Below are 72,089 nucleotides of genomic sequence, written 5' to 3'. Positions count from 1 at the left end.
CCGCTACTCATGGTCGTAAGTGAATGATGCCTAGGTTGCCATTTATGGGGGTAGCTTGTGGATCTCGAATGCCATGACTTAGATTCTAGTCAAGAGTCCTGGGTCTCCGGTTACATCAGGTCATTCCTGACTTACTTGATAGCAATCATTTTTGGGCAAAATTGTATAACGTCTTTGTGAAGATTATAACTCGACATTACTAAAATTAGAAACTTACTATAACTGGAAGCTTTCCATAAATAGTAGGCTTCTGAGAACAGAAACTTTTGATAAATAGGAACTTTTCTCGTGAACCGTCACTGTTAATATAGTTGCTATGTTAATAAACATACTTTATGTCTATTAGACATTAACTAACCAAACGTTATATCTATAGGTTGAGATCTTCGGTTACTTACTCCGTTCATTCTTCTTTGCGTTGAATAACTTACTTGCTACTAAGGTGAAATTCATAGCCCCACTTTTTAACTTTCTTTATATACTTATTTTAAATTTTGGGGTGAGACACATGCTTGCTTGTAAAACTGTTTACTCTTAGACACAAGTACACAAAACTGTTTAACTGTGCTGCCATGCTATGTTTCATGCTAAATCCCTACCATGATATCATTAATTGCTTTGTGAATGCAAACTTAGTTAATGTGAGTAGGCCTACTGAGAGCGACATCTCTATCTAGTTGACCGTTTGTCAATGTGAAGGTATTTCGTATGCCCGAGAGACATATTAAATTAATGTGGCTAATGTGTTATGATCCAAGTCGGGTCATACCCAATAACAAGCTTACCGACACTTTATATGTATTTAATCTTAACGATTGGATCGTTAAATAAATCCGCGACACTTGGATTTTAGAAAATCGGTTTTCTAAAATATTATCACTTGAGATAAATTATTTGGATAATTTATATGATTAGGATTAATTATTTATAGGTTTAAATAATTACATTATGTTACATTTTATAAATGGTTTATAAAATATGCAAGTAACTTAATAAAATGCATGGTTTTACATCAAGTTTGAAAAAACAATTAAAATATTAAAAGTCTCCATGGTGGTGGACGGTTTTGAGGATTCCAAGGGAGTCTAACCCATGCTTGTTTTGTTACTTTTAAAGACATATTCCCTCAAGTGCATGCCAAGACTCTAGAACCAAGTTATTTGACTCAAGAATACAACTTACAAGCTCTCAATTGTTCTATCTTGTTCTTGGGGGCTGCTGGCCGAATTTTTGAGAGCAAAAGGAGAGTGTTTAAGCTTGGTAATTTTGCTCATTCAAGTGTCAAAAATCCTAACTAAACAAAGGTTGTGTTGGTGCAAAAAGGGCTTGTGGGTATTACACACTTGATGCTTCAAGTTAGAGGTTGTTGTAGCTTCATCGTCATCATCAGTTTGTTCATCAAATCAACCCTCAATTAACTTGAGGAGGTATAAACTCTCTTCCTTTCTTGTTATATGTAAGCATATGTTTCAAGACTTTATAACAATATGGAATTCATTTAAAATGGTTAAACATATTAACTTGTTTTCTTAATAATTATGCTTTTGCTTGCTATAACTCTATAACAATTGGTTTTGTGATAATGTTAACATTAAGAACTTGTTATTATGTTGAATTCTATCAATGGTATCTAGATCCGAAGTCTATGAAATATGCTTCTTATATATAGTCTTTAAAACCCATCAACTTTGCATTCTACTAACATGCATGAAAGTAAAATGCAAAAATTAATGGATTTGGGTAGGCATGAGGGTTTGGCTGAATTATTGGGAGGTTCCAAATGGGTTTGGAACTTACCATTTGGTCATATTATGTTGTATATTAATGTTCACAATCACTGCCTTGACCTTATGTTTTGCTTGTTTGGTTGATTTGTTATTCATTCATTTGGTGTGTAATAATATTTATTCAATTGGTTTGTAATAATATTATTTTGGTTATGTAATTTATTTTATATTTGGTATGTAAAATAGATTAGGTTGTATTTCATTTTCTAGACAAAATGTATTAGGATATATTTTGTAAAAAGATGAAGATGATGAAGACTTGGAAGAACTTAAGAAGATGCTTTTGGATGCAAGATTAAGTGGGAGATTTAAAATATCGTACTTAGTGTTATAACCCCTTAACCAGTGGCATTTGTTTTCGACTAAACAAATGTCTAGCAAATTGGCTTGATTGTGAACATATTTGTTTTGCATGCATGGTTGTTTATTGTGTTTGTATGTTTGGTTGCTACAAGTAAATCACAAGTTAACAACAAGCAAAATGACAATTTAATTGGTTAAATTAGATATTATTATCGACATGCAAAACGACAATTTAATTGATTAAATTAAAAGTGGCATAAGGACATTGATAAACGGTTATTAAGAACATGAAAAGGATCACATATATAAAATGGTTTATATCAAGTAATTGGCTTAATTACAAGACATGAAAATGGTTTTTCATAAGTACCATACACTAAATACATGTTGGTGTATAGCATAATAGTTTTATTAAACTAGAAATAATGAAAACTTAAAATCCCTTATTAACAAGGCAAACAAGTTAAACGCCATCCTTGTGTGTGACACTTAAACATATTAGGGAACTCATAATGGGATAAAGGTCACCGAACAGTTATGAGCAAACTAATATGATTAAGGTGAATTTCGCATACTTGTAGGAAAAAGGTCACCTAACCACTTGTATGTTAAATTTACATGTTTACACAAGTAGGACGACTTGATTTGGAAATCATGAACTTAGGGTTACCGAAGCATGAGGAAAAAATAGGCGTTGATGGGATAAATATGCCATGCAAAAGGATTGCATGATCCCATAACTTAGAAGTTGCAAAAGGATTGAAATTGTCATATAATGACTACCTAGCTAAATCAAATGACGGGATAAATGTCACCTCACCGAAATTTGGTTTACCGTTGGATTCTAAAATTTAATAAATATCAATTGGATTTAAAGGGTATTGATTGTTAAATTAAAATTGATACTTAAACAACTTAGTTAAATTTTGTAGATGGCCGCCAATAACAACAACATTCCAAATGCACCAATCAACTTTAACAACCTATCGTTGAGGTCTATTCTCGAAAAGGAAAAACTCAACCATACAAATTATTGGTTTCGCAATCTAAGAATTGTCCTCAAACTTGAGGATAGGGCGTATGTGTTGGAAGACTTCATTCCTGATCAACCCGACGAGGATGATACGGAAGGCATGGCTTATTGGGATAAGTATTGCACCGATTCGGTGCAAGTCACTTGCCTTATGCTTGGGACTATGATACCCGAACTCCAAAAGGACTTCGAGCATCATAGTGCATATCACATGATCACATAATTGAAGGAGATATTCCTTCAATAAGCTCGTGTCGAGCGCTTCATGCATGTCATATGGATGACTCCCAATCCGTTTCATCTTATGTCCTGAAGATGAAAAGCCTAATTGATTGAGCGAACCGTCTAAATTGCAACGTGTCTAATGAATTAGCCACGGACCTTATTCTCAACTCATTGTCAAAAAGGTTTGACACATTCGTAATGAATTACAACATGAATGGTTGGGATAAGAGCATTGGCGAATTACATGCCATGCTTAAGACGGCCAAAGCAAGCATGGGTAAAAGGGCTTCACCCGTGCTTATGATCAATGAAGGCGGGTCCAAAAACAATAACACTTCTAAGCCAAAGGTGGCTAAGAGGAAAGGACCCGCCTACCAAAGGAAGGGCAAGGGAAAGGGGAAGATGGTTACCCCAACCAACAATAACAAGAAGCAAAAGGTTGCTGGTAAAGCAAACCCCAAGGAAACGCAATTGCCCGATCTACCTTAAGAAGTTGAAAGAAAAGAGGGATGCAGGGAAAACCTCAGGTAATATATATATATGGTATACATTGAGCTTAGTATTACTTCTTCTAATGCATGGGTATTAGACACAGGATGTGAAACTCACATTTGCAATTCTATGCAGGGGTTCAAAAGAAGTAAACAATAAGCGGGAACATCAAGTCTCTTCATGGGAAATGGAGCTAAGGTGCACGTAGTAGCTCAAGGAGACTTTATTTTGAAGCTTCCAAGTGGTTTGGAGCTTATTTTGAAAAATGTTTTGTATACACCCGATTTATCTCGAAACATTATTTCTGTATCCCGTTTGAAACAATGTGGTTTTAATCTTAATTTCATTAATGATGATATCCACGTTTCTTTAGATAATGTGTTCTATTTCAAGGCTTCACCTTTGAATGGTATTTATGAATTCTTTCATGATGACGCATCATACAATAGCTCAATATACCATGCAAACACCAAGAAACTCAAAAGGGATTTGAGTGATTCCTATTTATGGCATTGTCGCCTTGGTCACATAAACAAGAACCGAATGCATACACTTCAAAAAAATGGCCTTTTAAAATCAAATGAACTAGACTCATTTGATGTATGTGAATCTTGTTTACAAGGTAAAATGACTAAAGCACCTTTCAAAGGGACCTATGAAAGGGCTAAGGACTTATTGGGATTAATACATTCAGATGTATGTGGACCCTTTAAGCCCATGACTAGGAATGGTGAAAGATACTTCGTTACTTTCATTGATGACTTCAGTCGTTTTGGATATGTCTACTTATTAAGACATAAGGATGAAACTTTTGAAGCATTCAAGGAATATCAAAACGAAGTACACAATCAACTCAATAAGACAATCAAGGTACTTCGTACCGATAGAGGAGGTGAATACCTAAGCGTTGCTTTCCAAGATCATCTTAGAAGTTGTGGGATTATCTAGTAACTTACTCCTCCTGGAATGCCCCAACTTAATGGGGTTTCCGAAAGGAGGAACCGAACCCTAATGGATATGGTTAGATCTATGATGGCAAGAAGCTCGTTACCTCTATCATTTTGGGGTTATTGTCTATGCTTCGCGGCTCGTATTCTAAATATGGCCCCAACCAAGAAAGTGGAACGAACTCCTCATGAGATGTGGTTTGGAAAACCTCCATCTCTATCATACTTAAAGGTATGGGGATGTGAAGCTTATCCTAAGCGTTACTTCCCTAATAAGTTGAATGCTCGATCCACGAAGTGTATCGTCATAGGATATCCCAAGGATAATATGGGATATTATTTCTATAATCCTTCCGAGTAGAATGTATTTGTTGCTCGGAAGGTTGAATTCCTTGAAACTAAGTTCCTAATGGAAGGTAATAGTGAAAGGAAGATAGATCTTGAAGAGGTTCAAGATCAAGTAGATGATACACAATTGGTTGACACTAGCACTTAACATGAAAATGTTGAGAATGATCAAATGGATGATCAAAGTATACAAGTCGTTCGCAGATCTGGTAGGATTAGTAATCCTCCTGAGAGATATGGTTTTTTCATGGATGGTTGCTATGTGGTTGATTTCGATGAACCAACAAACTACCAAGATGCTTTATCAAGGATTGATAAGGATAAATGGCAGGAAGTCATGAATGCTGAGATGCAATCCATGTATGACAACCAAGTTTGGGAACTTGTTGCACAACCTACTGGCTCAAGGCTAGTTGATTGTAAATGGCTTTTCAAAATGAAAATCGACATACATGGAAACTTGGATACATATAAAGCTAGACTTGTAGCAAAAGGTTTCACTCAAACTCAAGGGGTTGACTATGATGAAACTTTTTCGCCTGTGACAATGCTAAAGTCTATTAGGATATTACTTGCCATTGCTGCTCATTATGATTATAAAATATGGAAAATGGATGTCAAGACCGCTTTCCTAAATGGACATCTTGAGGAAGATGTCTATATGGTTCAGCCTGAAGGTTTTGTTGATCCAAAATATCCTAAAAAGGTATGCAAGTTAAAGAAGTCAATCTACGGATTGAAACAAGCATCTAGAATGTGGAATCATCGTTTTAATGAGCAGGCCAAGAAATTTGGCTTCATTAAAAATGGTGATGAAGCTTGTGTATACAAGAAATCTAGTGGGAGCATAATCATGTTCCTTGTACTATATGTGGATGATATATTGTTATTTGGAAATGATATTCTGGCAATGCAAGGTGTTAAAACTTGGCTAAGTAAATGCTTCTCCATTAAGGATCTTGGAGAAGCACAATACGTTTTGGGGATTGGGATCTACAGGGATAGATCCAAGAAACTGATAGGTTTGAATCAAAGTGTATACATTGAAAAGATCTTGAAAAGGTTCAATATGGAGAACTCTAAGAAAGGTTTGGTACCTATTCATAGGGGAACGCTTCTCAGTTCATCTCAGTGCCCTACCACGAAAGATGAATAAGAGAGAATGAAGAAAGTCCCGTACGCATTTGCTATTGGGTCAATCATGTATGCAGTGATATGTACTAGACCGGATGTGTCATGCGCTCTTAGCTTGACAAGTAGATACCAAAATAACCCAGAAAATAATCATTGGATTGCGGTTAAAAGTATATTGAAATACCTTAGGAGGACTAAGGATTTTTTTTCTAATATATGGGTCTGGTGAGGAGGAACTCACAGTAAAAGGTTACGTGGATGCGAGTTTCCAAACTGATCGAGATGATTCTCGATCACAATCCGGTTATGTCTTCACATTAAATGGAGGTTCGGTCTCCCGGAAGAGTTCAAAATAGGATGTTGTTGCTTTATCCACTACAGAGTCGGAGTACATTGCCGCCTCATTGGCAGCTCAGGAAGCTGCATGGATGAAGAAATTCATCAACGACTTAGGAGTAGTCCCTTCCATTCAGGACCCTCTTGAGATCTTTTGTGACAACGAGGGTGCGATTGCTTAAATCAAGGAACCTCGTGCTCACCAAAATTCACGTCACATTGAGCGGAGATTCAACTACATAAGGTATGAAGTTGAAAAGGGAAAGATATGTATTCGCAAAGTTCACACAGATCTTAATATAGCGAATCCACTCACGAAACTCTTACATGGTGCAAAACATCAAGGGCATGTTAGTGCATTAGGGCTTCGATATTCTAGTGATTGGTTGTGATCTGTTTTATGTATTGTAATGGAATGAAGTGGTTCAAACTCATTAATATAATTATGGTGTTAATTTATTAATCTTGAGTCAGGTTCCTATTTTGCATATTTTATCCATGAATAAGTAATTATTCTAAATTCCGTAGTCGATCACATTTGTGGGAGCAAGTGTGAGGTTTAGACTATTATGAACTTGGATTGGTATACATTCACGGGATGAATGTGGTGCAAGGTTGCAACCAAGGTTCATACATATTTGTAGAATACAAATATTGGAAGACCCGTCCTCAAGATTTACTAAATGGAGCCTTTGTGGTTGATCACATGTAATCTTGAGTAAAGGCGAATGTCATTGTATCCTCTGACCTGAGATACATATTGGGTTTGGATATTCACTAAGTGTTGTGCCTTGATTCTTTCCTTCACTATTCTGAAATATGGTAGTTCACAAGGAAGAGCTCAGGTGTGATACAAAGTATATATCTAGGACGTATGTAGTCAAGATGGAATTTGTCCCTCATATTCATTGAGAGTCAGATGTCTAAGGCCTGATAAAGTTAAATCTATAAGAGAGTGATCACTCTGTGTCTCTTGGATTTAACATGATATCTAGGATGAAAGGATATAATGAAAAGATTCACCTATTCATATTCGAGATGGGAACTCGAAAGGGATGATGTTATTGAATGGCACAAAGTCATAACATATTGGGGGTGATGGACGGTCGTTAGATGGTATCCATCACGTGCATTAATTTTTTATGTTTCTCGTGCAAGTGGAAGATTGAATGTATTTCGTATGCCCGAGAGACATATTAAATTAATGTGGCTAATGTGTTATGATCCAAGTTCGGTCATACCCAATAACAAGCTTACTGACACTTTATATGTATTTAATCTTAACGATTGGATCGTTAAATAAATACGCGACACTTGGATTTTAGAAAATCAGTTTTCTAAAATATTATCACTTAAGATAAATTATTTGGATAATTTATATGATTAGGATTAATTATTTATAGGTTTAAATAATTACATTATGTTACATTTTATAAATGGTTTTATAAAATATGCAAGTAACTTAATAAAATGCATGGTTTTACATCAAGTTTGAAAAAACAATTAAAATATTAAATGTCCCAATGGTGGTGGACGGTTTGAGGACTCCAAGGGAGTCTAACCCATGCTTGTTTTGTTACTTTTAAAGACGTATTCCCTCAAGTGCATGCCATAACTCTAGAACCAAGTTATTTGACTCAAGAATACAACTTACAAGCTCCCAATTGTTCTATCTTGTTCTTGGGGGCTGCTTGTAATGACCCGGAATTTTACGACCAAATTATACTTATGAGATTAATATTTACATAAATTAAACCATACCAACATGATAAGCAATCCAAATTGTTGAGACTTGTGTTTTTGAAAAGAGTTTTACACAACGTTTGACCGTCCAATATGACCGATGATATCACGAACTATATAACATACGATAATTATACGTTTGTGTATATATATGTATTTATATATATTTAACATGATCTAAGGATGGTTTAACATCTCATTGTGTACTAATGACAATGAGTTATAAGTATATTTTGAAACTACTAACTTAAGTTTTCAAAACGATAACTACACGTAACATTCTTTGATATATGTACTTATAATATATAATGCTTATACACGTATCATATATATAAAGTATTTAATCACTTTTTAAGGACTTAAATACATAAAACAATATAAGTATATTCATAAAAGATAGCTATATTTGAATTCTCCTTCCGTTTCCTCAAGATTTCTATACGTATATCTAGGGTATATGTACCCGTATCATACCCAGCTTCTATACGTATTTACTATTGGTATATACACATCAAATCAACATCCTAATCAACATTATTACTGCCCTAGATATGAGATAACTAGGATTTGTCAAGTAGTATGAATTATTAGTAAGAAAACAAAATTAGAAATCCTTTTCTTTCTTTATAAACTAAAAACGTTTTTATAAATGAACACCATTTCTTCACTCCATTTTCTCATACCTACACCCTCATTTCTCTCTCAAAATACTCCTAACTTCATACTTGATCATCTCCGAGCATTTTCCCCATCATTTAGCTTCAATTACAAGCCTTAAACACCATAAGAAAACTCTTTCAAGAACATATCAAAATAACCACCCATTTGAAGAAGTTTACTTCCAACCTTTTGATCTAACTCCACCACTCTTTGATTCCAAGATTATTTCTTATCTTTTGCAGTAACTTTGTCCAAGTAACTTGAGGTAGTAACCTTGTTCATAATCTTATTCAATTCATATTCATATAGCTATTTTATTTTGTGGTATAAAATTTTAACAACAAGAACATAGTTTGAATGATTTCAAACTTGTTCGAAAACTAAATAGATCCTTCTAACTTGACTTTTAAAACACTTCAAGACCTGTAATATATCATAATGATATGCTAACATAACAAGATATAACTTGGTTTTACAAAGAACATCTTAAAAACTGAATCTACGTCGTCGGAGTGCAACCGGGGGCTGTTTTGGGTTGGATAATTAAAAACCATCTTGAACTTTGAATTGGAAGTTCATGTTCTGGAAAAATGATATTTCTTATGAATATGTTAACACATAAAAATTTCATGGTTAAACTAGAAGTGTAAGTATTTTTAGAAAAAATGATCATTAAATGTTGTTTTTATGATGGAAAATGATCACTTTCATAAGTTTCACCAAAGTTTGACCTATAACCTATGATTTCGAATGCAAACTAAGGTATTTTCAGTTCATATTCTTAAAATTTTACTCGATCCAAGGAAGTGGCAAGTTGAATCAACAAAAACGGAGTTGTAATGAAGAAACTACGACTAAAACAAGATTGGGTATCCGAAGCTAGTTTAGCTACGAAAATATTTGGAGAAAAAGTATATTAATCATATCTTTTCTAATTAATATGATATTTTATATATAATTACTTATGATTTGATTTTATATATTTTAGGACCACCCGTAAACAACACGAGAGGATTAATCATAAGACCTCATGATTGTACGCAACACGTCATTTGACAACACAGTACTTTATGTATGCAACACGTCATTTGACAACATGGTACCATGGGTCGAGATTAATTCTAATCAATACGAATACGATGGAGTCTTTATTTATTTTATTTAAGCAACTAATTGTGGACCACTAACATCGGACTGCTAACTACGGACTAAGAAAATATTAAAAGTATTAATAGTATATATATATATATATGTAACGATTACTTAAAAAAGAAAATATGTTGATATATTATATATATGGTTAGGTTCGTGATATCTATCAGAGACCAAGTCGAATTAAATACCTTCAAGGCAAAAGTGAGTTTCATTTGCTCCCTTTTATATATATTTTTGGGACTGAGAATACATGCGCTGTTTTTATAAATGTTTTACGAAATAGGCACAAGTACTAAAACTAATTCTACGTGGGTTTAAACCAGAAATATACCCTTAGCTTGGTAACATTAAACTACTTGTCTATGTACGGTAGGCGCGAATCCTAAAGATAGATCTATTGGGCCTGACAAACCCCATCCTGACTATGGGATGCTTTAGTACTTCGAGGTTATTTTAAACACACCTGATCTGGTGTACTTCAGAGGGTAAAACATAACGTTAAGGCTTGTTACCGGGTGCCTACAACTTATAGTGTACATATATTTATAAACGGAAATCTTGTGGTCTATTAATATATTGAAATGATTGTTATGATAAACCTATGAACTCACCAACCTTTTGGTTGACACTTTAAAGCATGTTTATTCTCAGGTATTAAATAAATCTTCCGCTGTGCATTAGCTCATTTTAAGGATATTACTTGGAGTCATTCATGGCATATTTTGAAAGACGTTGCATTCGAGTCATTGAGTTCATCAAGATTATTATTAAGTCAATTATAGTTGGATATATTATGAAATGGTGTGCATACCGTCAATTTTCGTTGTAAAGAAAGTTTGTCTTTTAAAAACGAATGCAATGTTTGTAAAATGTATCATATAGAGGTCAAATACCTCGCGATGTAATCAACTATTGTGAATCGTTTATAATGTATATGAATGGGTACTTTCAGTTGGTATCAGAGCGGTGGTCGTAGCGAACCAGGTCGTGCATTAGTGTGTCTAACTAGTCGGAAATCATCTGCTTATCATCCTTAGGAAATTACCTGCTTATCATTCATAATTCTAGACACGTTTTACTGCTTTTACTGCATTGATAGTGTATAGACGAATTCTTATCTTAGCATATCTGTTATTGCGAACTTTGATTGATATCTTTTCAAAGATTCTCCGTAATTTACGGGATTTTGGTATTATATATACATATGTAAATTATGTATTGAAGAGTACCAAATCTAACTCCTATAATCTATTCCATACCAAAAATTCATTTTACCCATTATACAAGATGGATTCCGCATCTTGTTCGAATTCTTCAGATTCCGACAGTTATGCCGATATGGATTTCCATTCGGGCTCTGAAAGCAGCGTCACCGGAATGGATCAACCAATTTCCCATCATCTATTCTGGATGAATAGGGGATGGGTTCGTAATATACTAAATCACTGGAGACAAGAAGAAGGTGATCCATTCCATCCACCAAATTGCCCTCTTGGCGATGAACCTGAAGCACTTACCGGCGAACCTATTCGAAACACCATTTTCTCTCTCATTTCTAGAGTATCTCATCACGATTATATACTATGCCATATTACAAATCTTTTTCATTCGCTCGCTCCAACCGCCAATCATCCCGGTGTACTAGCAGAAGTTAACGAACTTCGCACTCGCGTGACGGCTTTGGAGAACATGGTGTGACGGTTACAAACACCAGCAGCAGCACCAGCAGCATAATCAGCACCACCATCAATAACATCAACAATACCATCATCACCACTAACAAACAACATCCGCATCACACGTCTCGACATCATAATCTGTCCTAAAAACATCAACATCATACGCACCATAGATACCAAGGAGTACCAACAATAATGAACGATGAAGTATTGATCCATAACTTTATTGATGTTCTGCGAAGAATATGTGGTTTCAAAAAGTTTTAGAGATTTCTTATTCTAGCTCAAACCGAAAAGCAAATGAGATTAATATCATATTAACTCATTAAATTCATGATTTCATCTGAAGAAAATATATATGTATATATGTTTTCATAAAGATTGTAATTAAAAGTTCTTTTGTACAAAATATTAATGGTGAAATTATTTTTTTAACGGGTAGGTAATACCCGAGGAATAATTAGATTTCATCTTAATAAGTTACATTGTACATTCGTCGAAGCTGATTACAGTCATTTACTATCCTACTTACAACCACCGATATACGTATCCATTCACCGCAGAATAACCATTTTCATTCAATTTCATATTTGGATTTTGACTTCCCAGAATCCAACAAGTGGCATATGAAGAAAACATATGACAAAATAAAATCTATTAGAAACAAACAAATTAACTATGAAAAATTTTGTTAAGAATCCACGCTAACTGTTCCAGCTAACTGTTCCTAGCTAACTGATTACATTTTATTTATCGCAGTTTATTTATCGCAATTTAATTATCACACTTTTATTTATCATCATTTAATTTCTGTAATTATTTTACGCTCTTTAAATATCGGGACACGTATACAATGTTTTGACATATCATATCGACGAATCTATATATATTATTTGAAATCACCATAGACACTCTATATGTAGTAATGATCGAGTTCTCTATACAGGGTTGAGGTTGATTCTACAATAATATATATAGTTTGAGTTGTGATCGAGTCTGAGACGTATACGGGTCACGACACGTATTAATTAATTCGTATATTATATATTAAACTATATATGAATTATTGGACTGTTACTGTGGACTATCGACTGTGGACTAATGACATTGGACAATTAAAATGAATTAAAATATTGATTATAACATATGAAACTAAACATTTCTTCAAGATTGCCACTTGATTTCATCTTAAACCTCATTGTATCTCGACGATTACAATCAGCGTTCAAATCTATCATGATTCTTAAAAACACCTCAATCGAGAGGATAAACCAACCGCACTTCATCTACGGAAGAAAAGATTGATGCATATAGTTATGCACCTGAAAAATCCTCGGAAACTGAGTAATCGTTTGACACGTATATGTTCTAGTTCCTTTGACATTGTTATTACCGAAGATCGTTTTGCAATCCCTTTCCAAAGTAGCTAATTTTGTCACAGCTCCAGCAAGTCAACTCCGATTTTTCATCCGGAAAAACTTTATTATAACCGCGATATATATGCGTACTCTTTATTGTTACTGGGGAACCTTTTATATTCCACAATATTACCATCAGCGATTAATCATTCTAAAAACACAATTCTCCTGAAACTACCTCGGTTTGATAACCAATGACCCAGATCAGTTAACTTTGAAAATGCTGACGAAGCAGCATGTTGTAGATGATCTTAATGGCCAAAAGTTTGATGATAAAGAAAGGAGTGTTAGGAACGCTCGATAGAAAATTTAGTACCGAAAAGCGGATTATGCGAAACTATGAAGAAAGCCGTGGACAAATCACAAAGAATAAGTTTGCCTTCAAAGAATCCAAATGATTCTGTGCCTGCTGAAATCGTTCGCAAACATCTTATTTCTCATTCTAAACCTTCACAGACAAATCTTCTTCATCATCCATTGATATTAGAAATTTTAAGATATTCTCGTATGTTCTATTATAAATATCCTCCATATTTCTGGCGATATTTTCACAACTATTCTTATCTGAGATCATTTATCTCTCCGTAATATCTGCAACATAAAAGAAACTGTGTTAGTTTCTAAATTCTTAAACCTTCGAGTTTAAAATATGAATGTTTTGAAGTAGTGTTGGGAACTGAAGCATGGATTAGTATAATATAATGACACTTGATCAACGTCATTATATTACAGTAAGTCATGCTGAGTTTCTAATGAAGCATGATGATTCACAGTACCGTCATCATGTGCCATTTACACGACTCTTACATTCTATCTAATCTCTAAACATATCAAGAGAATATTTTTCTGGATGACTCGGTCTTCTCCAGGGTATTCTGGTAATTTAACAAATCAAAATCGTTCTATTTCCATTTTCTTCTTAGAGCATTAGCTATGTTCATTCTGAATTTCATATCTACGAATTCCGGACCATTACTCGCTTGACTCGAAGTCAGGAAGAGAAAATGAAAGCATGAAGCTCCGAAAAATAATGAAGAATATAAACTCCGATAATAACCCCGAAATTACAAACCGTGTATATCGATGCAGATAGCAATATAGAGACACGGGAGAATTAGAAACACTATAAACACAAGAGTATAGTAGAAGTAAATAGATTCTTCTGGTGGTAGATGAAAAAGAAGAATGACAGATATAAAAGTTAGGAGTATATCAAAAATCAGGACTGGATGGAGCATATTGATGAATGCTTTAAAGTAAGAATCAAGGGAGAAAGAATAGAAGGTGTGAGTCGTGGAAAATAAGGAAACAAAGGGGTGAATTTATAGTGAAATATCCGACAGAGCAATCGAAACAGATTATTGCATATAATCAAAGAAGATCCTGATTTCTTTAATCACCAAAGAACCAAATCTTGTTACGTAAGATTCTCTTTAAATCCCTTAAATCCCGGAAATCAATCATAACTACGTCATCGGTTAAGACGAATATATTTTACTCATCTCACTCTTTTACGATAGTCTCATTTATATTCTTCGCATAATCGAATCGTATTATCTACATTACTCAATGATGATAAAACTCCATTATCACCTTATATTTGTCATGAAAACTTTCTTATTGTTATCCATAACAACCTCTATCAAATTTCGGGGACGAAATTTCTTTAACGGGTAGGTACTGTAATGACCCGGAATTTTCCGATCAAATTATACTTATGAGATTAATATTTACATAAATTAAACCATACCAACATGATAAGCAATCCAAATTGTTGAGACTTGTGTTTTTGAAAAGAGTTTTACACAACGTTTGACCGTCCAATATGACCGATGATATCACGAACTATATAACATACGATAATTATACGTTTGTGTATATATATGTATTTATATATATTTAACATGATCTAAGGATGGTTTAACATCTCATTGTGTACTAATGACAATGAGTTATAAGTATATTTTGAAACTACTAACTTAAGTTTTCAAAACGATAACTACACGTAACATTCTTTGATATATATACTTATAATATATAATGCTTATACACGTATCGTATATATAAAGTATTTAATCACTTTTTAAGGACTTAAATACATAAAACAATATAAGTATATTCATAAAAGATAGCTATATTTGAATTCTCGTTCCGTTTCCTCAAGATTTCTATACGTATATCTAGGGTATATGTACCCGTATCATACCCAGCTTCTATACGTATTTACTATTGGTATATACAAATCAAATCAACATCCTAATCAAAATTATTACTGCTCTAGATATGAGGTAACTAGGATTTGTCAAGTAGTATGAATTATTAGTAAGAAAACAAAATTAGGAATCCTTTTCTTTCTTTATAAACTAAAACGTTTTTATAAATGAACACCATTTCTTCACTCCATTTTCTCATACCTACACCCTCATTTCTCTATCAAAATACTCCTAACTTCATACTTGATCATCTCCAGGCATTTTCCCCATCATTTAGCTTCAATTACAAGCCTTAAACACCATAAGAAAACTCTTTCAAGAACATATCAAAATAACCACCCATTTGAAGAAGTTTACTTCCAACCTTTTGATCTAACTCCACCACTCTTTGATTCCAAGATTATTTCTTATCTTTTGCAGTAACTTTGTCCAAGTAACTTGAGGTAGTAACCTTGTTCATAATCTTATTCAATTCATATTCATATAGCTATCTTATTTTGTGGTATAAAATTTTAACAACAAGAACATAGTTTGAATGATTTCAAACTTGTTCACAAACTAAATAGATCCTTCTAACTTGACTTTTAAAACAATTCAAGACCTGTAATATATCATAATGATATGCTAACCTAACAAGATATAACTTGGTTTTACAAAGAACATCTTAAAAACTGAATCTACGTCGTCGGAGTGCAACCGGGGGCTGTTTTGGGTTGGATAATTAAAAACCATCTTGAACTTTGAATTGGAAGTTCATATTCTGGAAAAATGATATTTCTTAACACATAAAAATTTCATGGTTTAACTCAAAGTGTAAGTATTTTTAGAAAAATGATCATTAAATGTTGTTTTTATGATGGAAAATGATCACTTTCATAAGTTTCACCAAAGTTTGACCTATAACCTATGATTTCGAATGAAAACTAAGGTATTTTCAGTTCATATTCTTAAAATTTGACTCGATCCAAGGAAGTGGCAAGTTGAACCAACAAAAATGGAGTTGTAATGAAGAAACTACGACTAAAACAAGATTGGGTATCCGAAGCTAGTTTAGCTACGAAAATATTTGGAGAAAAAGTATATTAATCATATCTTTTCTAATTAATATGATATTTTATATATAATTACTTATGATTTGATTTTATATATTTCAGGACCACCCGTAAACAACACGAGAAGATTAATCATAAGACCTCATGATTGTACGCAACACGTCATTTGACAACACGGTACTTTATGTACGCAACACGTCATTTGACAACATGGTACCATGGGTCGAGATTAATTCTGATCAATACGAATACGATGGAGTCTTTATTTATTTTATTTAAGCAACTAATTTTGGACCACTAATGTAGTGACCTGAACTTTTCCATGTTTATATATATTAATTGAGATTGATATTTACATGATTAAATGTTTCCAACATGTTAAGCAATCAAACTTGTTAAGACTTGATTAATTGAAATATGTTTCATATAGACGATTGACCACCCAAGTTGACCGGTGATTCACGAACGTTAAAACTTGTAAAAACTACACGATGACATATATATGGTTATATATATAGTTAACATGTTTTTATTATAAGTATGTATCTCATTAGGTATTTTAACAATGAGTTATATACATAAAAATGAGACTATTAATTTAAGAAACTCGAAAACGATATATATAACGATTATCGTTATAACAACGACTTACTAGGTACATATGAATCATATTAAGATATTGATACACTTGGTTAATTATGTTAAATGATAAGTAAATATATTATTAAGTGTATTAACAATGAAATACATATGTAAAAATAAGACTACTAACTTAATGATTTCGAAACGAGACATATATGTAACGATTATCGTTGTAACGACATTTAACTGTATATACATCATACTAAGATATATTATATATCATAATATCATGATAATATAATAATTTAACATCTCATTTGTTATAATAAACAATGGGTTAACAACATTCAACAAGATCGTTAACCTAAAGGTTTCAAAACAACATTTACATGTAACGACTAACGATGACTTAACGACTCAGTTAAAATGTATATACATGTAGTGTTTTAATATGTATTCATACACTTTTGAAAGACTTAAAGACACTTATCAAAATACTTCTACTTAACAAAAATTCTTACAATTACATCCTCGTTCAGTTTCATCAACAATTCTACTCGTATGCACCCGTATTCGTACTCGTACAATACACAGCTTTTAGATGTATGTACTATTAGTATATACACTACAATGATCAGCTCTTAGTAGCCCATGTGAGTCACCTAACACATGTGGGAACCATCATTTGGCAACTAGCATGAAATATCTCATAAAATTACAAAAATATGAGTAATCATTCATGACTTATTTACATGAAAACAAAATTACATATCCTTTATATCTAATCCATACACCAACGACCAAAAACACCTACAAACACTTTCATTCTTCAATTTTCTTCATCTAATTGATCTCTCTCAAGTTCTATCTTCAAGTTCTAAGTGTTCTTCATATATTTTACAAGTTCTAGTTACATAAAATCAAGAATACTTTCAAGTTTGCTAGCTCACTTCCAATCTTGTAAGGTGATCATCCAACCTCAAGAAATCTTTGTTTCTTACAGTAGGTTATCATTCTAATACAAGGTAATAATCATATTCAAACTTTGGTTCAATTTCTATAACTATAACAATCTTATTTCAAGTGATGATCTTACTTGAACTTGTTTTCGTGTCATGATTCTGCTTCAAGAACTTCGAGCCATCCAAGGATCCATTGAAGCTAGATCCATTTTTCTCTTTTCCCGTAGGTTTATCCAAGGAACTTAAGGTAGTAATGATGTTCATAACATCATTCGATTCATACATATAAAGCTATCTTATTCGAAGGTTTAAACTTGTAATCACTAGAACATAGTTTAGTTAATTCTAAACTTGTTCGCAAACAAAAGTTAATCCTTCTAACTTGACTTTAAAAATCAACTAAACACATGTTCTATATCTATATGATATGCTAACTTAATGATTTAAAACCTGGAAACACGAAAAACACCGTAAAACCGGATTTACGCCGTCGTAGTAACACCGCGGGCTGTTTTGGGTTAGTTAATTAAAAACTATGATAAACTTTGATTTAAAAGTTGTTATTCTGAGAAAATGATTTTTATTATGAACATGAAACTATATCCAAAAATTATGGTTAAACTCAAAGTGGAAGTATGTTTTCTAAAATGGTCATCTAGACGTCGTTCTTTCGACTGAAATGACTACCTTTACAAAAATGACTTGTAACTTATTTTTCCGCCTATAAACCTATACTTTTTCTGTTTATATTCATAAAATAGAGTTCAATATGAAACCATAGCAATTTGATTCACTCAAAACGGATTTAAAATGAAGAAGTTATGGGTAAAACAAGATTGGATAATTTTTCTCATTTTAGCTACGTGAAAATTGGTAACAAATCTATTCCAACCATAACTTAATCAACTTGTATTGTATATTATGTAATCTTGAGATACCATAGACACGTATACAATGTTTCGACCTATCATGTCGACACATCTATATATATTTCGGAACAACCATAGACACACTATATGTGAATGTTGGAGTTAGCTATACAGGGTTGAGGTTGATTCCAAAATATATATAGTTTGAGTTGTGATCAATACTGAGATACGTATACACTGGGTCGTGGATTGATTCAAGATAATATTTATCGATTTATTTCTGTACATCTAATTGTGGACAACTAGTTGTAGGTTACTAACGAGGACAGCTGACTTAATAAACTTAAAACATCAAAATATATTAAAAGTGTTGTAAATATATTTTGAACATACTTTGATATATATGTATATATTGTTATAGGTTCGTGAATCAACCAGTGGCCAAGTCTTACTTCCCGACGAAGTAAAAATCTGTGAAAGTGAGTTATAGTCCCACTTTTAAAATCTAATATTTTTGGGATGAGAATACATGCAGGTTTATAAATGATTTACAAAATAGACACAAGTACGTGAAACTACATTCTATGGTTGAATTATCAAAATCGAATATGCCCCTTTTTATTAAGTCTGGTAATCTAAGAATTAGGGAACAGACACCCTAATTGACGCGAATCCTAAAGATAGATCTATTGGGCCTAACAAACCCCATCCAAAGTACCGAATGCTTTAGTACTTCGAAATTTATATCCTATTCGAAGGGTGTCCCGGAATGATGGGGATATTCTTATATATATGCATCTTGTTAATGTCGGTTACCAGGTGTTCACCATATGAATGACTTTTATCTCTATGTATGGGATGTGTATTGAAATATGAAATCTTGTGGTCTATTATTATGATTTGATATATATAGGTTAAACCTATAACTCACCAACATTTTTGTTGACGTTTTAAGCATGTTTATTCTCAGGTGATTACTAAGAGCTTCCACTATTGCATACTTAAATAAGGATGAGATTTGGAGTCCATGTTTGTATGATATTGTGTAAAAACTGCATTCAAGAAACTTATTTTGTTGTAACATATTTGTATTGTAAACCATTATGTAATGGTCATGTGTAAACAGGATATTTTAGATTATCATTATTTGATAATCTACGTAAAGCTTTTTAAACCTTTATTGATGAAATAAAGGTTATGGTTTGTTTTAAAATGAATGCAGTCTTTGAAAAACGTCTCATATAGAGGTCAAAACCTCGCAACGAAATCAATTAATATGGAACGTTTTTAATCAATAAGAACGGGACATTTCAGTTGGTATCAGAGCGCTGGTCTTAGAGAACCAGAATTTTGCATTAGTGTGTCTTATCGAGTTTGTTAGGATGCATTAGTGAGTCTGGACTTCGACCGTGTTTACTTGAAAAATGATTGCTTAACAAATTTTGTTGGAAACTATATATTTTTAACATGTGAATATTATGTGATATATTAATCTCTTAACGTGTTTGATATTATGTGATAGATGTCTACCTCTAGAACAAGTCCAATTGACTCACCTAATAATAATGAAGAGTCAAATGTAAATTGGAATGATTCGTGGACTGATTCACAAGTTCCCGAAGAGGAACCGGAAGAAGAGTCGGAACCGGAAGAAGAATCGGAACCGGAAGAAGGATCGGAACCGGATGAAGAAATAGAACCGGTGGGGGAAATAATAAAACGGTTAAGTAAAAGAAAATCCTCAACCAACCGACCAAGGTTAATTATGGTCAATGGTGTTTCCGCCAAGCAAGCAAAATATTGGGAGGATTACCAATTTTCCGATGAATCGGATTCCGACGAGAATTCCGATGATGTTATAGAAATTACCCCAACTGAATTTAAAAAGGCAAAAGAAAATAATAAGGGAAAGGGCATAAAAATAGAGAAATCTAATTCCAACCCCGATGAACTTTATATGTATCGTCAACCCCCGAAGTCCTTAAGTTGTAACAATGACCCGGGAACCTCTAAACCACCAGGTTTTTCTAAACCAATGTGGAAAATTACGGCTCGTATTAGGGGAACATCATATATCCCTAGAAACCTGGAAAAACGAACCAAAACCGAAGAAGAAGAAACGAGCGAGTCGGAATAAGATAGTTGTATTCGTGTGGTGTAATATATGTAATATAGTGTGCTTATGCTTTATGATATATGTAAAAATTGCTTGTATTAATAAGTATTTTTTATGAATCTAACTCTTGTCTATTTTACAGTTTAAAAACACAAAATGGATAGACAACCCAATATTTTAAGAGACCTACCCGGAGACATGATTGATGAAATCTTGTCTAGAGTCGGTCAGAATTCCTCGGCACAACTATTTAAGGCGAGATCAGTTTGTAAGACATTCGAAGAACGTTTCAAGAATGTCTTGGTTTATAAGAGACTTTCGTTTGAAAGACGGGGGATATCACATTGGGAAACCCATAAGTTACGATGTGTTTACTTTGACGCATATATTGCGGGGAACCCAAATGCTATTTTACGCAACGGGTTAAGAAACTATTTTGACTCAATATATCCGAATATTGGACTTCGTGATTTAGAAAAAGCGGCTAACATGCAACATAAAGAAGCATGTTATGCTTACGGATTAGTAATGTTCGCTTCTCACCAAAGTGAGAACAAGAACATCGGGCTACAACTATTAAACAAAACGTTTCCACAAGTGACGGAGTCGGTAATTGGGGTAAGAAATGAGGTTTTTAGATTATTACGGGACTGTTGGACATTACGTAACCCTCGTCCCTTTGACGACGTTACAACACGCTGTCTTATCAACGGCCATAACGGTTATGTTCCACAAGACCAAGGATGGGAAGTAGTCCTAGTAAAACCAGAATGCATGACTTGTTTCTGGACGTATGAATTACGTGTCTTTGTTGCCTTTGCTGAACGACTTGTGTACTAGCTAGAATTATCTTCACAACTATCTTGTATCAAAGTTATTGTGTGCTATATTTCATGCTTTATTTAAAATAAGCGGTATTGTAAGTTTGTAAAATATTGTATAAAAGTTTGAACGCGAAATATTATTATAATCAGTTTTTCATATAGAATTGTAGTAGTTGAATTGTATATTAGCTACTAAGTATGAACTTAACGGGTAGGTACTACCCGAATTTAAACTTATAAAACGCTAATATGAAGAAAAAGCTTTTATAAATGAGTTCATATTATGCTATGAAATACTATTAACTACTCTTAATATTCTGTATGATTAACTTGTTCCATTTGACTATTTTGAAGGAAATGGCACCGACTACTCGACACACCGTGAATATGAATGAAGAGGAATTCCGTACTTTTCTAGCTTCAAACATAGCCGCAGTACAGGCTGCGCTACATACCAACAATAACCTTGGATCTAGCAGTACAGGAAATCGTGTAGGATGCACCTACAAAGAATTCACTGCCTGCAAACCTTTGGAATTTGATGGAACCGAAGGACCGATCGGATTGAAACGGTGGACCGAGAAGGTCAAATCGGTGTTTGCCATAAGTAAGTGTACTGAAGAGGACAAAGTGAAGTACGCTACGCATACCTTCACAGGTTCTGCGTTAACATGGTGGAATACCTATCTAGAGCAAGTGGGACAAGACGATGCGTACGCACTATCGTGGTCAGCATTCAAGCACTTGATGAACGAGAAGTACCATCCCAGAACCGAGGTCAATAAGCTCAAGACAGAACTTAGAGGGTTACGAACCCAAGGATTTGATATTACCACGTACGAAAGACGATTCACAGAATTGTGCCTATTGTGTCCGGGAGCATTCGAAGATGAGGAAGAGAAGATCGACGCGTTTGTGAAAGGATTACCGGAAAGAATCCAAGAAGATATAAGTTCACACGAGCCCGCCTCCATACAACAGGCATGTAGAATGGCTCACAAACTAGTGAACCAGATTGAAGAAAGAATTAAAGAACAGACTGCTGAAGAGGCCAATGTGAAGCAAGTCAAAAGAAAGTGGGAGGAAAACGGTGATAAGAATCACCAATACAACAACAACAGCAATTACAACAATAATCGCAACAATTATCCCAACAATCGCAACATCAATCGCAACTACAACAAACGGCCCAACAACAACAACAACAACAGCAACTACAACAATCATCCCAACAACAATAATAACCGCAACAACAACAACAATCAGAAGCAGCTATGCCAAAGGTGTGAAAAGAATCACTCGGGTTCTGCACCAAATTTTGCAACAAGTGTAAAAGAAATGGTCATAGCGCGGCGAAGTGTGAGGTCTACGGACCAGGGGTTAATAGAACGAAAGGAACAAATGGTGTCGGAACGAGTAATGGCGGAGCAAGTAGTGTCGGAGCAAGTTATGCCAATGTAGTTTGTTATAAATGTGGAAAACCGGGCCACATTATTAGAAATTGCCCGAACCAGGAGAACACGAATGGACAAGGCCGCGGAAGAGTTTTCAATATTAATGCGGCAGAGGCACAAGAAGACCCGGAGCTTGTTACGGGTACGTTTCTTATTGACAATAAATCTGCTTACGTTTTATTTGATTCGGGTGCGGATAGAAGCTATATGAGTAGTGATTTTTGTGCTAAATTAAGTTGTCCATTGACGCCTTTGGATAGTAAATTTTTACTCGAATTAGCAAATGGTAAATTAATTTCAGCAGATAATATATGTCGGAATCGAGAAATTAAACTGGTTAGCGAAACATTTAAGATTGATTTGATACCAGTAGAGTTAGGAAGTTTTGATGTGATAATCGGTATGGACTGGTTGAAAGAAGTGAAAGCAGAGATCGTTTGTTACAAAAATGCAATTTGCATTATACGAGAAAAAGGAAAACCCTTAATGGTGTACGGAGAAAAGGGCAACACGAAGCTACATCTTATTAGTAATTTGAAGGCACAAAAACTAATAAGAAAAGGTTGCTATGCTGTTCTAGCACACGTTGAGAAAGTACAAACTGAAGAAAAGAGCATCAATGATGTTCCCATTGCAAAAGAATTTCCCGATGTATTTCCGAAAGAATTACCGGGATTACCCCCACATCGATCCGTTGAATTTCAAATAGATCTTGTACCAGGAGCTGCACCAATAGCTCGTGCTCCTTACAGACTCGCACTCAGCGAGATGAAAGAACTACAAAGCCAATTACAAGAACTTTTAGAGCGTGGTTTCATTCGACCAAGCACATCACCGTGGGGAGCTCCTGTTTTGTTTGTCAAGAAGAAAGATGGTACATTCAGGTTGTGTATCGACTACCGAGAGTTGAACAAACTTACCATCAAGAACCGCTACCCACTACCGAGAATCGATGACTTATTTGATCAACTACAAGGCTCGTCTGTTTATTCAAAGGTTGACTTACGTTCCGGGTATCATCAAATGCGGGTGAAAGAAGATGATATTCCAAAGACTGCTTTCAGAACACGTTACAGTCATTACGAGTTTATGGTCATGTCGTTTGGTTTAACTAATGCACCAGCTGTGTTCATGGACCTTATGAATCGAGTGTGTGGACCATACCTTGACAAGTTTGTCATTGTTTTCATTGATGACATACTTATTTACTCAAAGAATGACCAAGAACACGGTGAACATTTGAGAAAGGTGTTAGAAGTATTGAGGAAGGAAGAATTGTACGCTAAGTTTTCAAAGTGTGCATTTTGGTTGGAAGAAGTTCAATTCCTCGGTCACATAGTGAACAAATAAGGTATTAAGGTGGATCCGGCAAAGATAGACACTGTTGAAAAGTAGGAAACCCCGAAAACTCCGAAACACATACGCCAGTTTTTAGGACTAGCTGGTTACTACAGAAGGTTCATCCAAGACTTTTCCAGAATAGCAAAACTCTTGACTGCATTAACGCATAAAGGGAAGAAATTTGAATGGAATGATGAACAAGAGAAAGCGTTTCAGTTATTGAAGAAAAAGCTAACTACGGTACCTATATTGTCATTGCCTGAAGGGAATGATGATTTTGTGATTTATTGTGATGCATCAAAGCAAGGTCTCGGTTGTGTATTAATGCAACGAACGAAGGTGATTGCTTATGCGTCTAGACAATTGAAGATTCACGAACAAAATTATACGACGCATGATTTGGAATTAGGCGCGGTTGTTTTTGCATTAAAGACTTGGAGGCACTACTTATATGGGGTCAAAAGTATTATATATACCGACCACAAAAGTCTTCAACACATATTTAATCAGAAACAACTGAATATGAGGCAGCGTAGGTGGATTGAATTATTGAATGATTACGACTTTGAGATTCGTTACCACCCGGGGAAGGCAAATGTGGTAGCCGATGCCTTGAGCAGGAAGGACAGAGAACCCATTCGAGTAAAATCTATGAATATAATGATTCATAATAACCTTACTACTCAAATAAAGGAGGCGCAACAAGGAGTTTTAAAAGAGGGAAATTTAAAGGATGAAATACCCAAAGGATCGGAGAAGCATCTTAATATTCGGGAAGACGGAACCCGGTATAGGGCTGAAAGGATTTGGGTACCAAAATTTGGAGATATGAGAGAAATGGTACTTAGAGAAGCTCATAAAACCAGATACTCAATACATCCTGGAACGGGGAAGATGTACAAGGATCTCAAGAAACATTTTTGGTGGCCGGGTATGAAAGCCGATGTTGCTAAATACGTAGGAGAATGTTTGACGTGTTCTAAGGTCAAAGCTGAGCATCAGAAACCATCAGGTCTACTTCAACAACCCGAAATCCCAGAATGGAAATGGGAAAACATTACCATGGATTTCATCACTAAATTGCCAAGGACTGCAAGTGGTTTTGATACTATTTGGGTAATAGTTGATCGTCTCACCAAATCAGCACACTTCCTGCCAATAAGAGAAGATGACAAGATGGAGAAGTTAGCACGACTGTATTTGAAGGAAGGCGTCTCTAGACATGGAATACCAATCTCTATTATCTCTGATATGGATGGTAGATTTATTTCAAGATTCTGGCAGACATTACAGCAAGCATTAGGAACTCGTCTAGACATGAGCACTGCCTATCATCAACAAACTGATGGGCAGAGCAAAAGGACGATACAAACGCTTGAAGACATGCTACGAGCATGTGTTATTGATTTTGGAAACAGTTGGGATCGACATCTACCGTTAGCAGAATTTTCCTACAACAACAGCTACCATTCAAGCATTGAGATGGCGCCGTTTGAAGCACTTTATGGTAGAAAGTGCAGGTCTCCAATTTGTTGGAGTGAAGTGGGGGATAGACAGATTACGGGTTTGGAGATTATACAAGAAACTACCGAGAAGATCATCCAAATTCAACAACGGTTGAAAACCGCCCAAAGTCGACAAAAGAGCTACGCTGACATTAAAAGAAAAGATATAGAATTTGAAATTGGAGAGATGGTCATGCTTAAAGTTGCACCTTGGAAAGGCGTTGTTCGATTTGGTAAACGAGGGAAATTAAATCCAAGGTATATTGGACCATTCAAGATTATTGATCTTGTCGGACCAGTAGCTTACCGACTTGATTTACCTCAACAACTCGCGGCTGTACATAACACTTTCCACGTCTCGAATTTGAAGAAATGTTTTGCTAAAGAAGATCTCACTATTCCGTTAGATGAAATCCAAATCAACGAAAAACTTCAATTCATCGAAGAACCCGTCGAAATAATGGATCGTGAGGTTAAAAGACTTAAGCAAAACAATATACCAATTGTTAAGGTTCGATGGAATGCTCGTAGAGGACCCGAGTTCACCTGGGAGCATGAAGATCAGATGAAGAAGAAATACCCGCATCTATTTCCAGAAGATTCGTCAACACCTTCAACAGCTTAAAATTTCGGGACGAAATTTATTTAACGGGTAGGTACTGTAGTGACCCGAACTTTTCCATGTTTATATATATTAATTGAGATTGATATTTACATGATTAAATATTTCCAACATGTTAAGCAATCAAACTTGTTAAGACTTGATTAATTGAAATATGTTTCATATAGACGATTGACCACCCAAGTTGACCGGTGATTCACGAACGTTAAAACTTGTAAAAACTACACGATGACATATATATGGTTATATATATAGTTAACATGTTTTTATTATAAGTATGTATCTCATTAGGTATTTTAACAATGAGTTATATACATAAAAATGAGACTATTAATTTAAGAAACTCGAAAACGATATATATAACGATTATCGTTATAACAACGTCTTACTAGGTACATATGAATCATATTAAGATATTGATACACTTGGTTAATTATGTTAAATGATAAGTAAATATATTATTAAGTGTATTAACAATGAAATACATATGTAAAAATAAGACTACTAACTTAATGATTTCGAAACGAGACATATATGTAACGATTATCGTTGTAACGACATTCAACTGTATATACATCATACTAAGATATATTATATATCATAATATCATGATAATATAATAATTTAACATCTCATTTGTTATAATAAACAATGGGTTAACAACATTCAACAAGATCGTTAACCTAAAGGTTTCAAAACAACATTTACATGTAACGACTAACGATGACTTAACGACTCAGTTAAAATGTATATACATGTAGTGTTTTAATATGTATTCATACACTTTTGAAAGACTTCAAGACACTTATCAAAATACTTCTACTTAACAAAAATGCTTACAATTACATCCTCGTTCAGTTTCATCAACAATTCTACTCGTATGCACCCGTATTCGTACTCGTACAATACACAGCTTTTAGATGTATGTACTATTAGTATATACACTCCAATGATCAGCTCTTAGCAGCCCATGTGAGTCACCTAACACATGTGGGAACCATCATTTGGCAACTAGCATGAAATATCTCATAAAATTACAAAAATATGAGTAATCATTCATGACTTATTTACATGAAAACAAAATTACATATCCTTTATATCTAATCCATACACCAACGACCAAAAACACCTACAAACACTTTCATTCTTCAATTTTCTTCATCTAATTGATCTCTCTCAAGTTCTATCTTCAAGTTCTAAGTGTTCTTCATATATTTTACAAGTTCTAGTTACATAAAATCAAGAATACTTTCAAGTTTGCTAGCTCACTTCCAATCTTGTAAGGTGATCATCCAACCTCAAGAAATCTTTGTTTCTTACAGTAGGTTATCATTCTAATACAAGGTAATAATCATATTCAAACTTTGGTTCAATTTATATAACTATAACAATCTTATTTCAAGTGATGATCTTACTTGAACTTGTTTTCGTGTCATGATTCCGCTTTAAGAACTTCGAGCCATCCAAGGATCCATTGAAGCTAGATCCATTTTTCTCTTTTCCAGTAGGTTTATCCAAGTAACTTAAGGTAGTAATGATGTTCATAACATCATTCGATTCATACATATAAAGCTATCTTATTCGAAGGTTTAAACTTGTAATCACTAGAACATAGTTTAGTTAATTCTAAACTTGTTCGCAAACAAAAGTTAATCCTTCTAACTTGACTTTAAAAATCAACTAAACACATGTTCTATATCTATATGATATGCTAACTTAATGATTTAAAACCTGGAAACACGAAAAACACAGTAAAACCGGATTTACGCCGTCGTAGTAACACCGCGGGCTGTTTTGGGTTAGTTAATTAAAAACTATGATAAATTTTGATTTAAAAGTTGTTATTCTGAGAAAATGATTTTTATTATGAACATGAAACTATATCCAAAAATTATGGTTAAACTCAAAGTGGAAGTATGTTTTCTAAAATGGTCATCTAGACGTCGTTCTTTCGACTGAAATGACTACCTTTACAAAAACGACTTGTAACTTATTTTTCCGACTATAAACCTATACTTTTTCTGTTTATATTCATAAAATAGAGTTCAATATGAAACCATAGCAATTTGATTCACTCAAAACGGATTTAAAATGAAGAAGTTATGGGTAAAACAAGATTGGATAATTTTTCTCATTTTAGCTACGTGAAAATTGGTAACAAATCTATTCCAACCATAACTTAATCAACTTGTATTGTATATTATGTAATCTTGAGATACCATAGACACGTATACAATGTTTCGACCTATCATGTCGACACATCTATATATATTTCGGAACAACCATAGACACTCTATATGTGAATGTTGGAGTTAGCTATACAGGGTTGAGGTTGATTCCAAAATATATATAGTTTGAGTTGTGATCAATACTGAGATACGTATACACTGGGTCGTGGATTGATTCAAGATAATATTTATCGATTTATTTCTGTACATCTAATTGTGGACAACTAGTTGTAGGTTACTAACGAGGACAGCTGACTTAATAAACTTAAAACATCAAAATATATTAAAAGTGTTGTAAATATATTTTGAACATACTTTGATATATATGTATATATTGTTATAGGTTCGTGAATCAACCAGTAGCCAAGTCTTACTTCCCGACGAAGTAAAAATCTGTGAAAGTGAGTTATAGTCCCACTTTTAAAATCAAATATTTTTGGGATGAGAATACATGCAGGTTTATAAATGATTTACAAAATAGACACAAGTACGTGAAACTACATTCTATGGTTAAATTATCAAAATCAAATATGCCCCTTTTTATTAAGTCTGGTAATCTAAGAATTAGGGAACAGACACCCTAATTGACGCGAATCCTAAAGATAGATCTATCGGGCCCAACAAGCCCCATCCAAAGTACCGGATGCTTTAGTACTTCGAAATTTATATCATATCCGAAGGGTGTCCCGGAATGATGGGGATATTCTTATATATGCATCTTGTTAATGTCGGTTACCAGGTGTTCACCATATGAATGACTTTTATGAAATGACCCGTTCATATACATTATAAACGATTCATAATAGTTGATTACATCGCGAGGTATTTGACCTCTATATGATACATTTTACAAACATTACATTCGTTTTTAAAAGACAAACTTTCTTTACAACGAAAGTTGACGGCATGCATACCATTTCATAATACATCCAACTATAATTGACTTAAAAATAATCTTGATGAACTCAATGACTCGAATGCAACGTCTTTCAAAATATGCCATGAATGACTCCAAGTAATATCCTTAAAATGAGCTAATGCACAGCGGAAGATTTCTTTAATACCTGAGAATAAACATGCTTTAAAGTGTCAACCAAAAGGTTGGTGAGTTCATAGGTTTATCATAACAATCATTTCAATATATTAATAGACCACAAGATTTCCGTTTATAAATATATGTACACTCGCAAGTGTATAAAACCGTTCTGCTTATGTTGAGGCCTCAGTAACCAACCTTAACAATAATATAATAAGTCATCTTCGCAAAGATGGATACGTACACTCGCAAGTGTATAAATAATCCTCGAAGTACTAAACATCCGCCCACTAGCTCTAATGTCTAGTGCAGCCTACAGGATGGGGGTGTTAAGCCCGATAGATCTATCTTTAGGATTCGCGCTCACATGCTCTTATAACATGTAACTAAATTACCTAGCACATCAATCCGCAGAATTATCATTTTTGATCACTTGTCTCTATTTCGTAAAGCATTTATAAAAGCAGCGCATGTATTCTCAGCCCAAAAATATATATTGCAAAAGCAATTAAAAAGGGAGCAAATGAAACTCACCATACTGTATTTCGTAGTAAAAATACATATAACGTCATTTAACAAGTGCAAGGTTGGCCTCGGATTCACGAACCTATATTAATTATATATATTTATATGTTGGTCAATATTTGTCTAACAATTTTTGGTCAAGTCATAGTGTACCACAATCCTAATGCTCGAGACTAATATGCAAAAGTCAACAAAAGTCAACTTGACCCAAAATGACTTCTAAAATTTATACGTGTTTATTATATAACTTAACTATAGTCGTTTTATATATTTAAATATATTTATTAGATTTTATAAAAATAAAAGTCATTTATTAATAAAAATTTATATTAACGTTTATATATAATATATACTTTTATATATCTTAAGTAGTAAAATTTATAAAGTTCACTTAATATCGTAAAACTATAGTGGTAAGTATTATTAATGTAATTATATTACGCGTGGTGAAAAATATCTTTGTATCCCCTATTTATTTGATAAAATAATATTGATCATAATAATAATAAGTAAAAGTTGTATTATTTTGTAATAATAATTATTATTATTCTATAACAATATTTATATTTACTAAAAATGTTATTATGATAAAATGATAATACTAACATAATAGTAATAATGATATTTTATAATAACAATGATATTTCTATTAAAATAATAACGACGATAGTAATAATAATCATTTTAACAATAATACTAAAATTCAGTTGACTATAACTTCAAATTCGTTCATCGAAACCATTCGATATCTAAATGAAAAGTTCTTAATTTTTCGCTAGCTTTCCAATGACATGCATATCATATACCTTATCTCAGTAGCATATGTATCTAATTCAGGATTCAACAAACCTATCTAAGGACAATATCGAATGTACAAGCATGCATAATCCTATATACTCGAGCACTAGTCAGGGATACACTATTGATATATAAAAGTTAAGTTATGAGTGCTCACGTATCAATATTGAGATTCAATATTGCAGGAAAGTACGTAGACGCAACGGAGATGATAAACACTAGATTGACCTCACGAGCATACCCATGAACCATACCCATCACCTCCATAGCTATAACCCATAATTTCCTTAGCTTCGACTCATTCAAAAAAACTATTTTGAAATCACTCGGACATCACTCCGTCGTAATATTTTATGTATACTAATAATATCTTGAAATAATACAGAGCAAATATATATATATATATATATATATATATATATATATATATATATATATATATATATATATATATATATATATATATATATATATATATATATATATGTGTGTGTGTGTGTGTGTGTGTAAATCGATTGAGAGAGTTTAGAGAAATATATTTTCAAGTTTCTATGAAATAATGAAACCTATTGAATTCTATTTATAATAGATTTTTGAATTATTAAAGTGAATTATTAAAGTATGAATTATTAAAGTGAATTATTAAAGTATGAATTATTAAAGTGAATTATTAAAGTATGAATTATTAAAGTGAATTATTAAAGTATGAATTATTAAAGTGAATTATTAAAGTATGAATTATTAAAGTGAATTATTAAAGTTAAAGTAAAGTAAAAGTAAAGTAAAGGTAAAGTTAAAGTATAGTAAAAGTATAAAAACTATGTATGTATAATACGCGTATAAATATATATAATATTAATTTAAATCGTTATATATATTTAATGAAATAAAATATAAATATCATTATATTTATTATACTGGTTAAGTAATGAGTTGTCAAAAGTGATTCTAGATATTTATAAAAGTTATATATATTTTAATAATAAAGTTCTTTTTAAACTGAAAACGTTTTTGTACGTTTGAAAATAGATTAATAGAATATTATGGAAACCAATTCTCCACTAACTTTTGTCTAACTTTCGTAAATGACACTTTTTGTTTTTATTTATAAATAGCTTTACAAATTATTCCGAATATCGTTAAAAGGAATAGATTTTCTCAATCATAGTGGACCTCTCAACAGAGACTTGTAATCATAATTCAATGTTTCTGATAATTCAAGCATTTAATATATATTTTTTAATTTCGTCGATAATCATATTGAAACAAATACGTTCATGTAAAGCATTATACGTTTAAATACTTTTTTGACATTTTCAATTTATAATATATATACATATACATACATATTCATATATGTTCATTTAATGGTTCGTGAATCATTGGAATTTGGTCGAGGTTTAAATGAATGTATAAACATAGTTTAAAATCCTTGAGATTTAACTTAACAAACATTGCTTATCGTGTCAGAATAATATAAAGATAAAGTTTAAATTTAGTCGGAAATTTCTGGGTCGTCACAGTACCTACCCGTTAAAGAAATTTCGTCCCCGAAATTTGATAGAGGTCGTCATGACTAACAATGAGAATGTTATTATGACGATTATAAAGTTTTATCATGTCTAAGAAGTATGGATAAAATAGTTCGATTACTCGAAGCGTATGAGGGAAGTTATCGTAAATGAAGGAAATAAGATTATAGTGATTCGTCATATCTTTTGACGTCATCACAATTGATCTCCGAATTTAAAGAAAATCTTTGTAATCTATGTTGGATTTGATGCTTCGGTGATTAAGGAGATTATGATTCTCTTCGAATTAATACGATAATCCATCTTGATTTCTCTGTCGGGTATTTCACTATAAATCCACCTCCTTCGTTTCCTTACAACTCACACCTTCTATTCTTTCTCCCTCAACTCATATTTTAAAGTATTTGTCAATATGCTTCATCCAGTACTGATTCTCGATATACTCCTCACTTTCATATCTGTCATTCTTCTTTTTCATCTGCCTCCGGAAGAATCTATTTACTTCTACTATACTCTTGGTTTTATAGTGTTTTTAGTTCTCCCGTGTCTTTATATTGCTATATGCATTGATATATACGGTTTGTGATTTCTGGGTTGTTGTTGGGTTTTATATCTTCCCTTATATTTTAAAGTCCTTGCTTCTTCTATAATCATTGTCATCCACAGTTAATGCTCTCTTCTATTTGCTATGATTTATACTCCCATTTCTAGTTCAGAGCTTTGTCCTTTCGTTTCTTCTTCTTGCGATTAAGCACCGCTTGTAATGGTCCAGAATTCGCAGATATAAATTTCGGAATGAACATTGTTAATGTTCTAGGAAGGAAATTGTAATAACACGATCTTGATTTGTTAATTTACCAAAATACCCTGAAAAGACCGAATCATCAAGAAAATATATTCTTGATATTTTTAGAGATTAAATAGAATACAAGAGTCGTGTAACATAGCACATGATGATGTTATGATCTGTGAATCATCATGTTCCATTTAGAAACTCAGCATGAATTACTGTAATATAATCAAGTTGATCAAGTGTCATTATATTATACTAACTCATGCTTCAGCTCCCAACACTTCTTCAAGAATATTCCTATTTTAAACTCGAATGTTTCAGAATTTAGAAACTAAAATAGTTTCCTTTATGATATAATACAGATAGCGCGAAGAGTTAAATGATTTCAGATAAGAATAATTATAAAAATATCTTCAGAAGTATGGATGATATTTATAATGAAAGATACGATGATATCTTAGAATGTCTAATATCAGAGGATGATGAAGGATATTGTCCGCAGGGGTTTAGAGTTAGGAGCAAGGTATTCGTTAATGACTTCAGCAAGTAATGAATCATTTGGATCCTTTGAAGGCAGGTTCAGCCTTTATGATTTGTCCACAGCCTCCTTCATACTTTGCTCAATCCGTTTTCCAGTTCTAAAGCTTCTCTTTTTCTGAGCTTTGCCAATATACTATCCTTTATAATCCAACTTTTTACTGTTAAGGTCGTTTACAGTTTTTGTTGCTTCATCAGCATTTTTCAAAATTTCGAGAACTGGTTCGCAGTTTAGGGTGTTTTTCAGAAATTTCTCATTCAAAGAATGTAAGTCTTGGAGGTAGACGTTGTGTGTATATGTAATTGTTGATGTAGACATGCTGCGAGGTTTCAAAATACTGATTGCTGATTCTCAATAATTGGTATGGCAATTCTTGTTATAAGGTACGAATAAATATATGATAGGGTTTCGATAATTATAATGATTTTTTTTTTTTTTTTTTTTTGGAAAGTCAAAGATCAGTGAAGTTGTTGGTAAGTTTATTGCTAATGTGGTGAATATAAACGATTCCCCGGTAACGTTGGCGAAAGGGCAACGTATTTATCGAGGTTATAATAAGACTAGTCCGACTGAAAAGTCGAAGTTGACTTGCTGGAGCTGTGACAAAACTGTCTACTTTGAAAAGGAATTGAAAAGTCATTTTAGCTAATAAATGCCAAAGGGTCTGACACGGATACGCGTTGAACTATGACTTTGGCTTCGAGAGCTTTTTAGGTACATAAATGTGGGTAATATGTGGTTGGATCATCATCTCGATTGTTCATTGTTTGAAGTGTCTTCGAAAACTTCGGAGAGTTTGAACACAGTTTGTAATCGTTAATATACATATGATGTTCTAACACAGTTTTGAAGCCAAAGTATAGCTTTGAAAGATGTAGGAATCTAAGAGTGATGTCTTCTGTTAAATCATGACTTGGATTTTGATTTGTCAAAATCAGAATGCGTAATCAAATTTGGGTGAGAATGGTTGTTTTGATTACTATACAAGAACGTATATTGTTGTGAAATTTTGGGAGTATAGTTGATGATTTGCTTAATCAGATTCGAAAAATGTAACATATTAATTTTGAATTTATATATCTCTCGGGTATTACCTACCCGTTAAAAAAAATTTCACAATTAATATTTTGTACAACAGAATATTATTACAGTCTTTATGAAAATATATATGTGCATATTTTCTTCAGATGTAACATAGATTTAATGAGTTAATATTAAATTAAACTCATTTGATTTACGGTTGAAACTAGAACTGAATAATCCCTAAAGACTTTATAAATTACATAACTTTTACGGAGTATTTATTCAATAAAATTGAAATTATGAATTAATACTTCGTTATTTGTTGGTGTTTGTAACCCTTGTACCATATTCTCTAAAGCCACTACTCGAGCGCGAAGCGAGTTGACTTCTTCTGTTACACCGGGGTGATTGTTGGTTCGGACGAGCGGATAAATAAAATCTAGAATTTGATGTAGTATATAATCATGACGAGATACTCTGAAAATGAGAGAGCAAATGGTGTTTCAGACCGGTTCGCCGGTAAGTGCTTCAGGTTCATCGCCAAGAGGGCAATGTGGTGGATGGAAGGGATCACCTTCTTCTTGTCTCCAATTATTGAGGAGGCTACGAACCTATCCCCAATTCATCCAGAATAGATGATGGCTAATTGGTTGATCCATTCCGGTCACACTGCTTTCGGAGCTTGAGTGGGATTCCATATCGGAATTCGAGGGACTTGAACTAATGACGAATTCCATTTCGTTCGATTGAATAAAGGATTTTTCGATATGAAATGATTTTTCGGCTATCGGGTGGTATTATAATTACATAGAATATCTATATATATAGCGCAAAAGATTTCGTAGATTACGGAGGAATTTACGGAATATGTCAGGCAAAGTTTACAGTAATAGATACGTTAAGATATGAATTAGCAGATACGCTAAGATATGAATTTTGTCTATACACTATTCATGCAATCAATGCAATAAGATGTGTCTAGACTAAGAATGATAAGCAAGTAATTTCTGATAAGAATGATGAGCAAAACTTTTGACATGCAGACACGGTCGAAGTCCAGACTCACTAATGCATCCTAACGACTATCAGTTAGACACACTAATGCAGACCTGGTTCGCTAAGACCACCGCTCTGATACCAACTGAAATGACCCGTTCATATACATTATAAACGATTCATAATAGTTGATTACATCGCGAGGTATTTGACCTCTATATGATACATTTTACAAACATTACATTCGTTTTTAAAAGACAAACTTTCTTTACAACGAAAGTTGACGGCATGCATACCATTTCATAATACATCCAACTATAATTGACTTAAAAATAATCTTGATGAACTCAATGACTCGAATGCAACGTCTTTCAAAATATGCCATGAATGACTCCAAGTAATATCCTTAAAATGAGCTAATGCACAGCGGAAGATTTCTTTAATACTGAGAATAAACATGCTTTAAAGTGTCAACCAAAAGGTTGGTGAGTTCATAGGTTTATCATAACAATCATTTCAATATATTAATAGACCACAAGATTTCCGTTTATAAATATATGTACACTCGCAAGTGTATAAAACCGTTCTGCTTATGTTGAGGCCTCAGTAACCAACCTTAACAATAATATAATAAGTCATCTTCGCAAAGATGGATACGTACACTCGCAAGTGTATAAATAATCCTCGAAGTACTAAACATCCGCCCACTAGCTCTTATGTCTAGTGCAGCCTACAGGATGGGGGTGTTAAACCCGATAGATCTATCTTTAGGATTCGCGCTCACATGCTCTTATAACATGTAACTAAATTACCTAGCACATCAATCCGCAGAATTATCATTTTTGATCACTTGTCTCTATTTCGTAAAGCATTTATAAAAGCAGCGCATGTATTCTCAGCCCAAAAATATATATTGCAAAAGCAATTAAAAAGGGAGCAAATGAAACTCACCATACTGTATTTCGTAGTAAAAATACATATAACGTCATTTAACAAGTGCAAGGTTGGCCTCGGATTCACGAACCTATATTAATTATATATATTTATATGTTGGTCAATATTTGTCTAACAATTTTTGGTCAAGTCATAGTGTACCACAATCCTAATGCTCGAGACTAATATGCAAAAGTCAACAAAAGTCAACTTGACCCAAAATGACTTCTAAAATTTATACGTGTTTATTATATAACTTAACTATAGTCGTTTTATATATTTAAATATATTTATTAGATTTTATAAAAATAAAAGTCATTTATTAATAAAAATTTATATTAACGTTTATATATAATATATACTTTTATATATCTTAAGTAGTAAAATTTATAAAGTTCACTTAATATCGTAAAACTATAGTGGTAAGTATTATTAATGTAATTATATTACGCGTGGTGAAAAATATCTTTGTATCCCCTATTTATTTGATAAAATAATATTGATCATAATAATAATAAGTAAAAGTTGTATTATTTTGTAATAATAATTATTATTATTCTATAACAATATTTATATTTACTAAAAATGTTATTATGATAAAATGATAATACTAACATAATAGTAATAATGATATTTTATAATAACAATGATATTTCTATTAAAATAATAACGACGATAGTAATAATAATCATTTTAACAATAATACTAAAATTCAGTTGACTATAACTTCAAATTCGTTCATCGAAACCATTCGATATCTAAATGAAAAGTTCTTAATTTTTCGCTAGCTTTCCAATGACATGCATATCATATACCTTATCTCAGTAGCATATGTATCTAATTCAGGATTCAACAAACCTATCTAAGGACAATATCGAATGTACAAGCATGCATAATCCTATATACTCGAGCACTAGTCAGGGATACACTATTGATATATAAAAGTTAAGTTATGAGTGCTCACGTATCAATATTGAGATTCAATATTGCAGGAAAGTACGTAGACGCAACGGAGATGATAAACACTAGATTGACCTCACGAGCATACCCATGAACCATACCCATCACCTCCATAGCTATAACCCATAATTTCCTTAGCTTCGACTCATTCAAAAAAACTATTTTGAAATCACTCGGACATCACTCCGTCGTAATATTTTATGTATACTAATAATATCTTGAAATAATACAGAGTAAATATATATATATATATATATATATATATATATATATATATATATATATATATATATATATATATATATATATATATATATATATATATATATGTGTGTGTGTGTGTGTGTGTAAATCGATTGAGAGAGTTTAGAGAAATATATTTTCAAGTTTCTATGAAATAATGAAACCTATTGAATTCTATTTATAATAGATTTTTGAATTATTAAAGTGAATTATTAAAGTATGAATTATTAAAGTGAATTATTAAAGTATGAATTATTAAAGTGAATTATTAAAGTATGAATTATTAAAGTGAATTATTAAAGTATGAATTATTAAAGTGAATTATTAAAGTATGAATTATTAAAGTGAATTATTAAAGTTAAAGTAAAGTAAAAGTAAAGTAAAGGTAAAGTTAAAGTATAGTAAAAGTATAAAAACTATGTATGTATAATACGCGTATAAATATATATAATATTAATTTAAATCGTTATATATATTTAATGAAATAAAATATAAATATCATTATATTTATTATACTGGTTAAGTAATGAGTTGTCAAAAGTGATTCTAGATATTTATAAAAGTTATATATATTTTAATAATAAAGTTCTTTTTAAACTGAAAACGTTTTTGTACGTTTGAAAATAGATTAATAGAATATTATGGAAACCAATTCTCCACTAACTTTTGTCTAACTTTCGTAAATGACACTTTTTGTTTTTATTTATAAATAGCTTTACAAATTATTCCGAATATCGTTAAAAGGAATAGATTTTCTCAATCATAGTGGACCTCTCAACAGAGACTTGTAATCATAATTCAATGTTTCTGATAATTCAAGCATTTAATATATATTTTTTAATTTCGTCGATAATCATATTGAAACAAATACGTTCATGTAAAGCATTATACGTTTAAATACTTTTTTGACATTTTCAATTTATAATATATACACATATACATACATATTCATATATGTTCATTTAATTGTTCGTGAATCATTGGAATTTGGTCGAGGTTTAAATGAATGTATAAACATAGTTTAAAATCCTTGAGATTTAACTTAACAAACATTGCTTATCGTGTCAGAATAATATAAAGATAAAGTTTAAATTTAGTCGGAAATTTCTGGGTCGTCACATTTTATCTCTATGTATGGGATGTGTATTGAAATATGAAATCTTGTGGTCTATTATTATGATTTGATATATATAGGTTAAACCTATAACTCACCAACATTTTTGTTGACGTTTTAAGCATGTTTATTCTCAGGTGATTACTAAGAGCTTCCACTGTTGCATACTTAAATAAGGACGAGATTTGGAGTCCATGTTTGTATGATATTGTGTAAAAACTGCATTCAAGAAACTTATTTTGTTGTAACATATTTGTATTGTAAACCATTATGTAATGGTCATGTGTAAACAGGATATTTTAGATTATCATTATTTGATAATCTACGTAAAGCTTTTTAAACCTTTATTGATGAAATAAAGGTTATGGTTTGTTTTAAAATGAATGCAGTCTTTGAAAAACGTCTCATATAGAGGTCAAAACCTCGCAACGAAATCAATTAATATGGAACGTTTTTAATCAATAAGAACGGGACATTTCAACTAACATCGGACTGCTAACTACGGACTAAGGAAATATTAAAAGTATTAATAGTATATATATATGTAACGATTACTTAAAAAAGAAAATATGTTGATATATTATATATATGGTTAGGTTCGAGATATCTATCGGAGACCAAGTCGAATTAAACACTGATCATATACATAGCATTGTATATGTATATTGTATTTTCTAAAAAGCTAAGGACAGAACTACGCGGATTATAAGGCACAGTTATGCCATATTCGCTGAAAATAAATACTACGGTTAAGTATTCACTGAAATGCCAAACTGCAGTTTGATCCGCTGACTTTCCGCGGAGAGCCGAGCATCTCGCAGACCGCGGATATCACGGATACTATAAATAGGGAGCTTAGCCTCTCATTTATAGGTTGTTGATTCTCTGCCATTTGCCTAAGCCTTTGTAGATTTCACTTGTGACTTTGCCCAAGGACTTCTTACATTGAGTTAAGGCGAATCATGCTAATCAATAACGAAGACTGGGTCGGGGTGGTTGATCACTTGATAGTTAAAGTGAAAAACGATCATCGGGGCCCAAAATAATCATTGAACATCCCATCCTCCATTATAATCTTATTGCACTCAATCCGTAATTAAGCAACATCATTAATTAAGGATTGATCAATTGGCGCCATCCGTGGGACTCGTTTTACAAATTAAACTGAAAATTTTTTGTTTTACGCCGATTAAACAATTAATTCAACGGTTTAATTTCAAATCATGATTTTGTTGTGATGATTTGCAGGTGTTTTTTCCAATACACAAATTATTAATCTGCTTAACAATCATGACGTCGAATGCAAAACAAACTGGCGTCTCTGCGAATGCTGATGCATTGCCTGGCGATTCGCAGAACGTTATCGTATTTCCAATGCAAACAGATGCAAGTGTTACTGCGGGAAAATCGGTTCAGGAAACGAATGCTAAAAAATCTAATGCAAACAATGCTAACGATTCGCAGCCTGAAGCAGCCGCTGAAAAAATGATCGCACGCAGAACGTTATTGCAAAATCGCGAAGAATCAATCGCTGAAGGAAAGCGAGCGAAAATCTTATCGGGAAAATCCAGTTTACGCACTAAGAAAATTGTTAATACTACTATTGAGCAAGCCAAAAGAGACGCTAAGCATAATTGTGAATCTCGCATACCGCGCACATACTTATGGCCATTAAGTGGTTCAGGATCACAAAGTGATCGGTTGGTTCTTGAGCACAATGACAGCGATAGTGATAACGCGGATGATCAAATCCACGCGCGCTCCGCACACAAGTCCAGATTGGCGAAAGCGCCAAGGCAGGAAGATGAATTTTCTGATGACTCAGACAGCGCAGAAGAGTTTGTTAAAAATCCATACGTCAAGCGAAAGCGACCACCAACACCTTTCCCTCGCTATGGGGAGGAAGGTGAAGCGTCTGAAGCAGTGCGCAGAGAAAACGCCCAAAATTTTTTAGCGGATGCTTTCAGAAGCATTGCGCCGAAATCAATGCAACATAAGTTCGATCAGCCAAATTTTCTGCAAGATATGCTTACCAAATTCTGTGCGGATAACACAGACATTCGCGCAAAAAAGGCAACTGAAATTACCACTGCTGCAGATAAATTTGTCCAGCACATTTCTGACTATCCAATTGTTTCTCCGCCGATTGTGCCGGTGACGTTGGGAGTTTACTCAGGCCTCACTGATCCCTTGGATTTTCTGCAACGCTTTGAGGGCGTCGTAAGCACTTACAACTGAGATGAACCAGTCGCATGTAGAGTGTTTCCTATGGCCTTGCAGGGGTCAGCAAGGGAATGGTTTCACAGCTTGCCATCTCGCAGTATCGTTGGCTTTGTGGATATGCGAGAAAAGTTTTTGCTGCAGTTTCAAAATTTATTACCGCAGAAAAAGACACATATAGAGTGTCACGATATTAAACAAGGCAACAAGGAGACTCTAAGTGCGCTACTTACTCGGTATATTTATGAGTGCCAGAAAATTCCGCGGTTGAATGAAGATCAGAAAATTTCTGGTTTCTTGCATGCTATCAACCCACAGCGACACCCTTCGCTTGTGCGGCGATTAAGAAGAGATGTCCCGCAGACATTCGCAAAAGTGCAACAGGAAACTTATGATTATATTCGCGGAGGAGAAGATAGCAGTATTACCCCTGCATGTGGCTGAGGTAGAGATAAAAGTTGACGAGATGACAATGACTCTTTCAGAGATGGTAACAGCGATAGCTATCGCGGTCCAGGCTTTTCGCGAAAAAATGGTGGCGGCGGATATCAGCGTAATGACAGGTTTCAAGGTCAGAACGATAACAATTCATATGGCCGTAATAACCCCTATTCTACGCGCAAGTGGAATAATGAGTCATTCAATATCATTCAGATGCTAACAAAAACGCCCAAAGAAATCTTACTGCAAGAGCGAGTTGCTAAGTTTTTCCCTGATCCGCAGCCATTGGGAGAAAACAGCAGGCGTGACAGATCAAAGTTTTGTGTCTTTCACGACGATTACGGTCATGACACCAATCGCTGCAGAGATTTAGCGGAATTTATTGCGGAAGCGTATGAACAGGGTAAGTTGGACCATTTGTTGGCTCAGAACTCATCCAGCACTGCAAATGCGATCATTATGCCAGCTGAAGCTAATGGTTCGAGTGCCCCAAACGCGGTTGAGCGGAAAGCTCCTGCGGTGAAAAATTTGGGAGTACGGATGGTAAATAAGAAAGAAAATCAGCGCGGGGTACAAGTGATTAATGTGGTGGAAGTGCACGGTGAAATGTCAGTGCTGCAAATTTCGGCGCAAACTGTTAGCTGGAAATGTCCCTCTATTACATTTCCCTCAGCGCGTTTGAATGCGGATGTTGATAAGCCCGTGGTTATTTCATGTCGTGTTGCTAATACCGGCATTATAATCATGAAGGTACATGTTGACACTGGTAGCAGTGTAGATAGCATGTACGAGCAATGTTTTCTCAAGCTGCCCGCACAAATTCAGGCTTTGATGAAACCTACTGCGGTTTCATTGGCTGGTTTTTCGGGAGAATCATCATGGCCTGTTGGCCAATTGGAATTACAAATGGAATTGGTTGATGATAGCGATGAGTCGCTAAGGCGTCAAGCCTTATTGAATTTGTACATTATGCGGAATCAATCGCGGTTCAATATGATACTTGGCCGCACAGCTTTGCGCATGTTTGGCGCTATACCATCTACAATACATGGTATGCTAAAGTTTTCTGCTAATAAGGGAATTGGCACGCTGATTTCTGCGGAAATGGAGCCTTCATGTGCTATGGTTATGACAAGTGCGGATATGTGTGTTGAAGGGCATTCAGTTAACCCTGCTTAGTGCGAAAATGATTAACAAAATATTGTATTGAAATTCCATTAATGCGAGACATGTTATGTTCATGATTTGAATAATGTAATGCGAATTAATAAAGAATAAAGCGAAGTTAATTTCAGTGTTAGTACTTGTTTCTTTAAACAGCGAAAACACTGCGTGTGGCCACGCGTAGTGTTTATTTCGCAGAATACAAATACTTATCTTTTTGAAACACTAAGTTAATGTTTGCTCTGCGGATGCTTTAAGTAAGGTGGCATTGTTTTCACTAAACATGACCTGCTTAAAATAATATATCAATACATAACTGTATTGCGAAATATTTTACAGAAAAGCCAAGTGATGAAATTGCCCACTTATGTTAATAAAAATTGCGAAAGGATAAATTTTCCTAAGTGTTTGATCTTGCCAACACTTAGATGCTTCGCAATGCTAGATTTTACCTAAGGATCGTTTTGTCGGACTTAGAAGATTCATAATGTTAAAAGATTATTTCGCACAAAGTACGCTTTGTTATGTGCATAATAACGAATGCGGAAATTGCAATGGACAAGTCTGAATTATGAATAATTAAAGTAAAAGCGCTATAAAAATAAAAAAGTTGCAACTGCGTACTGCGAAAAAGTAATTAATATTAAACGCGTATGCGACGCGGAATCTTACAACAGACGAAAGTTGTAATTGCGAAAATACATTCAATAAGCAAATTAGTTAAGGCAAAGCTAAAATTCTAATGCTTTGATATCTGCAAATGTAACGCCTTCCCGCTGACTGAGTTCCTCAAGAACAGGTATGTTGATTTTCTCAACCTCTTTCTTTGCCCTCTCAAGTATTTCGCGAGCATCATCGGTGGTGATAATTTCTTTCTCCATGTCAGAGGGAAGAGGTTGCGAAAGATCGCCAAGTTGGTATAATAAATCGTGCCACTCGCAGCGAGTGGCGAGCTTTGATGCTTGGGCATATGTTTGAAATTTTTCAGTGACTGGCTCGGAGTCCATCACTTTATCCGCAAATGTCGGTAGATATTTGACTAGCTGTACGAACTCGTGTTCCGCGACCTCTGCCCTTTTTTTAAGTCGGGCGTTCTCTTCCATCACCTTTTCAAGCCGCGATTCAGCCTTTCGCGCCCTTCTCTCTTGGGCGTTGGCAGCCTTAGTTGCTTTCTCATACTCGTCTGACATCTCAGTAAAACGCTCCATGCTATCGACTGTTAGATAAATTGCATTATAGCAATTATGCAGTCGTTGCCTGGCCGCTGCGGGATAAGACAGTTTGCGGTATTGCTCCCTTGTTTCTGCAGGAACAAATTTATAAAGCTTTTGGTACAGCTTAAACGCCCGATCTGCTGCGACAGTTTCTTCCGTAGTGGTTTCTCTTTCCTCTTCCTTGTTGGACGCTTCTGCGTCAGATGGAAGAGATAAATCTTCATTCCCGGGTTCATTAAGAACATCTGTAGGGATTCTCCCTCTGATGTTATAAAGCGGTGTAGCTTCAGCTGATGAGCCTGGAAGAATAGCTATAAACAGATCAGCAAATATAGCAAGTTCATGCCAATATAAACAATGCGTAATCAAATAAATACTGCGAAATAGGATTTGCTTACTTGCTTCTTGTTCAGAGTGAATGCGCAGGCGTTTTCTGCGTGGAGTGGGAGTCGTATCCGCAACCTTGCGCTTACCGCAGTCCTCACCTCCAATAATAAAGCATGTATTGATGATCGGTTCATCAATAAGAATAATGTTGCCGTCGCCATTTTTTAGGCGACGGGCAGGGCTAATCCTGCTTATATCAGCGGACCTCATGACAAGGTCAAGTGCAACCGCTGAAAAATAAAAGCGCGTAAAGTTATGCAAAGCAAAAATATTGCGAAAAATGAAAGTACGATTGATACATTGCGATAAAGTTAAGCGGCATACTGTTTTTTGATTGGTCAACTAAAAGCGCATCATAGTCGCTCCACGACCATTGAATCGACACTCTGCCAATATACAGCGGTACATTCGAGTAAGGTCGCAGAAATATACCCGCGTTTTTAAGTATCTTGAGAGTGTCATCCTCAAGATCATCAAGTACAGGCCTCTCATTGACGTCGGGATTAAGCTCTGTACACCACGTTTTCGGTATTTTGCTATTCACATATGCGGTATCGTTAATATAGAAGAAGGAACTACGCCAATTCCTAATTGAATCTTTTGGTGAAGTCATTACGCCAAGTTTACTTCGGAAAGAAAACCACCCAATGTCATATAGCACCAGGCTATTGCACATCTGAAAAACATTTAGCAGCGGTGGTTGGCTGATGGCGTTGCAATACATCTCAAATAGCACAATCTTGTTAATTGCGTTAGGATGCAACTGCGCCATAGCGATGTTATAATATTCGCAAACGCTGCGAAAAAAACGGGTAAGGGGAAATCGAAGGTTGCCTTGAGAAATGGCAACCTCGTACACGGATATCATCCCTTTAGGGGGAGTATCGACTAGCTGCTCTGCCGCAGGCACGGTAGGAACGAATTGGGCAAGTGGTGGGTACCATTCTTGCAAAGTTTGCAAATAAATTGAAGAAGACGATGCCATTTGCAAATAAATTGGATGATAAAATTGAAGAAATTAAAGATTGAAATTGATTAATTGCACGGTACGATTATGATTCAACGAATTTGAATGCGAAATTGGGAAAGGAAAGCGTAAAGTTTTTGTGCGGCGTTGTCTGCTATTTATAATTGGGATTAGGGCGAGCAAGTTGAAAAGGTAATCATTGAATTTTAACGGCTGTAATTATTGTGATGCGTAAAACGGTAAAAATCTAGCCGTTAAAATAAGCTGATTTGACAGAATAGCGAAAGTTACCGTTGTAATTACGCGTTTCGCCTAATTAAAACAACGGTAATAAATGGACAGTAAAAAATATATAATAAAGTTCGCGAGATATTTTAAAGATGCACTTCTTTATTTTTAGAGTTTATCATGATGCATTTGCTTCGCGAAAATGCATCATAATAAACTGGGGGGACTTGATCATATACATAGCATTGTATATGTATATTTTATTTTCTAAAAAGCTAAGGACAGAACTACGTGGATTATAAGGCACAGTTATGGCATATTCGCTGAAAATAAATACTGCGGTTAAGTATTCGCTGAAATGCCAAACTACGGTTTGATCCGCTGACTTTCCGCGGAGAGCCGAGCATCTCGCAGACCGCGGATATCACTGATACTATAAATAGGGAGCTTAGCCTCTCATTTATAGGTTGTTGATTCTCTGCCATTTGCTTAAGCCTTTGTAGATTTCACTTGTGACTTTGCCCAAGGACATCTTACATTGAGTTAAGGTGAATCATGCTAATCGATAACGAAGACCGGGTCGGGGTGGTTGATCACTTGATAGTTAAAGTGAAAAACGATCATCGGGGCCCAAAATAATCATTGAACATCCCATCCTCCATTATAATCTTATTGCACTCAATCCGTAATTAAGCAACATCATTAATTAAGGATTGATCAAATACCTTCAAGGCAAAAGTGAGTTTCATTTGCTCCCTTTTATATATATTTTTGGGACTGAGAATACTGAAGGTATTTCGTATGCCCGAGAGACATATTAAATTAATGTGGCTAACATGTTATGATCCAAGTCGGGCCATACCCAATAACAAGCTTACCGACACCTTATATGTGTTTATCTTATCGATTGGTTCGTTAAATAAATACGCGACACTTGAATTTTAGAAAATCGGTTTTCTAAAACATTATCACTTGAGATAAATTATTTGGATAATTTATATATAATTATTTATAGGTTTAAATAATTATATTGTGTTATATTTTATAAAAGGTTTTATAAAATATGCAAGTAACAAGATAAATACATAATGTATTTTCACAAGTTTATAAAAATTGAATTTTTTTATAAAAACAAAAGGGTGGCCGTTTTTTTAAGGGTGGTCTTCAAGACACACATGCTCCCTTTTCTTGTTACTTGTGTTTACACAACTCCATAGACAAGCATGCTTGATACCTTTTAAAGACACACATGGAAGCATCTTTCTAAAAAGTAAAAAAAAAAAAAAACTAGTAAATACTCTCTTCATTTTTTTGGTCAAGGTGGGTGAAAAATTCCTGCAGAAAAATAAGAGTGTTCTTGAGCTTTAGGAAGCTCATTTTCAAGTGTAAAAATCCTAACCAACTTGTACAAGGTGTTGGTTAAAGGCTTGGGGTATAATCCCTTGAGGTCTCATTGTTTTGAGGCTTGCATTCACCATCAAATTAAGTCAGCTGCTGTTCGGTTTTTGAGCAGAAAAGAAAGTGAGTTTAAAGCTTGTGTTCAAGGTGTTTAAGGGTCCTAAATATTAGCAAGCTCAAGGGTGGTGTTGTAGCTTCAAAGTCTTGGAGTTTAACACACTTGAAGCATCAATTTGGAGGCTATTTTCACCATCATCTCCATCAATTTTCTGCACATTTGAGTAGCCCTCAAACTTGGTTTTGAGGAGGTACGACACTCTTATCCTTTCTTGTTAATTAGTAAGCATCATTTCACAACTTGATCCAAGATGGGATTTAGCTTTAATTGGGTTAAAGATAACAAGTTAAATTGGTAATTTCACGCTTCCGTTTTATAATGATTCTTAAATGGTTTTAAGAGTTTCAAACTTGTTAAATCCCAACAATGGTATCTAGAGCCGAAGTTGTTGAAATATGCTTCGAGATGGTTATTAAACCCACTATAATTTTGCATTCTATGAACATGCATGAAGGAGAATGTAAAATTTTCGGTTTTGGGTGGTTTATCATTTTGGCCAAAATCACTTGTGATTCTGTACTGCCAATCACTTGTGATTCTGTACTGCCAATCATTTGTGATTCTGTACTGCCAATCACTTGTGATTCTGTACTGCCAATCACTTGTGATTCTGTGTTTCCAATCACTTGTGATTCTGTATTGCCTATCAGTTATGTAGATAATGTTCACAATCTATGCCTTGACCTTGTGTTTGGTTGCATGTTTGGTTGATTTAATATTTATTCATTTGGTATGTAATAATATTTATTCATTTGATCATGTAATTTATTTTATATTTAGTATATAAAATAGATTAGGTTGTATTTCATTTTCTAGAAAAAATGTATTAGGATACATATTTTGTAAAAAAAAATGAAGATACAAGATAATGAAGACTTGAAGAACACAAGGAGCATATGGATGCAAGGTTAAGTGGGAGATTTGAAATCTCCTACTTTGTATTATTACCCCTTAACCCGGTGACATTTGTTTTCGGCTAAACAAATGTCCACCAAAATCGCTAGATTGTGAACATACTTGTTTTGCATGTGTGGTTGTTTGTTTGTTTATTGTATTGTATGTTTGGTTGATACAATTAATCACAAGATAACAACAAGCAAAATGACAATTTAATTGGTTAAATTAGACGTATTAATAACATGCAAGACGACAATTTAATTGGTTAAATTAAAAGCAATTAAAGACCTTAATAAATGGTTATTAAGAACAAGAAAAGGATCACATATATATAAAATGGTTTATATCAAGTAATTGGCAAATTACAAGACATCAAAGTGGTTTTTCATAAGTACCATACACTAAATGCATGTTGGTGTATGGCATAAAAGTTTTCTCATACTAGAATAAACGAAAACTTAAAATCCCTTTTACAAACAAGGTAAACAAGTTTAACGCCATCCTTTTGTGAGACACTTAAACATATTAGGGAACTCATGATGGGATAAAGGTCACCTAACCGTCATGAACAAACTAATGTGGTTAAGGTGAATTTGACATGCTTGTGGGATAAAGGTCACCTAACCACTTGTATGTTAAGTTTACACGTTTACACAAGTAGGACGACTTGATTTGGGAATCATGAACTTAGGGTCACCGAAGCATGAGGAACAAATAGGCGTTGATGGGATAAATATGCCATGCAAAAGGATTGCATGATCCCATAATCTAGAAGTTGCAAATGGATTGAATTGTCATATAATGACTACCTAGCTAAATCAAATGACGAGATAAAGGTCACCTAACCGAAATTTGGTTTACCGTTGGATTCTAGAATTTAATATATCAATTGGATTTAAAGGGCATTGAATGTTAAATTGAAATTGATACTTAAACGAACTTTGTTAAATTTTGTAGATGGCCGCCAATAATAACAACAACATTCCAAACACACCAATCAACTTTAATAACCTATCATTGAGGTCCATCCTCGAAAAGGAAAATAACTCCCAATCCGTTTCATCTAATGTACAAAAGATGAAAAGCCTCATTGATCGATTGCACCATCTCAACTGTCCCGTGTCTAATGAATTAACCACGGACCTTATCCACAACTCTTTGTCAAAAAGGTTTGACACATGCGTGTTGAATTACAGCATGAATGATTGGGATAAGAGCATTGGCGAATTACATGCCATGCTAAGGACGGTTGAATCAAGCATAGGTAAAAAGGCTTCACCCATGCTAATGATCAATGATGGTGGGTCCAAAGGTAATAACACCTCTAAGCCTAAGGCGGATAAGAGGAAAGGACCCGCTCATCAAGGCAAGGGAAAAGGGAAGATGGTTACCCCAACCAAAAACAAGAACAAGAAGCAAAAGGTTGCCGGACAAGCAAACCCCAAGGAAGACCCGTGCTTCGGTTGCGGTGAAATGGGTCACTGGAAACGCAACTGCCCGGTCTACCTAAAGGAGTTGAATGCAAAGAGGGATGCAGGGCAAACCTCAGGTAATGTATACATGATATACGTTGAGCTTAGTATTACTTCTTCTAATACATGGGTATTAGACACAGGATGTGGAACTCATATTTGCAATTCATTGCAAGGGTTCATAAGAAGTAAACTAAATACGGGAATAACAAGTCTCTACATGGGAAATGGTGCAAAGGTACACGTAAAAGCTCAAGGAGACTTTATTTTAAAGCTACCAAGTGGTTTGGAGCTTATATTGAAAAATGTTTTGTATGCACCGGATTTAACACGAAACGTTATTTCTGTTTCCCGTTTAAGACTATGTGGTTTTAATCTTAATTTTATCAATGATGATATCCATGTTTCTTTGAATGATATGTTCTATTTTAAGGCCTCGCCTTTGAATGGTATTTATGAATTGGTTCATGATAACACATCATTCGATAGCTCAATATACCAAGCAAGCACCAAGAAGCTCAAAAGGGATTTGAGTGATTCCTACTTATGGCATTATCGCCTTGGTCACATAAACAAGAATCGAATGCATACACTTCAAAAGAATGGTCTTTTAAAATCAAGTGAGCTGGATTCGTTTGATGTATGTGAATCTTGTTTACAAGGCAAAATGACTAAAGCACCTTTCAAAGGGACCTATGAAAGGGCTAAGGACTTATTGGGATTAATACATTCGGATGTATGTGGACCCTTTAAGCCCATAACTAGGAATGGTGAAAGATACTTCGTTACTTTCATTGATGACTTCAGTCGTTTCGGATATGTCTACCTGTTAAGACATAAGGACGAAACTTTTGAAGCATTCAAGGAATATCAAAACGAAGTACAAAATCAACTCAACAAGATAATTAAGGTACTTCGTACCGATAGAGGAGGTGAATACCTCAGTGATGCCTTCCAAGATCATCTTAGAAATTGTGGGATTATCTCACAACTTACTCCACCCGGAACACCCCAGCTTAATGGAGTGTCCGAGAGGAGAAACCGAACCCTAATGGATATGGTTCGATCTATGATGGCAATAAGCTTGTTACCTCTATCTTTTTGGGGTTATTGTCTATGCTCTGCAGCTCGTATTTTAAATATGGCCCCAACCAAGAAAGTGGAACGAACTCCTCACGAGATGTGGTTCGGAAAACCTCCTTCTCTATCATACTTGAAAGTATGGAGATGTGAAGCTTATCCTAAGCGCTATGATGCTAATAAGTTGCATGCTCGATCCACAAAGTGTATCTTCATAGGATATCCTAAGGATGATATGGGATACTATTTCTATGATCCGACTGAGCAAAATGTATTTGTTGCTCGAAAGGCGGAATTCCTTGAAGCTAAGTTCCTAATGGAAGGAAATAGTGAAAGGAAGATAGATTTTGAAGAGGTTCAAGATCAAATAGATGATACACAATTGGTTAACACTAGCACTCAACATGAAAATGTTGAAAATGATCAAGTAGTTGATCAAAGTATACAAGACATTCGAAGATCTAGTAGGATTAGTAATCCTCCTGAGAGATATGGTTTTCTCGTGGATGGTTGCTATACGGTTGATTTGGATGAACCCACAAACTACGAAGATGCTTTATCAAGGATTGATAAAGACAAATGGCAGGAAGCCATGAACGCCGAGATGCAATCCATGTATGAAAACCAAGTTTGGGAACTTGTTGTGCAACCTCCTAGCTCCAAACTAGTTGATTGCAAATGGCTTTTCAAGAAGAAAACCAACATACATGGAAACTTGGATACATACAAAGCTAGACTTGTAGCAAAAGGTTTCACTCAAACTCAAGGGGTTGACTATGATGAAACTTTCTCGCATGTGGCAATGCTAAAGTCTATTAGGATATTATTTGTCATTGCTGCTCACTATGACTATGAAATATGGCAAATGGATGTCAAAACCGCTTTCCTAAATGGATATCTTGAGGAAGATGTCTATATGGTACAGCCCGAAGGTTTTGTTGATCCGAAACATCCTAAAAAGGTATGCAAGTTAAAGAAATCAATCTACAGATTGAAACAAGCATCTAGAATGTGGAATCATCATTTTAATGAGGAGGCAAAGAAATTTGGCTTCATTAAAAATGGTGATGAAGCTTGTGTATACAAGAAAGCTAGTGGGAGCTCTGTTATGTTCCTCGTACTATACGTGGATGATATATTATTATTTGGGAATGATATTACCACAATGCAAGGAGTCAAAACTTGGCTTAAAAGTTGCTTCTCCATTAAAGATCTTGGAGAAGCACAATATATATTGGGGATAGGGATCTATAGGAATAGATCCAAGAAATTGATAGGTTTGAATCAAAGTGCATACATTGAAAAGATCTTGAAAAGGTTCAAGATGGAGTACTCTAAGAAAGGTTTGGTACCTATTCAAAAGGGAACACTTTTCAGTTCATCTCAGTGCCCCACCACGAAAGATGAACAGGAGAGAATGAAGAAAGTCCCATATGCATCTTCTATTGGGTCAATCATGTATGCAATGATATGTACTAGACCAGACGTGTCATGCGCTCTAAGCTTGACAAGTAGATACCAGAATAACCCAGGAAATAGTCCTTGGATTGCTGTTAAAAGTATATTGAAATACCTTAGGAGGACTAAGGATATGTTTCTTATATACGGGTCTGGTGAGGAGGAACTCGCTGTAGAAGGTTACGTGGACGCGAGTTTCCAAACTGATCGTGATGATTCTCGATCACAATACGGTTATGTCTTCACATTAAATGGAGGTGCGGTCTCTTGGAAGAGTTCAAAACAGGATGTTGTTGCATTATCCACTACAGAGTCGGAGTACATTACCGCCTCATTAGCAGCTCAGGAAGCTGCATGGATGAAGAAATTCATCGACGACTTAGGAGTTGTCCCTTCCATTCAGGACCCTCTTGAGATCTTTTGTGACAACGAGGGTGCGATTGCTCAAATCAAGGAACCTCGTGCTCACCAAAAGACCCGTCACATTGAGCGGAGATTCAACTACATAAGGGATGAAGTTGAAAAGGGAAAGATATGTATTCGCAAAGTTCACACAGATCTTAACATAGCGGATCCACTCACGAAACTCTTACATGGTGCAAAACATCAAGGGCATGTTAGTGCATTAGGGCTTCGATATTCTAGTGATTGGTCATGATCTGTTTTAAGTATTGTAACGGAACAAAATGGTTCAAACTCATTAATATAATTATGGATTAATTTATTTTGAGTTATGTTCCTATTTTGCATATTTTATCCATGAATAAGCAATTATTCTAAATTCCGTAGTCGATCACATTTGTGGGAACAAGTGTGAGGTTTAGACTATTATGAACTTTGATTGGTATACATTCAGGTTGAATGTGGGGCAAGGTTGCAACCAAGGTTCATAGATATTTGTGGGATGCAAATATTGGAAGACCCGCTCTCAAGATTTACTAAATGGAGCCTTTGTGGTTGATCACATGTAATCTTGAGTAAAGGCGAATATCATCGTATCCTCTGACCTGAGATACATATTGGGTTCGAATATTCACTAAGTATTATGCCTTGATTCTTTCATTCACTATTCTGAAATATGGTAGTTCATAAGGAAGAGCTCAGGTATAATGCATAGTGTATATCTAGGACATATGTAGTCAAGATGGAATTTGTCCCTCTTATTCGTTGAGAGTCAGATGTCTAAGGCCTGATAAAGTTAAATCTAGAAGAGAGTGATCACTCTATGTCTCTTGGATTTAACATGACATCTAGGATGAAAGGATATAATGAAAGATTCACCTACTCATATTCGAGATGGGAACTCAAAAAGGATGATGTTATTGAATGGCACAAAGTCATAACATATTGGGGGTGTTGGACGGTCGTTAGGTGGTATCTGTCACTTGCATTAATTTCTTATGTTTCTCGTGCAAGTGGGAGATTGAAGGTATTTCGTATGCCCGAGAGACATATTAAATTAATGTGGCTAACATGTTATGATCCAAGTCAGGTCATACCCAATAACAAGCTTACCGACACCTTATATGTGTTTATCTTATCGATTGGTTCGTTAAATAAATACGCGACACTTGAATTTTAGAAAATCGGTTTTCTAAAACATTATCACTTGAGATAAATTATTTGGATAATTTATATATAATTATTTATAGGTTTAAATTATTATATTGTGTTATATTTTATAAAAGGTTTTATAAAATATGCAAGTAACAAGATAAATACATAATGTATTTTCACAAGTTTATAAAAATTGAATTTTTTTATAAAAACAAAAGGGTGGCCATTTTTTTTAAGGGTGGTCTTCAAGACACACATGCTCCCTTTTCTTGTTACTTGTGTTTACACAACTCCATAGACAAGCATGCTTGATACCTTTTAAAGACACACATGGAAGCATCTTTCTAAAAAGAAAAAAAAAAACTAGTAAATACTCTCTTCATTTTTTTGGTCAAGGTGGGTGAAAAATTCCTGCAGAAAAATAAGAGTGTTCTTGAGCTTTAGGAAGCTCATTTTCAAGTGTAAAAATCCTAACCAACTTGTACAAGGTGTTGGTTAAAGGCTTGGGGTATAATTCCCTGAGGTCTCATTGTTTTGAGGCTTGCATTCTCCATCAAATTAAGTCAGCTGCTGTTCGGTTTTTGAGCAGAAAAGAAAGTGAGTTTAAAGCTTGTGTTCAAGGTGTTTAAGGGTCCTAAATATTAGCAAGCTCAAGGGTGGTGTTGTAGCTTCAAAGGCTTGGAGTTTAACACACTTGAAGCATCAATTTGGAGGCTATTTTCACCATCATCTCCATCAATTTTCTGCACATTTGAGTAGCCCTCAAACTTGGTTTTGAGGAGGTATGACACTCTTATCCTTTCTTGTTAATTAGTAAGCATCATTTCACAACTTGATCCAAGATGAGATTTAGCTTTAATTGGTTTAAAGATAACAAGTTAAATTGGTAATTTCACGCTTCCATTTTATAATGATTCTTAAATGGTTTTAAGAGTTTCAAACTTGTTAAATCCCAACAAATACATGCGCTATTTTTATAAATGTTTTACAAAATAGGCACAAGTACTAAAACTAATTCTACGTGGGTTTAAACCAAAAATATACCCTTAGCTTGGTAACATTAAACTACTTGTCTATGTATGGTAGGAGCGAATCCTAAAGATAGATCTATTGGGCCTGACAAACCCCCATCCTGACTATGGGATGCTTTAGTACTTCGAGGTTATTTTAAACACACCTGATCTGGTGTACTTCAGAGGGTAAAACATGAACGTTAAGGCTTGTTACCGGGTGCCTACAACTTATAGAATACCTTTATACACTTGCGAGTGTACATATATTTATAAACGGAAATCTTGTGGTCTATTAATATATTGAAATGATTGTTATGATAAACCTATGAACTCACCAACCTTTTGGTTGACACTTTAAAGCATGTTTATTCTCAGGTATTAAAGAAATCTTCCGCTGTGCATTAGCTCATTTTAAGGATATTACTTGGAGTCATTCATGGCATATTTTGAAAGACGTTGCATTCGAGTCATTGAGTTCATCAAGATTATTATTAAGTCAATTATAGTTTGATATATTATGAAATGGTGTGCATACCGTCAATTTTCGTTGTAAAGAAAGTTTGTCTTTTAAAAACGAATGCAATGTTTGTAAAATGTATCATATAGAGGTCAAATACCTCGTGATGTAATCAACTATTGTGAATCGTTTATAATGTATATGAACGGGTCCTTTCACTGCTGGCCGACTTTTGAGAGCAAAAGGAGAGTGTTTAAGCTTGGTAATCTTGCTCATTCAAGTGTAAAAAATCCTAACTAAACAAAGGGTATGTTGGTGCAAAAAGGGCTTGTGGGTATTACACACTTGAGGCTTCAAGTTAGAGGTTGTTGTAGCTTCATCTTCATCTTCATCATCAATTTGTTCATCAAATCAACCCTCAATTAACTTGAGGAGGTATAAACTCTCTTCCTATCTTGTTATATGTAAGCATATGTTTCAAGACTTGATAACAATATGGAATTCATTTAAAATGGTTAAACATATTAACTTATTTTCTTAATAATTATGTTTCCGCTTGCTATAACTCTATAACAATTGGTTTTGTGATAATGTTAACATTAAGAACTTGTTATTATGTTGAATTCCATCACAATGGATACATATTAATGATTCAACGACACGAACGTGAAGTGTTTAGGGTAACTTATGTTTAGTCTCGATATCATAACTTCGGCACTTACTTTAGAACAATGTTGCTACATAAAACTTTCTAACTAAATCTTGTTGTCTAAAAACGATTATAAACCTATGTTGTTCACTCAACCATTTTTGGCTGACACTTTAAGCATATTTTGTCTCAGGTGAAGATTGCTAGAGATTATGTGCTACATAGACTATGCTGCTTTGGAGTGCGCATTTTAGATTATTACATTAAAACATTTATATTTACATTTACATTTTGGGTTTACATTTGTAATGACTATTTGATTCCGCTGCTTTAAATACATTGGTTTTTAATAAAAATGTCTCATTTAGAGTCGTTCTCGCTTTACACTTGTGTTTTGATATTGGTTAGTCACATATGACCCCCGGTCCCATTTAGGGGGTGTGACAGATTGGTATCAGATCCAGGTTGTTATAGAAAACCAGGATTGCATTATATGTATGCCTTATGTGCTAGCTAGGGTGCCTTAGCAATCTTTAGGACTATAACCTTTCCTGCCTTAGTTTTAAGCGCTTTCTCTTAATCTTAATACTACCATTTCACCTTACTTCTTGCTTTTAGCCCTTCTAATATTCTATATCCTTTCCTAAGGATGTCAAGCCAAAACCCAATCATCTTGCCTGATCCCAACTCTGAAGGATCAATTAGTATGTGATTGTTATCATATCCATACATATCTTTATGACCTGACTCCGCCATTGTGATTCAAAGTATTCTTTTACTCACACGAGTTCTTTTATAAGACCACTTCGGTTAGTGAAACCGAGGGATGTCACTCATGACTCAACATTCCAATGTCAAAGTTTGATCACGTATCCTGACCTTATGGGGTGATATTAAAGTGGAAATATGAATTAGTGAAATATAATGACGCCTGGCAACATGATTATATTACGGTAACTCATATAGAAATTTCAATATCATGACATATGGAATAGAAAGTGAATCGAAGAAAAATTCCCAAGCCATTCATTCAAAAATCTCAATGTTGTTACATGAAGGGTAATCATCATATGATTTGTAGATATACGAAGAGCTCGTTCCAACCAAACTATCTATATCATACCCATGAGTCGATTAACATTCCCTCCTATACCATAAAGGCTGTAAAACTTTGCATTCTTTCTTTCTTAAACAACATATCTCTTTATCTTTGATGCTTAATATTACGTTCCTTCACTGGAAGGAAGGATGCAAATTCGTAAGTGACCTGAAGTGACACCCCCAAAATTTCTTTGAAGCATGCCTCCTGTTATCTATAATTATGCTCCTAGTGTAGATTTTCGTAAACCCATTAGGAAATTCGTCGAAGATAAGCGACAACCACTCGTAAGATTTTCATTTAAATTATTTAAACGTCCCATTCACTATTACGTTCTCTATGCTGAGATGATCACTATCTCACAGGCGTAATCTCTTGAAGAATAGGACCTTCCAATAAGTATCTTTTTATTTTCATAGCCAAGGAAAACTTTTCATGCTCATGCATTCATTACTTGGCACCATGCGAGTAATAATGTCATACCCAAATAATAATCGATAACTGTCGATTGAAAATCTAGGGTAAGATACATCAACTGAAGTTCCTCCATTTTCTCGTAGGCTGCGGCTTGAGCTAAACTCACCCTAATAACATCTGAAAACTATCATTGCAATTAAAAGAATCCCATCATACTTTAGTGGATACTCATAGCAATTAAAGGAATCTCATCATACTTTAGTGGATAGTATCCACAGTTCTGTCCAGTTAAGGCTAAAGTGTACATATATTTCGATCACCATATTGAAAAGCACGTGATCCCTCAAAGGTAGCGTTGATATGATTATCATACGTTACTTAAGGTCAAAACATCGCATGATTTGTTGTACCTAAACAATAAGTCGGGACCTTTGAATCGTTAACCGTTTTTCTGAAAAATCTTACAATTTTACCTCGGTGTTAAAAGCATGTTAGATGTATCATTAAATGATCATATATTAATGGTTCTAATAATAGGCAAGTGACACCATGTCCTTACATCGCACTTACTCATTGGGGAAATTCATACCATCTCTGCAATAATCATAGATTTAGCGAGAACTTGATAAATTGATGTTCAATGATCATCACATAGTCGAAAGCCACTGCATTAGTGTGTCTTCATACTTGTCTATGTGAACATCGGATTAATCATGCTCAAGTTATTATGAAATCTTTGTGAATGACGGAATCAAGAAATCCATGAGTATATAATAAGGGCACTTACTGCCAGCCTTCCGACCCCCAATACTAGTCAGGACCAGTTGCTATTTCAAAGTCAACAGGGGACTAACTTCACGTTCTCATGCTCTACCATTCATACCTCACTTGTCAGCAACAGCTTCACACATGAACAATTTGAATTTCAAGAACTTATGCCCTAATAATAGTCATTAACCACATTTAAATTCAATAGTTTTCATTACCTCGTAGCATTGTTGCTCAAATATCACCCGAAATTTTCAAGGTCCTTCACTCGATTTTTCTAGGTCTTTCTCCAACTCGTAACCTTCAAAATATGAATATTCTATTTATAAAAATTTTATACACACTATTTTACTGTGCGATCCTCTAATAATTTTTATAAATAAATCTATTTACTGCCACTCGTGCATATTTTTATTAAATCGTATATATTTATATAATAAAGTTAATAAAATTACCTTTACTTATTTTTGATTAGTACATATCTTTTTCCTATAAATCAGATTCTTTTATGGGTGGCTTAACCAACCCAAAATTGTTTTACTTAAAATAGTACAAATTTTACTAAGAACTTCGTTCCATTATTATTGTAACATTAAAACAACTCAAACTTTTTTCAAAATTTCTTTGACGCATTTTTCTAAAAGAAAATTTTTATTACTTTACACTATGATTGGATCACAATTCCTCCTATCCTATGCGCAATAATAAAATATACCTCTTACGCTCATCAACTATTCTTTTAAGGGTTGGCTGTGGCATAAATGCGGAAATTCAACCCCAATCGTATTTCAGATTGGTATCAATCCTAACTGTTATTACACTGGTATCATGGATAGAGATTTCACTAAGCTCGTCTGAGAAGTTTCTACTTCCGATATTTCACAGCTAAACCACAACACCCTCGTAAAAATCAATTTCATGATTTAATATCTTTTGGCACAAGAAAGCATATTCGCCAATTTTTAGGGCTCGCTGTTTACCACCGAAGATTTATCAAAGACTTTTCCATTCTAGACAAACCTCTCACCAAACTAACTCACACGGGAAGAATTTTAAGTGGTCCGAAGAACATGAATCTTTATTAAGGGTTCTAAAGGATAAATTGACCACAACTCCGATTCTATCATTACGCGATGGCACTGACGATTTCGTAATCTATTGTGATGCCTCGAATCAAGGTTTCAGATGTGTTTTGATTCAACGTAACAATGATATTGATTACGCATCTAGACAACTGAAGAAACATGAGAAGGACTATACCACACATGACCTGGAGTTAGGAGCTATGGTATTTTCATTGAAGATGTGGAGACATTACCTTTACGGAATTAAATTCACGGTGTCCACTGATCATAAAAGTCTTCAGCATATTTTTGATCAGAAATAACTAAACATGAGGCAAAGGCGTTGGGTCGAGTTATTAAATGACTACTACTGTGAGCTTAAGTATCATCCCAAGAAGGCAAATGTAGTTGCCGATGCCCTTAATAGAAAGGATTGTGTCAAACCGATTCGAGTCCGAGCATTAAATATGCTTATTCATACGAATCTTACGTCTCAAATTCGCGAAGCACAACATGAGGCATTAAAGGAAGAGAATGCCCAACTCGAAGGACTGAAGGGTCTCGAAAAGCAACTTGAACTCAAGGGAAATGGAACACGGTATTTCAAATAACCGAATCTGGGTCCCAATTTTCAGAAATCTTCGAGAGCTAGTCTTGGATGAAGCACATAAGACTAGATATGGTAAAATGTATCACAGTGTGAATGAGTTTTATTGATGGCCTAATCTGAAATCTGATATTGGTGAATATTTGATCAAGTGTCTTACTTGTTTGAAAGTTAAGGTTGAGCATCAAAAGTCGTCTGGTTTACTTCAACAGCCGGGTATTCCACAGTGGAAGTGGGAATATGTCACTATGGACTTTATTACTAAATTCCCTAAGACTTCTAGTGGCAATGATACCATTTGGGTCATAGTGGATCATCTTACTAAATCGTCACATTTCTTACTAATCATGGAAACCGACAAAATGGAGAAATTGTCACAACTTTATATTAAAGAGATTGTCTCACGTCATGGTGTTCCTATCTCTGTCATCTCTGATTGCGACCACCGATTTACTTCTAGATTCTGAAAATCCTTACAATCTGCTCTTGGAACATAACTCAACATGAGTACTGCTTATCACCCATAAACGGATGGTCAAAGTGAATGAACCATTCAAATATTGGAAGATATGCTTCGTGCTTGTATTATTGATTTTGGCAATGGTTGGGATAGACATTTGCCTTTGGCTGAATTTTCTTACAACAACAGTTACCGCGAAAGTATTAAGGCTGAACCTTTTGAGGCCTTATACGAATGAAATGTAGATCCCCACTGTAATTGAGTGTAAACTTTGTCTTAACAAAACGTTAACCGAATGGTAATTTTTAGTCAACACTTCCTGTTAATTAAAGTTCATACATTTCATGTCTCGAATCTGAAAAAGTGTCTTGTGATGACATACTTGTTATTCCCTTGGATGATCTCCGCATTGATGATAAAATGCACTTCATTAAAGAACCTATAGAAATTATGAATTGTGAGGTTAAACGCTTGAAGCAAAGCAACATTCCTATTGTTAAAATCCGTTGGAATTCACAAAGAGGCCCTGAGTATACGTGGGAATGTGAAGACCAGATGAGGCAGAAATATCCCCAGCTATTCTCACCCGCAGATGCATCCAGGAAGTCTACCTAAAAATTTGGGATGAAGTATTCATTAACGAGGAGGTACTCTAACGACCCTCACTTTTCCACTTCAATTTACTAAATTACCCTTAGGGTTTGTATTCTCGTAAACTTTCTTTAACAAAACGTTGACCAAATAGTGAACTTTTAGTCGACACTCACTGTTAATTAAGGTTTATGCATTTCTGTGATATTATAGCTATTAAACTGTAAATAATAATAAAATGTGTCAATATAAAAATAATAAAACAAATGGGGAAACAATTAAGATTAAATAAAGTTGTGGATTTAATTAAATAAAGTTTATAATACTTATTCAAAATATATATATATATATATATATATATATATATATATATATATATATATATATGTATACATATATATATATATATACATATATATATGTATATATATATACCGAAACCATTCTATCCTGATAAATTGATGGCTCTTTTTTTCACCACGTTTAATCACAATCCTAACTCATAGTTATCATAAACCAATACCAACTAGAAATCTAACTTTAAGGAATTAGTATCCAATATAAACTCTAATTCGTATGCCATAAATAAAGCATCACCTCAACCATTTGCTCATAAGCAAAACCATCTGTTTCTTTTCTATTTTGTCGACTACCAGGCCTCACAAATAAGTCTACATAGTCAACTATACAATCCAAAATCGAAACCCTTTTGTTGTCTGCTGCCGATTAAAAACCCAGGCCAAACACCCATTCGGTCTGCAGCTTTGTAGTCAAAAACCACCATACATCTACCACCATTCGACCCCTACAACTGCCTGCTACCTTCGGGTTTACTACTGTTCGAAGGCCTAAAACCCACCCAAATCGCCACCCAAAAGCTGTTAAAAACATGCCTGCAACTGCTACTATTATTCTATTTCTGTTCACCAAAATAACCACCACTACCGCCACTCTACTGCTGCATTTTTGACAGCCCAAACCACCACACTTCCACCTCTGCTCTGCTATTTTCTGTAGCTACAACCGCAAACAAACTGCTGCATTTTGTAGCTCACTTTCGCCATCTAAACCGCAGCTTTTGTTGCTGTACTCGACCACCAAAACAGTCCCTCCATCTGCCATATTTCTGCAGCTCCTACTGTTGTTTCTATAAACCTAAAACAGCCCCAAGACTTGCCCAATTCAGGACCCGCTGATGCATTTCTGTCTTGCAGCTGTCCGCCTTTGAACCATCACCAAAACTGCCACTTTTGATCGATTTTTTGCTCCTGTTTCCTTCCTGTCGCTGTTCAGATTCATCATCACCAACAAACACCACTTTTTCTTGATATTAACTCAATTAAGGTACCTCATTAACCTATAAATTAATAATACCTTTTATTTATTTCAATTCTTTAAAGTTATAAGTTTATATTTTGAATAAAAGAATGATATTTATGAGTAATAATAATTAGTATGTATAAAGCTTTAAACCTGAAAACATGAAGACGAATAATGAATATGGAGGTTTATAGACTTAAAAAAATTATTGGATGAGAAAAATTAATTATTATAACATTATATAATTATTATATAATAAATTGTTTTACCGAATGGAATTGATGAATAAAAGTGAATTTAAGTTATATAAAATATTTACATCAGTAATATTTACATGGAAATTATTTAGAACAGTACTAGAACATACAAAAATAATTATAATAATTTTTGGAATATTATTTATAATTGAATACGAATTATTTAGTAATTATTCTTGTAAAAGGGATAAAATTCATAATAAATATATAAAATAATAATAAAATATATATATAAATTTTTTGTGTTTATTAAACTTATTTAAGTCTGTAAAAATTATAAAAATATATTTCTGATCGAATTAGCATTTAATTATAATTAATAATCTTATTATATATAAACCGAAAAAATAAATACATAAATAAATATTAAATAAGATAAAATTTTATCTGAAATTTTTATATAATTATCTTATCTATTTTGATCAGTAGAAAAATAAAAGATATTATTTTTGAAGTAATTTAGATATTTATTTAATTTAAAAGTAATTAAATATAATAAGATAATTATAAATAATAATTAAATTAATAAATAAATATGTTAATTATAAAAGTAGTAATACTATGTATTTATATGTATGTACAAAACATAATAAGATTCTATAACGATGGTTGATTAATTAAAGGATAATAATACTATTACTATAACTTGTAAACCTATCTATATGGTAACACCTTAATTACACTAAGTTATATTATCACATACATAAATATGTAGTTATTAAGTGCATTAATAGTATATTAATGAATTGTTTTTATATATGTATAACGTGAAGGTTATAATCAAAAGATAACGTACAAAATATACGAACTTCACCACTACTCACGATCGTAAATGAATGATGTCTAGGTTGCCATTTATGGGGGTAGCTTGTGGATCTCGAATGCCATAACTTAGATTCTGGTCAAGAGTCCCGGGTCCCCGGTTACATCTGGTCATTCCGGACTTACTTGATAGCAACGAAGTTCGGGAAAAATTGTACAACGTCTTTGTGAAGGATTATAACCCGAACTTACTAAAACTAGAAACTTACTATAAGTGGAAGCTTTCCATAAATAGTAGGTTTCCGAGAATAGAAACTTTTGAGAAATAGGAACTTTTCTCGTGAACCGTCACTGTTAATATAGTTGCTATCTTAATAAACATACTTTATGTCTGTTAGACATTAACTAACCAAACGTTATATCTCTAGGTTGAGATCTCCGGTTACTTACTCCGTTCATTCTTCTTTGCGTGGAATAACTTACTTGCTACTAAGGTGAACTTCATAGCTCCACTTTTTTGTAGTGACCCGAACTTTTCCATGTTTATATATATATTAAATGAAATTGTTATTTACATGATTAAGTGTTTCCAACATGTTAAGCAATCAAACTTGTTAAGACTTGATTAATTGAAATAGGTTTCATATAGATAATTGACCACCCATGTTGACCGGTGATTCACGAACGTTAAAACTTGTAAAAACTATACGATGACATATATATGGTTATATATATAGTTAGCATGATTTTATTATAAGTATGTATCTCATTAGGTATTTTAACAATGAGTTATATCCATAAAAATGAGACTATTAATTTAAGAAACTCGAAAACGATATATATAACGATTATCGTTATAACAACGTCTTACTAGGTACATATGAATCATATTAAGATATTGATACACTTGGTTAATTATGTTAAATGATAAGTAAATATATTATTAAGTGAATTAACAATGAAATACTTATGTAAAAATAAGAATACTAACTTAATGATTTCGAAACGAGACATATATGTAACGATTATCGTTGTAACGACATTTAACTGTATATACTGATCAATCCTTAATTAATGATGTTGCTTAATTACGGATTGAGTGCAATAAGATTATAATGGAGGATGGGATGTTCAATGATTATTTTGTGCCCCGATGATCGTTTTTCACTTTAACTATCAAGTGATCAACCACCCCGACCCGGTCTTCGTTATCGATTAGCATGATTCACCTTAACTCAATGTAAGAAGTCCTTGGGCAAAGTCACAAGTGAAATCTACAAAGGCTTAGGCAAATGGTATAGAATCAACAACCTATAAATGAGAGGCTAAGCTCCCTATTTATAGTATCCGTGATATCCGCGGTCTGCGAGATGCTCGGCTCTCCGCGGAAAGTCAGCGGATCAAATCGAAGTTTGGCATTTCAGCGAATACTTAACCGCAGTATTTATTTTCAGCGAATATGGCATAACTGTGCCTTATAATCCGCGTAGTTCTGTCCTTAGCTTTTTAGAAAATAAAATATACATATACAATGCTATGTATATGATCAAGTCCCCCCAGTTTATTATGATGCATTTTCGCGAAGCAAATGCATCATGATAAACTCTAAAAATAAAGAAGTGCATCTTTAAAATATCTCGTGAACTTTATTATATATTTTTTACTGTCTATTTATTACCGTTGTTTTAATTAGGCGAAACGCGTAACTACAACGGTAACTTTCGCTATTCTGTCAAATCAGCTTATTTTAACGGCTAGATTTTTACCATTTTACGCGTCACAGTAATTACAGCCATTAAAATTCAATGATTACCTTTTCAACTTGCTCGTCCTAATCCCAATTATAAATAGCAGACAACACCGCACAAAAACTTTACGCTTTCCTTTCCCAATTTCGCATTCAAATTCGTTGAATCATAATCGTACCGTGCAATTAATCAATTTCAATCTTTAATTTCTTCAATTTTATCATCCAATTTATTTGCAAATGGCATCGTCTTCTTCAATGCACACTCCCGGAGGATATGTTTCCTACATGACGGAAGCAAAACTGCAAACTTTGCAAGAATGGTACCCACCACTTGCCCAATTCGTTCCTACCGTGCCTGCGGCAGAGCAGCGAGCTGATACTCCTCCTAAAGGGATGATATCCTTGTACGAGGTTGCCATTTCTCAAGGCAACCTTCGATTTCCCCTTACCCGTTTTTCTCGCAGCGTTTGCGAATATTATAACATCGCTATGGCGCAGTTGCATCCTAACGCAATTAACAAGATTGTGCTATTTGAGATGTATTGCAACGCCATCAGCCAACCACCGCTGCTAAACGTTTTTCGGATGTGCAATAGCCTGGTGCTATATGACGTTGGGTGGTTTTCTTTCTGCAGTAAACTTGGCGTAATGACTTCACCAAAAGATTCAATTGGGAATTGGAGCAGTTCCTTCTTCTATATTAACGATACCGCATATGTGAATAGCAAAATACCGAAAACGTGGTGTACAGAGCTTAATCCCGACGTCAATGAGAGGCCTGTACTCGATGATCTTGAGAATGACACTCTCAAGATACTTAAAAACGCGGGTATATTTCTGCGACCTTACTCGAATGTACCGCTGTACATTGGCAGAGTGTCGATTCAATGGCCGTGGAGTGACTATGATGCGCTTTTAGTTGACCAATCAAAAAACAGTATGCCGCTTAACTTTATCGCAATGTATCAATCGTACTTTCATTTTTCGCAATATTTTTTCTTTGCATAACTTTACGCGCTTTTATTTTTTCAGCGGTTGCACTTGACCTTGTCATGAGGTCCGCTGATATAAGCAGGATTAGCCCTGCCCGTCGCCTAAAAAATGGCGACGACAACATTATTCTTATTGATGAAGCGATCATCAATACATGCTTTATTATTGGAGGTGAGGACCGCGGTAAGCGCAAGGTTGCGGATACGACTCCCACTCCACGCAGAAAACACCTGCGCACTCACTCTGAACAAGAAGCAAGTAAGCAAATGCTATTTCGCAGTATTTATTTGATTACGCATTGTTTATATTGGCATGAACTTGCTATATTTGCTGATCTGTTTATAGCTATTCTTCCAGGGTCATCCGCTGAAGCTACACCGCTTTATAACATCAGAGGGAGAATCCCTACAGATGTTCTTAATGAACCCGGGAATGAAGATTTATCTCTTCCATCTGACGCAGAAGCGTCCAACGAGGAAGAGGAAAGAGAAACCACTACGGAAGAAACTGCCGCAGCAGATCGGGCGTTTAAGCTGTACCAAAAGCTTTATAAATTTGTTCCTGCAGAAACAAGGGAGAAATACCGCAAACTGTCTTATCTCGCAGCGGCCAGGCAACGACTGCATAATTGCTATAATGCAATTTATCTAACAGTCGATAGCATGGAGCGTTTTACTGAGATGTCAGACGAGTATGAGAAAGCAACTAAGGCTGCCAACGCCCAAGAGAGAAGGGCGCCAAAGGCTGAATCGCGGCTTGAAAAGGTGATGGAAGAGAACGCCTGACTTAAAAGAAGGGCAGAGGTCACGGAACACGAGTTCTCACAGCTAGTCAAATATCTACCGACATTTGCGGATAAAGTGATGGACTCCGAGCCAGTCACTGAAAAATTTCAAACATATGCCCAAGCATCAAAGCTCGCCACTCGCTGTGAGTGGCACGATTTATTATGCCAACTTGGCGATCTTTCGCAACCTCTTCCCTCTAACATGGCGAAAGAAATTATCGCCACCGATGATGCTCGCGAAATACTTGAGAGGGCAAAGAAAGAGGTTGAGAAAATCAACATACCTGTTCTTGAGGAACTCAGTCAGCGGGAAGGCGTTACATTTGCAGATATCAAAGCATTAGAATTTTAGCTTTGCCTTAACTAATTTGCTTATTGAATGTATTTTCGCAATTACAACTTTTGTTTGTTGTAAGATTCCGCGTTGCATACTCGTTTAATATTAATTACTTTTTCGCAGTTCGCAGTTGCAACTTTTTTATTTGTATAGCGCTTTTACTTTAATTATTCATAATTCAGACTTGTCCATTGCAATTTCCGCATTCGTTATTGTGCACATAACAAAGCGTACTTTGTGCGAAACAATCTTTTAACATTATGAATCTTCTAAGTCCGACAAAACGATCCTTAGGTAAAATCTAGCATTGCGAAGCATCTAAGTGTTGGCAAGATCAAACACTTTGGAAAATTTATCCTTTCGCAATTTTTATTAACATAAGTGGGCAATTTCATCACTTGGCTTTTCTGCAAAATATTTCGCAATACAGTTATGTATTGATATATTATTTTAAGCAGGTCATGTTTAGTGAAAACAATGCCACCTTACTTAAAGCATCCGCAGAGCAAACATTAACTTAGTGTTTCAAAAAGATAAGTATTTGTATTCTGCGAAATAAACACTACGCGTGGCCACATGCAGTGTTTTCGCTGTTTAAAGAAACAAGTACTAACACTGAAATTAACTTCTCTTTATTCTTTATTAATTCGCATTACATTATTCAAATCATGAACATAACATGTCTCGCATTAATGGAATTTCAATACAATATTTTGTTAATCATTTTCGCACTAAGCAGGGTTAACTGAATGCCCTTCAACACACATATCCGCACTTGTCATAACCATAGCACATGAAGGCTCCATTTCCGTAGAAATTAGCGTGCCAATTCCCTTATTAGCAGAAAACTTTAGCATACCATGTATTGTAGATGGTATAGCGCCAAACATGCGCAAAGCTGTGCGGCCAAGTATCATATTGAACCGCGATTGATTCCGCATAATGTACAAATTCAATAAGGCTTGACGCCTTAGCGACTCATCGCTATCATCAACCAATTCCATTTGTAATTCCAATTGGCCAACAGGCCATGATGATTCTCCCGAAAAACCAGCCAATGAAACCGCAGTAGGTTTCATCAAAGCCTGAATTTGTGCGGGCAGCTTGAGAAAACATTGCTCGTTCATGATATCTACACTGCTACCAGTGTCAACATGTACCTTCATGATTATAATGCCGGTATTAGCAACACGACATGAAATAACCACGGGCTTATCAACATCCGCATTCAAACGCGCTGAGGGAAATGTAATAGAGGGACATTTCCAGCTAACAATTTGCGCCGAAATTTGCAGCACTGACATTTCACCGTGCACTTCCACCACATTAATCACTTGTACCCCGCGCTGATTTTCTTTCTTATTTACCATCCGTACTCCCAAATTTTTCACCGCAGGAGCTTTCCGCTCAACCGCGTTTGGGGCACTCGAACCATTAGCTTCAGCTGGCATAATGATCGCATTCGCAGTGCTGGATGAGTTCTGCTCCAACAAATGGTCCAACTTACCCTGTTCATACGCTTCCGTAATAAATTTCGCTAAATCTCTGCAGCGATTGGTGTCATGACCGTAATCGTCGTGAAAGACACAAAACTTTGATCTATCACGCCTGCTGTTTTCTCCCAATGGCTGCGGATCAGGGAAAAACTTAGCAACTAGCTCTTGCAGTAAGATTTCTTTAGGCGTTTTTGTTAGCATCTGAATGATATTGAATGACTCATTATTCCACTTGCACGTAGAATAGCGGTTATTACGGCCATATGAATTGTTATCGTTCTGATCTTGAAACCTGTCATTACGCTGATATCCGCCGCCACCATTTTTTCGCGAAAAGCCTGGACCGCGATAGCTATCGCTGTTACCATCTCTGAAAGAGTCATTGTCATCTCGCCAACTTTTATCTCTACCCCAGCCACATGCAGGGGTAATACTGCTATCTTCTCCTCCGCGGATATAATCATAAGTTTCCTGTTGCACTTTTGTGAATGTCTGCGGGACATCTCTTCTTAATCGCCGCACAAGCGTAGGGTGTCGCTGTGGGTTGATAGCATGCAAGAAACCAGAAATTTTCTGATCTTCATTCAACCGTAGAATTTTCTGGCACTCATAAATATACCGCATAAGTAGCGCACTTAGAGTCTCCTTGTTGCCTTGTTTAATATCGTGACACTCTATATGTGTCTTTTTCTGCGGTAATAAATTTTGAAACTGCAGCAAAAACTTTTCTCGCAGATCCACAAAGCCAACGATACTGCGAGATGGCAAGCTGTGAAACCATTCCCTTGCTGACCCCTGCAAGGCCATAGGAAACACTCTACATGCGACTGGTTCATCCCAGTTGTAAGTGCTTACGACGCCCTCAAAGCGTTGCAGAAAATCCAAGGGATCAGTGAGGGCTGAGTAAACTTCCAACGTCGCCGGCACAATCGGCGGAGAAACAATTGGATAGTCAGAAATGTGCTGGACAAATTTATCGGCAGCAGTGGTAATTTCTGTTGCCTTTTTTGCGCGAATGTCTGTGTCATCCGCACAGAATTTGGTAAGCATATCTTGCAGAAAATTTGGCTGATCGAACTTATGTTGCATTGATTTCGGCGCAATGCTTCTGAAAGCATCCGCTAAAAAATTTTGGGCGTTTTCTCTGCGCGCTGCTTCAGACGCTTCACCTTCCTCCCCATAGCGAGGGAAAGGTGTTGGTGGTCGCTTTCGCTTGACGTATGAATTTTTAACAAACTCTTCTGCGCTGTCTGAGTCATCAGAAAATTCATCTTCCTGCCTTGGCGCTTTCGCCAATCTGGACTTGTGTGCGGAGCGCGCGTGGATTTGATCATCCGCGTTATCACTATCGCTGTCATTGTGCTCAAGAACCAACCGATCACTTTGTGATCCTGAACCACTTAATGGCCATAAGTATGTGCGCGGTATGCGAGATTCACAATTATGCTTAGCGTCTCTTTTGGCTTGCTCAATAGCAGTATTAACAATTTTCTCAGTGCGTAAACTGGATTTTCCCGATAAGATTTTCGCTCGCTTTCCTTCAGCGATTGATTCTTCGCGATTTTGCAATAACGTTCCGCGTGCGATCATTTTTTCAGCGGCAGCTTCAGGCTACGAATCGTTAGCATTGTTTTCATTAGATTTTTTAGCATTCGTTTCCTGAACCGATTTCCCCGCAGTAACACTTCCATCTGTTTGCATTGGAAATACGATAACGTTTTGCGAATCGCCAGGCAATCCATCAGCATTCGCAGAGACGCCAGTTTGTTTTGCATTTGACGTCATGATTGTTAAGCAGATTAACAATTTGCGTATTGGAAAAAACACCTGCAAATCATCACAACAAAATCATGATTTGAAATTAAACCGTTGAATTAATTATTTAATCGGCGTAAAACAAAAAATTTTCAGTTTAATTTGTAAAACGAGTCCCACGGATGGCGCCAATTGATCAATCCTTAATTAATGATGTTGCTTAATTACGGATTGAGTGCAATAAGATTATAATGGAGGATGGGATGTTCAATGATTATTTTGGGCCCCGATGATCGTTTTTCACTTTAACTATCAAGTGATCATATACATCATACTAAGATATATTATATATCATAATATCCTGATAATATAACAATTTAACATCTCATTTGTTATAATAAACAATGGGTTAACAACATTCAACAAGATCGTTAACCTAAAGGTTTCAAAACAACATTTACATGTAACGACTAACGATGACTTAACGACTCAGTTAAAATGTATATACATGTAGTGTTTTAATATGTATTCATACACTTTTGAAAAACTTCAAGACACTTATCAAAATACTTCTACTTAACAAAAATGCTTACAATTACATCCTCGTTCAGTTTCATCAACAATTCTTCTCGTATGCACCCGTATTCGTACTCGTACAATACACAACTTTTAGATGTATGTACTATTGGTATATACACTCCAATGATCAGCTCTTAGCAGCCCATGTGAGTCACCTAACACATGTGGGAACCATCCTTTGGCAACTAGCATGAAATATCTCATAAAATTACAAAAATATAAGTAATCATTCATGACTTATTTACATGAAAACAAAATTACATATCCTTTATATCTAATCCATACACCAACGACCAAAAACACCTACAAACACTTTGATTCCTCAATTTTCTTCATCTAATTGATCTCTCTCAAGTTCTATCTTCAAGTTCTAAGTGTTCTTCATAAATTCCAAAAGTTCTAGTTTCATAAAATCAAGAATACTTCCAAGATTGCAAGTTTACTTCCAAGTTTTCTAAATCCATTCCAAGTAATCATCCAAGATCAAGAAACCTTTGTTACTTACACTAGGTTATCTTTCTAATACAAGGTAATAATCATATTCAAACTTTAATTCAATTTCTATAACTATAACAATCTTATTTCGAGTGGAAATCTTACTTGAAATTATTTTCGTGTCATGATTCTGCTTCAAGAACTTTCAAGCCATCCAAGGATCCTTTGAAGCTAGATCTATTTTTCTCATTTCTAGTAGTTTTATCCAAGGAACTTGAGGTAGTAATGATGTTCATAACATTATTCGATTCATACATATAAAGCTATCTTATTCGAAGGTTTAAACTTGTAATCACTAGAACATAGTTTAGTT

This window comes from Rutidosis leptorrhynchoides, chromosome 5 (genome assembly GCF_046630445.1).
Source record: "Rutidosis leptorrhynchoides isolate AG116_Rl617_1_P2 chromosome 5, CSIRO_AGI_Rlap_v1, whole genome shotgun sequence".
Lineage (NCBI taxonomy): Eukaryota > Viridiplantae > Streptophyta > Magnoliopsida > Asterales > Asteraceae > Rutidosis > Rutidosis leptorrhynchoides.
This window is presented reverse-complemented; position numbering follows the sequence as displayed.